This window comes from Cucurbita pepo, chromosome LG18 (genome assembly GCF_002806865.2).
Source record: "Cucurbita pepo subsp. pepo cultivar mu-cu-16 chromosome LG18, ASM280686v2, whole genome shotgun sequence".
Lineage (NCBI taxonomy): Eukaryota > Viridiplantae > Streptophyta > Magnoliopsida > Cucurbitales > Cucurbitaceae > Cucurbita > Cucurbita pepo.
In genome coordinates this window covers 2,069,428-2,124,805 of record NC_036655.1, presented here as the reverse complement: position 1 = coordinate 2,124,805, position 55,378 = coordinate 2,069,428, and the positions used below count along the sequence as shown (strand labels likewise).

Here is a 55,378-nt window from a genome sequence, read left to right as displayed (position 1 = left end):
CTTGCTTTAGGTTTGATGTTTAAACCGATTCATTGAATTAGTTTTGATCAAGCTAATTCTGGAGTGAATTGTCTTGGTATCTAAGAGTGACCATCATAGATTCCAAGTTCGATCTAAGAGTCATTCATCTTCTAACCAGCTCTTGGTTGGAATCAATCCGTTAAGTTAGCTTTCTCTGTGAGCGTTTTGCAAGGATTCTAGAAGGACCTCTAGCTTTGCAAATTCCAGCATTGTAGAAGCTTATCATACACTAGCTGGCTTTTGAAGATGCAATGTATAGGCCTCTTGAATCTTCTTAACCTTGCTTCTTGTAATCGGTCCTTCGGGTACAGGCACGTGATCAGTTGTTGGATTCATATCATATACGATGTAGGCACACGTTTTCCATGCTAAAACGGCTAAGAGCAGTCGGATTCTGATCAGGAACTCCCTGGTCCCCCACGAAGCTATGACACCAATCACACACTTGTAGCTTAAGGGTACTCTAGTGAGGGTTCGTACGCCGTGGCGGTCTGTTGCTCTACTAGGGGAAGGGTTAGGTCTATACCTTAGTGTCGTGTTACTCTAACCACAAATCCCTAGACTTAATCATAAATGTGGGTCATGAAAATTAACTGAGTACGTACATAACTATCATCCTACATCATCAAACATTTTTCATGCAAAGTAAACATACAAGCGCAACGGGGCGATAACATCCATCAACTCCCAGAGCGCAGAGTTCACAATTTCCCATCCTCCTTTCAGCATGAAATATACATATACATAATAAGCGGAAACTTAAAAACACAACAGCAATACTCAGGTAATTCTCATAATAATTCACACAATACATCTTACTTTTAATAAGCAATTACCTACATTCAATCACGGGAAGCTACGACCTAAGATAATTAAACTAGCATGGATGAATTCCAAGCGACTCCTACAAGTATTTCTTCCTAAAATTCTGTGTGGTGACTTATCTGGATGATGCGTGCCCTTATGCAGCGTTTTCACACAATTGACATATCGAAAGGTAGTGATTTTTCCTCAATTAGGCCCTCTTTCATATAAAATGGAGTTAGGATTGGAATCGGGAGGAAAATAGGGAAAACAGAAGTCAAACGGGTCGAAAACGGGCTTACACGCGCCAGCCACCCGCCGGGATGCAATCACTTGCAGGTTCCATGCGTGAGTGTCACGCGCCCAAGACTTTCTGCAGTCGCGGTTCGTTGTCGGGGGTGTGTTGCAGGAAGGCTGGAGTCGCATCTTCCCAGGCGGCATTCGACGCTGTAATACCCGAATTTTTAGATGAATAAATAAATAAAATAAAAATAACAACATAGGGGTAAAATGGTCATTTTGCCCCTACTCTTATCCAAGGGGTCTAGTTGTTTGGGCTCAAAGAAGAAAGAGAGAGAAAAGAAAAGAAAAAAAGAGAGAATGGAGAAAGGAGAAGAAGTTAGGGTTTGGGAGAGAGGAAGAACAGAGATGACAAATCGCCATAGGAGATCAGATCAGAACCGACGCCAGAGAACTGAGTCCCCAATCTAAACTGTCAAATAGCTCGAGGCAAGGTGCTCTCACGAATCGCACCTTCCTATTTCGACAAAACGTTCAAGAACTTCAGGTTAGTCCACGAGTATCTACATTGAGAAGTCATCAAGATTTTCGTGTGCTAGCAACGTTTTGTGTTGATCCTTGGACTCTTACCCTCAACAGCGCTATCTGGTTAAGTTCTGGAGTGAAGGCGGCCAAGATCGGCGTTCGAATCGGAGTTTAAAGATAACGTAATTTTCGGTAAGAACTCGTATTTTTCTCCGAATTTGAACTCAAATAATAAGATCTGTGATCATCAGAAAAATTTAAGGAAATTCTTTCGAAGGAGTAGAATATGAGATCTACAACTTTCGTGAAGAAACTTTGTTGATATGGATTACGGATTGAAAGATAAGAAAATCGGAAGAAAATGGATCGAAAACGCAAAACTCACGGTTTCTGGAAAATTTGGAAAAAATGCAGGAGAGAGAAGGTATCGCCGCCACACGTCAGCCTCCGTACGGAGGAGCGGTAGGACCGACGACCGACACGTGGCAACCGCGGGCTGGAGAAACGCATCAGGCGTGTGCAACCGGGTCGGCCCGAGTCCGAACCGGCGCTCCGCACGCGAACCGAACTGCCCGAGACCGCTCCGACCTATCCGAACCGACCCGTCTCGACCCGCAGCTGCACAGAAAGAAGCACGTGGGTACGCACGCGTAGAATCCGCGCATAGAACACCCTCTAGAGCGCGTGCAGGCGCGTATAGGCGCGTGGGTGATCTTTTTCCCTCCGTTCGACCTCCGTTTGCTTGTTTTTCGCACCGATTTCAACTCTGATCCTATTTTTATGTGAATTAGGACATGTCAAGGAAATTCCAGAATTTTTGGAACCTTTTCCGGCAAATAATTCGAGCTTGGGAAGGCACGCGTCAACCAAGTAAGTAGCCATTTGGATTTCCACAAGCAGTACTTGTAGGAACCGCTAGGAACAAGCATGCATGCTACCACCTATGAAATTAGCTAGCCCGACTTAGCGTGTTATTATAGAAACTGCGAATATAAGATGATTATGGAAAGCTAGATACAAAATGTGTATTAAATCTGTTTTGGTTGAGACTCTGATAATGTATGTATGCATGAGGAGGTTGGGGAAACTTGTGAAATCTGCGCTCCGGGTAAAGATGGACGTTATCTTCCCATTGAACATGTTTGATAATTTTGCATGAACTGCTGCGTGTAAACTCTATTGTATGATGATTGCTTATATTATCTTTCTTGATGAATAGGAAGAAATTATGAGCTTAGATTAGGACGCTTATGGCTAAGTAGGCTAGACGAGACCCTAGATTGGGGGACCTCTAGAATACCGTGCAATTAGACCCGCGAAATGATTACCGGCGGAACCAGAACCCAGAATTCCAAACCCGATAGGTTTGTGACACCAGGCACGAGAATCCTAGAGAAACACGAATCTAAGTCTAAGGCACCAAGTTCCACCCTAGAAAGAATAATAGGTCACCACGGTAACTGTAGGTAGCCCGTTAGAGTTGAGCAGTGAAGATAGTGTCATCAGAACCTCCACTTCCCTCTCTCCTCCGATACCATACCGTCGAGACAGAGCTCCGGTACGGTGATCGTTGAGCTTTGCAGATCCGGATAGGGAAGTGTGACAGGTGCCCAGGCCTAGTGGTGATAGCTAAGGGGTCTTCTGAACAGGACTCCTGGGTCGTAGAAACCCGTCCCTGAGCGGGGGACGTGGAGCCACTTAGGATGACTCAGTAGCTGACCGGCACATAGGGGGTCGCACCCCGTTTTGTGGATGTATGGTCCCGTGTGAGGGTCGTCAGTTAACCTCCACGGATGATGTTCAGAGAGAGAGTCACGTATTCAGATCCAGCCATACGATCCCCTCAGATTTGCTTATGAGGTCGCGCCTCACCTCAGGACACTGATCATTTCACTGCATAAGATGGGCAAGCCTTTTATGATACAGAAAGGAGAGTTGTAGCTTAGATCACTCTCCTTAGAAACCCGAGAAAGATCGTGGTTACCTACCAAGATAAGGATGCGAAAAGAGCCTACAAGTAGGCTGCTTACTGAGTATATTTTTATACTCACCCCTTTCTCCCCTTTTTTTTTCAGGTACCAGTCGATACGGGGAGGTGTTCGAGAGCTGTGCGGTCACAGAGGGGTGTCGTTCCGGAGCGTCAGTCCTTGGTCGGTCTTTTAGAGTCCTTTGTTCGTTTTCATATTTAGAGTCTTTTGTATTTTTCTTCATAATTGTATTTTCCATTTGAAATATTTGATTTTAATTTTGTATTTCATTTTTACATTTGCAATTTCCTTTGTAATATTTTCGAAACAAATCTTCTTCCTCTTTTGTTTTAATTGAATGGTATTTTTATCCTTTTACTTTGCTTTTCTTTTCTTTTATTTTCTTTTTGTTTGTTTTCGATTTCGTCCTTTTAGTCACGAGTTCGATTCTTCGAAGCCTCGAAAATCGGGTCGTGACAGACGCGTGTCTGGAGGTGGTTGGCACACGTGGTCCTCTAGCCGGTTGACACGTGGCACGCCGTCGGCTTCTCTCTCCTCCTAGCAGAAAACGAGGTTTTCGATTAGTTTTCCAATGTTTTTTCCATTTTTCTATCTCTCGATTCTTAATCCAGACTGTAATGACTTCTTCAACCAAGTTTTAGATCCTAATTCAACCTACGTGCCAATATTTTTTACTTGATTTTTACTTATAATACGACGAGTTATGAGCGTCGGAAAGAGGTCCGATAACATCCTTACCATTCTTGGAAAGAATCTCAGATCTCGACGTTTCGTCCGATTTCCACACAAGATCAGTGGCAGATCTTCCCTAGATGAAGATGGTAAACTTTAACACTCCATTTTCAAACGAAGATCTCAGATCTGAAGAGTAACATTCGAGATCTTACCTTGCGGATTTCTCCCGGATCTTGACGAAAGAAGGGACCTCGGCAACACGAGTCTTTCTTCTCTCCAAGAAGGAACTCTAGAGTGTAAGTCTCAGCAGGGGATGAACTTCGTTGGCGTTTCTCCGACGATGATATGAACCAAGAGACATCATTCATACAATATACTTCAATGAAGATGTGAAGAAAATGTTGTCAAAATTATCAAAAGAGGTTGCAATTCATGTCACATTGAAGAGGAATGAAGTTTGATGGTTATAAATTTTGGGTGGGTTACAATTTAGAGTAATTTAGAGTTATTGTATTTTAAGACATTTTATTTACTTTAGGTTACATTTACATAATGGCTAATTATGGCCATTAAGTATGAATGTTACAACTTTTGGAATGCCTTTAATAGTTTCATTTTGAGGCTATATAAAGCCATGTATGTTGTATTTGTAAGGTAGACTTGGAAAATATATTAAAAGAAGCATTTGTGCTTTTCTTTAGCCAATGGCTAAGTTTCTTTGCAATTCTATGTAGTTTAGATTGCATGTAGAATCATTCAAGCTCGACATGATCAATCTTGCTTGTGGAGTGATTCGAATCTCAATCAAGTGTTCTAGCCTTGAGATATTCGATCAACAAGGTAATCCGAATCTTATTCCCCTTGTAATTGATTCCTTATCTTATCAGACGAGGATTCTGGCGATTCACTTTTCTCTCTCAAGACTTCTCTCAACCTTCTTTCTCACACTTCTCTCTTTTGCACGTATTCGGTGGAGAACCCTCAAGACCCCTATAATGGGCTGAGAGGTAAAATGCCCATTTTACCCCTTTGACATTGATCGACTATTTTTTTTTTTTTTTTTTTTTTTTTAGCATTACAAGCAGCTTTTCGGAACCGCTCTAGAACGCAAGCAAAAAATGCGCTGGTGTCGCGAAATCAGTTACTAACTATTGAATTGGGGCATTCTTCATGATATGAACCAAGAGACATCAATCATACAATAAATTTCAATGAAGATGCGAAGAAAAAGCATGTGAAATTATCAAAAGATATTTCAATTCATGCCACATCGAAGAAGAATGAAGTTTCATTTTTATAAATTTTGGGTGGATTATAATATAGATAATTTAGAGTTATGTATTTCATTAATGTATTTTAAGACATTTTATTTACTTTAGGTTACATTTCCATCATGGTTATAATTATGACCATATGAATGCTACAACTCTTGGAATGTTTTTAATAGTATCACTTTGAGACTATATAAAACCATGTATGTTGTATTTATAAGAGACTTGGAAAATGTAGTAAAAAAAAAGCATTTGTGCTTTCTTTAGCCAATGGCTAAGTTTCTTTGAAATTCTATGTAGTTTATGTTGCATGTTCATTCAAGCTCGACATGATCAATCTTGCTTGTGGAGTGATTCGAATCTCAAACAAGTGTTTTTGTGTTGAGATATTTGATCAACAAGAATCATTCAAGCTAGACATAATCGATCTTGCTTGTGGAGTGATTCGAATTTCAAACAATGTTCTTGCCTTGAGATATTCGATCAACAAGGTAATCCGAATCTTACTCCCCTTGTAGTGATTCCTTATCTTATCACCTCACCATAATGTCGAGAAATATTTTTTCACATGCGTGCGCAAAAACCACTTCCGTGGAACAGCTTTTCAGAACCACTCTAGAACGCAAGCGAAAATGAGCCGGTGTCGCAAAATAGGTATCCAACCATCAAATTGGGACATTCCCTACCACAATGTTGAGAAATATTTTTTTTCGCATGTGTGCGCAAAACCGCTCCCGTGGAGCAGCTTTTCGGAACCACGGAAGAATGTAAGCGAAAACGCGACAGTGTTGTGAAATCGGTTCCCAACCATCAAATTGGGGCATTCTCCACCGCAACGCCAAGAAATATATTTTCGCATGCGTTCGCAAAAATCGCTCCCGTGGAGTAGCGTTTTGGAACCGCCCAAGAACAAGCGAAAACGCGTCGGTGTCGTGAAATCTGTTCCCAACCATCTAATTGTGGCATTTCCCACCACAATGCTGAGAAATATTTTTTTTCGCATGTGTTCGAAAAATCGCTCTCATGGAGCAGCTTTTTGGAAGCACTCTAGAACACAAGCAAAAATGCGCCGGTGTCACAAAATGGTTATCCAAGCATCAATGATAAGCACCAACAATGCTAGATTTTTGCAAAGTTAGAGGTCCTTCTAGAATCCTTGCAAAACGTTCACAGAGAAAGATAACTTAACGGGTTGATTCCAACCAAGAGCTGGCTAGAAGATGAATAACTCCTAGATCGAACTTGGAATCTACGATGGTCACTCTTAGATACCAAGACAATTCACTCCAAAATTAGCTTGATCAAAACTAATTCAATGAATCGGTTTAAACATCAAACTTAAAGCAAGGTTTGAAAAAGAACAACACCAAAAAGATATCAAGAAAACACAAAGGTTTTGTTTGTATTCAACAACTTCATCACCAAACATGAATATTACAGGCCTTTAAATAGGCCCAAAAGATAACCCTAACATAATAAATTTCAACTACCAACTACAAATCACTGATAAATGCTATTAAATACAAATGGAAGAAAATAAGTCATTCATAAATTGTCTTAATTAATAATTCAACTACCAATGGCAAGTCTTCTAATCACTTTTCAATGTTAGTCACTCCATTATTTTCTTGATTTGATACTTGAATCTTCTTTGTATTGCTTCTTGTAATTGCTCGTTCGGGTACATGGAAGTGATCAGTTGTTGGATTCATATCAATCAAATTGGGACATTCCCGACCACCATGCTGAGAAATATTTTTTTTTTCACATGCGTGCGCAAAAACCGCTCTCGTGGAGCAGCTTTTCAGAATCGCCCAAGAACGTAAGCGTAAATGCGTCAGTGTCGCGAAATCGACTCCCAACCATCGAATTGGCGCATTCCCTACTACAATGTCGAGAAATATTTTTTTCACATGCGTTCGAAAAATTGCTCTCGTGGAGCAGCTTTTCGAAATCGCTCTAGAACGCAAGTGAAAACGCGTCGGTGTCGCAAAATATGTATCCAACCATTGAATTGGGGCATTCCCCACCACAATGCCGAGAAATATTCTTTTCGCATGCGTACGCAAAAACCGCTCAAGTGGAGAAGCTTTTCATAACCATCCTAGAACGCAAGATAAAATGCACCGGTGTAGCGAAATCGGTTCCCAACCATCAAATTGGGCATTCCCCACCACAATGTCGAGAAATATTTTTTTCGCATACGTGCGAAAAAACCGCTCCCTTGGAGCAGCTTTACGGAACCACTCAAACGAAAACGCGCGGGTGTCGCAAAATCGATTCCCAACGATCGAATTGGGGCATTCTCTACCACAATACCGAAAAATATTTTTTTCACTGCGTGCGAAAAAACCGCTCCCAAGAAGAAGGTTTTCGAAACCGCCCTAAAATGCAAGCAAAAACAAGTTAGTGTCGCGAAATCGGTGCCCAACTGATTATTTTTGTTCTTCTCTATTTACGATTCCTTTCCAAGTGTTTGGGTCTTACATTATTATAACCAAACATCTTAAACAAAACTTTAAACCAATTTAATATATTCCTTATTCAAGTCATAAATTTAAAATTTATGTTTAGAATTTTAAGTTTTCATTTTTTTTTTTATCAAGTAAAATTTTAAAAATTTAGAATGAAGATTAAATTTGGAAAAAAAAAATTGATCGACTAAATTTAAAATATAAACAAAGAAAAAATGGAATTATCTCGAGAGTGAGATGAGGAAAAAATTTGAAGCCTCAGGATTTGGCTTTTGTATGGAAGATGGCCCCAAATGGAATCTCTTTCCAGCTTTTTGTTCATTCGCTCTCAAGATTTGTATACCTCCATTTCTTAAACCTCTTTCGCCCTCCTTCTCTCGATCCCAACTTTTACTCTCCCTGTTTTCTCGATCTGGACCATGGCAGATTCTTCTACTGGTAATAATCCCTACACCTTCTTCATTCTCTTCATTTTCAATCTGTTTCTCCTTCTTTCGAATCAGTCGCTGTTTTACTGTGATCTTGCAGCCGTTTTGTGCGAATGTGAATCCAACGATTTAGTTGCTATTGTTGTTGTTCTTTACGACCTCTTCTGTAAATCGCGTGTTTTCCGGATTTTCTTCTCCGATCTTTCTGGCTTGTTTGTTCTCACTTTGCATTGTTCTCTGATGCCGCATCGGGAGGGTATTTCGGGTTTCTTAAGAACCATTGTTTGATCTGAGAGGATACAAATCGAACAGCGTGTTGGTGTTGAATTAGTGAAATTAGGAGTAATTTTAGTAGTGATATGGAATTTTTCGCTCGATTTTTCTTCCTTTGAGGAGACACATGTAACGATGCTTCCTAATTCTTCGGTCAATGACGAACTGATTTCTAATTTTTCATATTTCCTATCTCTTCTTTTTATTATTGTTGTAAATGGATCTGATTCTAAATCTGTATGTTGTTTTTATCTTGTTCTCTCTATACTGTTTTGGGGTTTACATGCACCTTAGACTCAACCTTGACGATTGATGGAATAAGATTCATATAAATTTGGTTTTCTTTCCTTTTATTGGAATATCTCATTAGGTTTGTAATTTTGTTTTTCTTCCTTATTTTCAGTGGTGGAAGCTAAAGATGGAACTCTCTCTGTAGCATCTGCATTTGGGTGTCATCAAGAAGGTATAGATGAACAGGACTGTCCACTTTGAGCGTAAGCTCTCATGGCTTTGTTTTGGGCTTCTCCAAAAGGTCTCATACCAATGGAGATAGTATTCTTTGATTATAATAAACGCATGACCATTCTCTAAATTAGCCGATGTAGGACTTTCATCCAACACACAACCCCTTCGTTTTTTGCAAATTTCTTTTTTAATCATGTTGACAATAGTTCCTTTTTCGTTCCCTTGAGATATATTTGTATAATTATCAAGATTGTTCTTGTTCTTGCTGTCTTGGATTGGTCTAAATCCATACAATTTACTTTGGCCTACGAATCAGCAAACTTATAGAATTTGATTCCCTTTCTTCATGGGTTAAGACTTCATATGAAATTGATTTCCAACTTATAGATCTCCAGTTCAAACCAATGCAGTGTCCGGAAGCAAGGCTTTGTTTTAGAGGGACTTTTGGTTTGAGATTTATTTTGTGTATTGGCCCTTTTTTCTTTCTCAACATTGTTCTTGAATTCTATTACAGTACAATCTAGTTAGTAGACACAATCTAGATTGCAGCTGGCCACTGCCTTGCTACAATCATTTATTTTGTTCGTTGTTTAGTTTGGACTTGGAATGAGCGAAAATGGTCAAAACTTTTATGATGAAATGTTAACAATATTTGATTATTTGTCTGTGTGTTTAAACCAGATGTACAAGACAGAGACCTCAAGTTCTTGACACAAGCAGTTGAAGAGGCTTACAAAGGAGTTGAGTGTGGAGATGGAGGTCCTTTCGGTGCGGTTGTTGTTCGCAACGACGAAGTAGTTGTGAGCTGTCATAACATGGTCTTGAGAAACACTGACCCTACAGCACATGCTGAAGTCACTGCAGTTAGGGAGGTTGGTATAAAATTGTAGCCCAATGCTATAAATTTCATTTCGACATTGGGAGTGAAAAAGTTGCTTGATCATCAAATTTTGTCTTCCTCAGTCATGAGTATGCAACAATATATGTTTTCATTCATGTTCACATAGTCATTTATGCATATGATTCCGAAAGCTTCGGTTTTATTTTCTCATTCATGCATACTGTTTGAGTCCATATTGATTTCTCTTTATCGTGTTGAGCTCCACTGTTTCTAAGTTATTTATTCCGTTTGCAATCGATGCTAAGCTTTTTTGACTTGAAGACTTATAAGCTAGAACATTTGGATTCACTCGTTTACATTTTGAACGTAATAATCTACTGTAGGCTTGCAAAAAGCTCGGTCAAATCGAACTTTCGGATTGCGAAATCTATGCATCTTGTGAGCCCTGTCCAATGTGCTTCGGCGCCATCCATCTTTCAAGAATTAAGGTTTGCTTTCGGAGCTATTTGTATCTAACTAACTCGATAACCGTCGTAGGAATCAGCTCACCCGCTTTTCATCTCGGTTGGCTTTCGTTTATTTAGTATCTTTAATGTTGTTGAAATAACAGAGATTGGTTTATGGAGCGAAAGCAGAAGCTGCCATTGCAATAGGGTTTGATGATTTCATTGCTGATGCCATAAGGGGCACTGGGTTTTATCAGAAGGCTCATTTGGAAATCAAGAAAGCAGATGGGAGTGGTGTTGCCATTGCGGAGCAAGTGTTTGAGAATACAAAGGCAAAATTTCAATTATATTGAATATTTTCCTTTTCCTTCTTCTTTTTTTTTCTTTTCTTTTTCTGTTCAAATAAATAAATATAAACTGTTCATATATCCTTAATTCATGAAACAATCATGCAGTTGTACTTTCAATCAAACACATTTTCTGCCTCTCGAAATGGTAATTGCTATGTCAGTCTGTATTTTATTACATTTTCGTTCATATTGCATCCATGTATTACTGATCGATGTCTCTTAGGTCAATTTGTTCGGGATTGATTTCAAAGAGATTTTGGGACGATATTAGAGCATGTTTGAAAATGATTTTGGAACGAAGAAATTTAAAAATGATGATATTTAACAACAGCAATGGATAAGTGATTTTAGGTAAACTACTTTCTAGTCAATGATTTGATGTTTATTTTTGGGAAATTTTTATTTTTAAAATAGACTTTAACATTTTAACCTCACAGCTCTCTTTTTTTTCTTTTTTTTTTCCTTAAATTTTCATTTTCTTCCTTTTTCCTCTCTCCATATTTGTAATGTCTTTATTAGTATTTTGATGATTTAAAATTGCTTTTGAAAATAAATATTTTAATTAAACTATTTTTTCAACCACTCTAAAAAAAATGTATTTAATTATTTTTAATTAGTTTTGATTATACAATCATTTTAAAATGTGGAAAGTCAATTTTAATAAATCAGTTATCAACAAATCATTTTCTCTATAATCACTCTCAAACATTTCAAACGTGCCCCTTAAATGTTGTTTTAATACTTTGTTTTCTAGCGATTTGACAGATTTTATACATCAATGTATTTCTCATCCAACCAAATTTTATATTTTAATTATTCAGATTTTCATCCAAACCAAACTAAAAGAAAGGTTAATTTTGAGAAAAATTGGAAGGGATCATTTTTGGGCTGACCTGATTGGTTCAACATCTTCTTGGGCCCTATGTCACCCCGTATAAATCTCTCTTCCTAGCTCATTCTAGAGTGTTTTTCCTCTCGATTTCGTCATGAAACTTAAAGTTAGATGAAGTTAGATCATTAAGGGAGAGTTAGGGATAAGTTTCTTATCTTGAGGTGTAGGGAAGCATATTATATAATCTCGCAAAGTTGACGGAAAACACGATTCTTCACTAGAGTAAACCCGGAACCACTCTTTATTGGTTAGGGTGATTCAGACACTTTCGGACCACGATTTCTTCAAGAAACTTCTCCCTTATACTTCCCTCAAGCTCAAGAAATAGTTTTGGGGGTAATTTTGGGGTCAATGCCTCGACCTATAAGTCAACCAAAGCGTAGAACTCCAACTCTCTTGGGGCCGCTCAACCTAGGTCTTATTAGGCTTCATGTCTTTCAAAATCATTTTCGTTTCTTAGTACTTAAGGAGTGATCAATTTTGAATGATAAAGTCTGAAAGTACAAATTTGCACTTTACCCCCAAAACTTATTTGAATATGTGATCTCAACTCCCCTCAAGGTCTATTGCGGAAATGATCCTTGAAAGTGCAGAAATCAAATGGGATATTTTACTAGATGAATTTGCGTGTAGCCTCAAATTGAATTTTCAAGAATTTCTCAGGTTGTATCAATGGCGGTCGTATTGGGCGTTTAGATTAGAGGCACTTTCGATGCTCGTTTTCTTCACCAAAGTTGTGAGTAATATCGTTTAGAATGTGTAGAATCAAGTTTGAAGAGAATGGGTGAACCACAACTCTCAAATTTAGAAAATATATGAGAAGGAAAACCCAAAAGCAAGAAGACTAGAACTATTAATTGATGGCTCAACCATGTTTGATTCTTGCTCCAAATGGTAGCCCACACTTCATAATTTTTAGAGGGAGCCTCCAACGACCTTGATACATCTAAAACCGCTATAATTTGAGATAATTTTTTTTAATTTTCTACCGAAATTTTTTCTCTAACCAAAGGCTTACCTGACATCCAATTTGAATCCTAGTCGTTGGAGGATTTGATGAAGTTTGGGTCTTCTAGAGGCTGTTCGATTTTGGAGAAGATCCAATAGTTGGATTTCAAGATTTCGTAAATTTTCTTCACCTCGTCACCATAGTGTATATGATTTTTCTCAATGGTATTTTCATCATTATCTCAAAGTCTAGGGACATTTTAGTAATTTATCTATCCTTTAAAACATCATAGTATGGTCTTGAGCTCTTTTTAGTTCCGCGGTCCATGCACGAGCACATGGACCCACTAGGTGGGTTCGTATACATGGTTTTTCATTTCATTAATATCATGACATAACAAGACATCACATAAATACGTAACATGGCATCATATGTCATCACATAGCATAACATTATGACGCATGTAGGGGCCACGGAGCATGCATCATCATACATCATACAATTCTTCCAACACCAACCATAAGGTCACTTACTTGGTTGACCTAAGCTAGAGTTACTAATTATTCTTAGTACTAGCTTGAATCGGCTTCTCAATGTCCAATTCAACATCAAATCCATCGCCTTGATAATATCAATTAAAACAAAATGGCGGCAAGGATCGACCATCTTGTAGTCCAATTACTAAGGATAAAGAAATATCTTGACGTATTTACTCTATCTTTTTTTTTTTTTCTTCCCAAATCAAGTCTATTAGTTCATATTTAAAATTTTTTAAATAAAAAATATGGTTTAGTATAATTTGGATTATTCTATAAATTAATGTTCATATTTTTTGAGTATTTATTATTCATTTTAAATATTTTATATTTTAATATTTTTAATATTTTTATTTTATGATTTCTTTTAACTGTTATTACACCAGGCTTGAAAAAGGGACAACTAATTTTCATTCAACTTTTCATATAGCGTAGGAGTCTAACCAAGCTTACTTTAAAATTATTAAACAATTAAATCCTAATTTAAAATGAATTAATTCTACAGCTTTCAATTGGTTCAACCGGAAGGAAATGGGCCATGAACGTGTGGCATAAAGGCCTTGGGCGGAGAGCATCTTGATCAATGCGTGTGCACGACCCGGTGATGGGCAGGCCTGGAAGTGTCACGGCCGTACACTTTCAATCATATGACATTGTGACCTTAACATGTTCATGACAAGCAATCAGAGGAACCCAAAACCCCATAATCATTTTTTGCTCGTCTTTTGGCTTCGTTAAACCTTAGGCAAGGTTTATCTTTACCAACCAAACATGACTTGGTGCAAAATTCAAACATGTTGGTTACACATGCCGCTCGTGCATGCATGTTCAATCATCTGTGACTTATCTAGCTTACCTCTACATTGGGCCAAGCCATTTAGCTCGACTTTGCCTCGACTCGAGGTCAAGCTCTCTCATGTGCAACGTCGCATCTAATCTTAGTTCCTAATTGACATAGCCTTCATGTCATGATGTCCCAAGTCCCACGATGTCATCAGCCATCATATCTCGCTCGATCTTGCCCATCGAGAACAGACTCATGTGTCATTCATAACATCAGGGCATCCCGGACATCCATTCATCTAGGTTTTATTAAGGCATTGGACCCTCTCGAGTATTCTAGTTCATTTACGGAATCAATTCTGGGTAATGGGTGCATAATTCAACCTCCGACACATGGACAGGTGCAATGTTGACACATCCGTGCCATCCGACACTATCCTTAAAAGACCCATTTTAAAGGAAGTTGCTCAAAACACTCGTCTGGCAACGCTCATCCTCACTGTGACACACGCATGTGTCACAGGCTAGCTCGCTTAGGCCACAAGACCCAGGGGTGGTGAAGAACTAACATCATGTCAACCCCTAACGTAATTTTGAGGTATTTTTGGTTTTCCAGGTGTATAATGATTTTGGCGAACGGTCATATGGTGCGTGGAGCATCTGTTCGTTATCCTTTTACACCAAATTTGGTGAGTTTTTCATATTTCATATGGACAGTCTTAACTTCGGAGCTGCATGTCCAAATTCCTTTTAGAACCTCGACTTTCGAAGTTAAGGCCCGGGACCCTACCTGGCCCTTTAACAAGCCTATCTTTGACACTCTTGTCTACTCGTTGCCCTTATCTCGCTTATGCCTCATCTTCTCTTCAATACCCACTTTACATGCATGGTGTGTTGGATGATGCACCGTCCTCCTCAATTGCATCATAATACTCGTCAAAGGCCTCACATAGCTTGATGGGTGCCACTTGAGAGTTGTTATTTTGCTTGTCTCGATGTGAAGGTCACAACTACTCCTATAATAGTATGGTTGTGACAATAAACGTGCTCTGAGTTGTTGTTTACCGATAACCCCTTGATTGGTTGGCCTGTGGGGGCGACACTGGGTTGTGGACGCAGCCTCTGTATGGTCATTTGCTGGGCTGCGTCGTGGGCCCTGTGTGCGCATGGGGTTTGGTGGCCGCGTGGGACTTAGGCAGATAGGCGCACACATGAGCGTGGATCTTTGGGACATGGATCAAGCCAACATGGTCTGCCTCTCGCCTAATTGAACTTCCTTCGGCCTGATCGAATCCATGAACCCATCATTGTTCTGTTGTCAAAATTCCTCTGTAATAGAATCTTGTAGCTTAAGAGGACTAATGAATCAAATCTTTGAGTGGTTCTCATTATGGTATTCTTAGCTGGTTGGTGACCTTGCTCCTCAATCGAACGTTTGGTTGCTAATGTCGTTTCACTCTCTTTACTAGAGGTGCATATACGGTTCAGTTGAATTGGATTGGATTGGATTGGAAAAATATTTTGAACTAACCCCTAATTTCAAGTTTGTTGGGTTGGTGACCGGAACAACCTGGACAGAGTTCACAATCCAATCCAACCAAACTTTCTAGTTTCGAAATCGGTTAAGTTGGGTTGCCAAGCCTTTTTTTTTTTTTTTTAATTATTTAAAAAAAATCTACTTATCCACGATAAATGTTACATTAATAACTAAAATTTGTAAAACTCAAATATCAAACATTTATTAATCACAAACGTCAATAATAAAGGTCAAGCATTTTAAATTTTCATAATAATCTTAAAAGTATGGTAAGTTAAGGTTGAATTGTAACACTATTTTTTGGTTGACTGAGTTGATCGGGTTGACTTGGATAAAAATATGTCAACCTTGAATCAACCCAAAATTTGGATTTTCAAAGAATACAACCTCATTCATACGGAAAAAAATCTAACCAAAACTAATTTTTATGGTGACAGGTAGTCTTGGTTAGTCGAGTTATTGGGTCATATGAACATCTTTATCCTCTTACATAGAAATGAAGATGATTTTAGGAAGGTAAGACACATATAAGGTGCGTGACGGTGGAGAAACAAGGCGAGAATTCTCGAACGTGTGATCGAGTATTGTGAGTCCTACCATGGCTAAGATGGACTCTAATTCAACTAATATTGTTCAATTATGTTCAAATAAAACAAAGAGTATAAATTGAGAGAGAGGAGATGTTTGGGATTATTTGGGGAAAGAAGGTAAATTGAGTAACACTCACAAGATAAGCGCGTGGGGGTTAGAAAGTTAGGCGGCTTTGAAGTCCACCGAACCCATTCTCACACGCCAAACCCAATACACACCAAAATTCAATCAAACCTCGTGAACCCCAAACCCAAACCACCCACCCTTTTCCACCATTGTTAACTGTTCCGTCTCTCTCTCTCTCTCTCTCTCTCTCTCTCTCTCCTCAATGGATCCTCGCAACGACGCCGTTTTCCCCGACGAAGACCTCGAGGACGACGAGGAATCCCTCGAGGACGACGACGACGACGAAGAGGAGGAATTGAACGACGATCCTTCTCCTTCAACTTCCTCCGCCGGCGCTGTTGCAGTTCCTTCCGTCTCCGCCGTCGTTACCGTCGCCACTCCCGGAACCATCGACCGTCCGGTCCCCGTTATTCCTCCTCCTTCGATTGTCTCCATCTCCTCCTCCGATCTGATCCGCCAGCGCCTTGAGACCGCTTCTGCTGAGCCTTTGACCTTGCAGTGCGAGAAGAAGCCCTTGGATGAGTCCAGGAAGTTGTTTCAACGCCTTTGGACAGATGAGGATGAGATCGAGCTTCTGCAGGGGTTTTTGGATTACACGATGCAGCGTGGTACGACTCATCATCATCAGAACGATACGGCGTTGTTCTACGACCAGATCAAGTCGAAATTACAGTTGGATTTTAACAAGAATCAACTCGTGGAAAAGCTACGGAGGTTGAAGAAGAAATACCGCAACGTTATTGGTAAGATTAGCTCTGGTAAGGAATTCAATTTCAAAAGCCCTCACGATCAAGCTACCTTTGAGATCTCTCGCAAGATCTGGAGCAATACCGGCCGAATTGGAGTCGATGACAACGCTTTGGACGACGAGGAGCCTGCTCCGACTCCGTATGCTAGCTACATGGACGCTAGAAACGAAGAGATGATGGCGAATTTCTCCGAAAAGAAACCGACGCCGATTCCGAAATCGCGGAAGCGTTCACGGCCTGGATCGGGATTAAGAATGGACGGGCCGCCGCGTTCGTCCAATGAGAATTTGAATAAAGAGAAAAACAGCACCTACAACAACAACAACGAAAATGTCAATCACGTAGGTGTAGGAGGATTGATCGAGGAAACGGTGAGGAGCTGCCTGTCGCCATTGTTCAAGGAATTGTTGAGCAATTCCATGGGAGGAGGAGGGCTCTGTGGAAGCAGAGGGTTCAGTGGGCTGGCTTTGCATCCAATTCCATTGAGCTTCGGTGGAGGAGACATGGCGGATGAGAGGTGGAGGAAACAGCAGATTATGGAATTGGAGGTTTATTCCAAGAGATTGGAGTTGGTTCAGGAACAAATTAAAACGGCATTAGAAGACTTGAGATCCATGGGAGGCTGATTTGAGGAAGCTAGCTCTGAGTCTTGAAGAACTGGCAATTTGTATGAGGTTTGGCTTTCTCTTCTCTCCTTTTAGTTCTTGAAACATGTTTGATCTGTGGTTCATAGTGTACTTAGTGCCACCCCCTTTGGTCAATTTGGTAGAATAATTGTAAAAAATAACTTATAATAAAACCCCTCATTTACAATGTGTTTATACCATAGTTTTAACTGAACCCATTAATCATCATCATCATTCTCCTGTATTATTTTGTTCATCACTTTGTTTCCATTCATGAATGTAGCTGAAAGTTCTGAGATTATATATCATATTCTGTGTTCATCTGAACTTGGCTATGGTGGATGAAGATTTTGAATCTTCATATTTGTAAGAGGTTTGTTCTGTTTTTGGTGAATTTGTGAATACTTTTATGTTAGTTTTAGTTCTGAAAAATACCTGATTACATTTCTTGAGACTGTTTAGAGAAACTATTATGCAGAAGAGAAGGCCAGAAAGTCAGAAGTTTAAAGGGCAAATATTCCCCCCCTTTTTTTTTTTTTTTTTTTTTTTTTTTTTTTTTTTTTTTTTTTTTTTNTAAGATGCTCAAACTATATAATAAGATGCTGCCCATATTTTCAAGGAATGAAATACTAAGTTTTAGGATTTTTATCGTTTCTAGATGGGTTTTATAGATGGAATTTAGATTTCTAGATTTGGGTAGTGCTAATTTGATAATTGATATCATGACTCTCCACAATGATATGATATTATCCACCTTGAGCATAAGGCTAATTTAGGGGATAATCATAGATTTACAAGTGAGGAATACTATCTCCATCAGTATAAGACTTTTTTGGAAAACTCAAAGTAAAGCCACGAGAGTTTATGCTTAAAGTAGACAATATCATACCATTATGGAAATTCGTGATTCTAAACATGATATGATATGCACTCAGTAGAATTCATAATGCTAGACCAAGCCCAATTTTCTATGAAATCGATATGAAGATTTAAAAGTGTTGTTTGTAAGTATATAGTAAGTCAATCTACATCGGCCTTTAGATAATGGTTCTATGACTGCTTCTTTCTTCCTTCATTTATTTTTAGTTCAATCATTGTTGAGCAGGTTATTGACTTCTGCAATAGTAATAAATGTTTTATCTGCTATTGAGTTAGACTCGGTTTAGGTTGGACATATGTTAATGGCATGAGCATGATTTGAAGGATGGTCTTAGTTATGAGTAGGGTGATTATGGTGAAAGCAGTTGAAAGTTGTGCTTTAATATTAATATTAATATTGCATATGGTGAATTAAAATTAGCTTCTCTAAAGTTAGAAGAGATGGGTTGTTAAGGGCTACCAAACCCACAATAATTAATTTAGGAAGGAATATAAAGAAAATTAATTAAAATCTATTTGGTTTATCTTCTTTATCTTTTGCATTAAATTTAATTAAAATTTCAAAACCCCCAATTTTTTATTTTATGTAAATCAGACCATTCTTTGTGGTTCCTACTACAGTCTATAATAATATCAAATACATGGATACAGCTTGGGTCCCTCTTTGTTTTGTAATTATTGTTGGTTGGGTTCAAAATGGATCGACGGGATTCAATATGTATTTCAGCACATGGCTCAATTGTTTCACTTATTCTTCTAGCTTAAAACAAAAGGAACTTGGTCTCCTTTGCCAAAAGATGCTTAATCGACGGGACGTAGGGCATGCTGTATTGTTATGATTTGACTAAATGACTTGATTCTCCTCTAACTAATTAGAGTAAAAAAAACTCATTTTTTATTTAATTAAATTAAAGCTTGTTGATTGATTCACCACATGACCCTCCTTGGAGATGAAAAAATATTTGTAGAGTCGAGTCCCTGTGAGTCAGGAAATACTCAATAACGCTCCAATCATCGACTGTTACTCTACCATCCATTTGAGAAAAGCGAGGTTGAGTATGAAAATGACCAATAAACAACCTACTAGTGAGCTCTCATAAAAAATAGCATGGTTTAGTGCTATATGTTCTATGAAGGTCTTAGAGTTAGTTAGTCAATTTCATTCCACTTTGTCATCAAGTTTATGGCTTTGTCATCAAGTTTGTTAGTTCATTGGAATGGTTAGTTCATTGGAATGATTATTGGCTTTGTCATCAAGTTTGTTAGTTCATTGGAATATCATTGAGGTTACTCGTTCTAGGTACATTTAGCCAATTACTTACTAATCTCATTGGAATATCATTGAGGTTACTCGTTCTAGGTACATTGGTTTAACCTCATCTCATTGGAATATTCATTGAGCTAGGTACATTTAGCTAATTACTTACTAACTCATTGGTTTAGCTAATTACTTACTAATTACTTACTAATCTCATTGGTTTAGCTAATTACTTACTAATCTGGTTGGGTTCGTATCTGGTTGGGTTCGTATCTGGTTGGGTTCGTATTGATCTAATAAGATCCAAAGTCTTCCCATCAACAACCTTCGCTCTCTCATTAGTGCCGACCGCACCTACCATTCCTACCAACCGGAGACTGCTAAATGTGTCTTGAGCTGTATCATAGTAAAAAAGAAATACGTAAGGGACTGACATGCACAATGCTTAGGGATTGAGGGCATTGGAAGGGGCCGCGCGAACGCAGGCCCCCACTACCACAAATTATGACGTAGGCTCTGCCACTACGGGCAGACCTTGGACGGGCACCCCTCCTTCGAGTGCAATGGAGGTCACCAATCCAGGCAATGGACCTTCATGACCGTCCATTTACCCCGTCCAGGTAAGTAATTTACAATTCGCCGCCGGTATAGTTTTTATATCCATCTTCGCAGCTGCCTTCTAAAAATTCTGCGATGTGGGACAAATATAAATGCACTCAACTTCACCCTTCTTTTAATACAAATTAATATTATCTTGTTTAATTTTAGATAACTAAACATAATTAATTATACTTAGTTATTTTATTTTTATTAAGTATTAAATTAATTTTAAATCATTCAAACTTAATTTAATTTTCATATACTAATGTGTTGTATCGAGCTATTAAAGGCGATGTTCAGAGGTGTATGGACCTCGCTGTATGACTTCTTCCCCTATTTTGGGGAAGAAAATGATGTGGCCGATTCGATTGAACTGAATATGCTAGCCTAAACCATAACGTCGATCCATTTTTCTCAAATTTAATCTCCGTTTACACTACTCATGAAATTCTTGATAGTTCTAGAACTAAACTCAAAGATTGACCTACCAAAGAAAATTTGGAGTAACATAGATATCGGGAGCTTGAGAATAAAGGTCACATATGTCAACAATGAGGTAAGTAACCAATCTAAAGTTTTTTTCTTATGAAATACTTATAGGATACTTGGATTTCATTATGAACCTTGAGTAAAGTCAGATTTAAAAGATTATGGAAGAATCAAGTCAAGAATCATGAGTTAAGAATCTAAATCAAGCATTTTGCTCGACAATCAAGTAACATTAACATAACCTACTAAATGAACTCCCATGCCCATGAAATTTTAATACTAAGTATAATATTACAGGTTAAGAATATATATGAAATTTGGTGGTCATTGAACAAGAAGCTAAACTAAGTAATGATATAAAATAATCATAATGCCCGTAAAGGCAACTTACCTTCCATTCATAATCCAAATGACCTTCAAATGTTATGAAACTTTATAAGATGACTCATTTCTGATTTCTATATATTAGGTAAAGTTTTAGAATAATTGGATCATAAATGACTAAAATGCCCCTAAAGTTTCTTTAAGAAATTTCAATGTTCAAACACCCTCCAATCGGTTGATGATCTTAAGTAAGACCCATATACAAGGATAAAATTTCAAGATGCTTGGATCAAGTTTAGAACCTAAATCAAGTTAAGGGTATAAGTTAAGGATTAAGAGAAATGAGTAAAATGCCCCAATGATTAATCCTAAGATTTATACATGTAAATGATTCCAACGAGTCTAAAAATTTAATGATTTGTGCTCACTTTAAAAACGTGAATGTTATTAAAAATCGTGATCAAGGTGTGTTATCAAGATGAAGTCTAAGTGGTCTCTTCATTTGTAAGTAATGCTTTTAGAAAATTTGTGGTATTCTCTCTTCAACTAAAGAGGTGAGAGATAACTCACCGACCACAACATTGAGTATCTTAGGAGAATTTTAGAGTCAAAGTTTTGACTTTTTAGGTTTTCAAAACTGAAGGTCAAACTCAAATTTGGAGTTTACTCTCTCTAAAGCTTTTGGTCCAAAATATTACCCAAATTCAAAAGATTTAAGGGTTACTTTAGCAAAAATTTTAGCAAAAATAATCGACCATAAATTTATACTTATCTAGAGTAACTACCATAATCATTGTGTAATCATTTCTATGCAAAAATAAACGTTTAAATTTTTTCATAAGACATAAATTTCATCTTAAAACAATGTCATGGCTTTACGTGTTTGAAAACATCTTCAAAACAACCTAAATAGAAATTAAATGAAAGAAATAGACATCTAAATTAAAAATATCTTATTCTAGCCTAAGTAAAATAAATGCGACTACCCTATTGCTTGTGTCATGGTCTCGAGTTGCGATATCGTCATCAGCTGTAGAAGGATGTCTTGCCTTTACCTGAAATAGAAGTAGCACGTAGCTTGAATATTTTAAGAAATACTTAGTAAGTGACTCCAATATTGGGGTTAGATGCAAACACACACAATCNCTGTAGAAGGATGTCTTGCCTTTACCTGAAATAGAAGTAGCACGTAGCTTGAATATTTTAAGAAATACTTAGTAAGTGACTCCAATATTGGGGTTAGATGCAAACACACACAATCATGAGTGGGACCTATCATAACAACTTATTTTCCTACCACGGCTATCCTAATGAGCAATTGGATGTGTACTTAATTTCCCTACACACGGTCCACACGTGCGAGTATGAACCTACCAGTCGGTTCGCACACCTCCTAGGCCCTTTTCTGGTGGACGAGCATTCTCTAGTAGCTGTCGATGCTGGACACCAGTTAAGAATAATGATCGTCATGGCAGCATTATGATAAACATAATGATCGCTTCCCTGCCTCGTAGCATACGCGTCCATACTATCGTGAAGGAGAAGGGATATCCCCGATGCATGAACACACAATAATGCATGAGGTCCCAACATTTTTTCATTTTCATGATCATATACTACAACCCAGCTAGCATCTTCCTTCATATCTTATCATTTATCATATTGTTTATCATATCATTTATTATAACTTTCACGCGTGTGTCGGGTTTTATTTCATGCTAGTTCATCGTTTTGCATGTCAATCATATCATATCATTCATATTACACTTATATGCCACATCATAACATTTTCATGCTTCCAAACATAACAATTCTCATCATGCACATATCATGAAATAAAACGATGAACTAGCATGAATGATATGATATCTCGAGCATGCCTTTAACATATCATATCGTTATGTTTGGAAGCATGAAACATTTTCACGTTACATAGCATATCTCGAACATGCCTTTAACATATCATATCTTAAATATATCAATTCATCAAACATATTGTACCATAACATATATCATATCATTCTCGTATGATATGATATATATATATATATACACACACACACATCATTCCCATACAATACCATATCATAGTCATATCGTTCCATATGTGTATCTTAGTCATATCGTTTCTAAAAATTGTCATAGTCTTATCGTTCTTATATATATCATAGTTGTATCATTTCATGAACATATCTTAGTCATAACGTTTCCCAAGCGTATCATAGTCATAGCGTTTCATGAACGTATCCTACTCATATCGTTTCGTGAATGTATCCTAGCCATAACGTTGCATGAACGTATCCTAACCATATTGTTTTATCAACGTATCATAATCATATCGTTTTCTATACATAACCTAACCATATCCTTTCATGAACATATCTTAGTCATATCGTTACATTACGTTTACCGCACTCTTCTCGTATCCTACCTCAAACATATTATTGAATGCATCATACCATAAGAGTTATCATACCATTCACATATCATAACATATACATACCATTCATATCAGTCATGTCGTTTCATAAACAAATTATACATATCAAATATGTGACACGTGCAGAATCACGGGGTGCATGTCATCATACAAACATCAATTTTTAACCAAACCAACACTTAACTGACTAGTTTAAGTTATTGTCACTAATTTATCCTTAATTAAAGTTGGATTCTGTCATTTGAAATTCAAGTCAATCTATGTGAATCTATGATATCAGTTTCAAATTCGAACTTGTGCAAAATTATTGCTCTAATTTACAATGGTCCATGTGTTAAATTTGTTATAAATATTGCCGGAGTAAAGTCTGTGTAATGTTTATATATGTTTGTTATAATAATATTATTTCCATACAAACCATTTAAATTGGGAGGTTCATCTATAGAAGTTGAATTGAAAATCTAAAAATAACGAATCCTTACATCAATTCATCTTTTATGGCTTCTTGACTTCCGGTGGTTTTCAAGTTTCGTTTACACATTCTTTTGTTGAGGCTGAAGTTCATGAATGAGTTCTTTACATGCACAATAGATAGATACCACTTGCAATTTGGAGCTCGAGGTTTCGATACTCGCCCTGCAACTTCAACCTTTCCATTAATTAACCACAAAAGAAGCAATGTAGTTTGAAAGATGACGTGGGAAACAAAAAAAATGTATAAAAATTGTGAACAAATGTCGTCTAGATTACACATCTTCCGAGTTTGAGACGTCCAAACTTGTCAAGCCAAGCGGGCCCTACAATATGTATTTGAGATGTTTTATTTCTTATGTCTAACTTTTTTTAAAGATTTCTCGTATTTGATAGTTTGAACTACCATCTTAGCCATTTATAAAGACCTGAAAATGGTACGATACTTGTGCTTAATAGAACTCCTTTGATGTAATCTTACTTTTATGAATTCATTAGTTTAGTATAAAACTAATTTTGAGTAACTTAAACCAGTTTTGTTGAAATTATTATTTATTAAGCTAGGCTAAGACCCACCCCTCCCTAACCATAAGACTCCATTCTCTCTTAAATAAAGCTCAGGTCTTTTCTTCAACCGGGAGACTGCTACAAATTATGACGTGTAATCTGTGCCACTTTGGGCAGACCTTGGACGGGAACCCCTCCTTCGAGTGCAATGGACGCCGAAGCATAATACAACGTGGGAGGTGAAGAGGAAGAGTCAACCACGAAGAACCTATGCAAAATCGGCCAGAAACGGACGGACGCCAAAGCATCGTTTCTCGAAGGAGAGAGAAATTTTGTCTGAACTTCGGGTCGGATCCAAATCGGCCTAACCTGGTGCTGTTGCAGCAAGCAGCCCGTGACCCGTACACCCGCAAACCGGCACTTCAACCAGAAGCCTTGATCGATATGAAAAAGATGCGCTCAAAAACACACACGCGCTGGCCTCCGATTGCACCACGTGCTACACCTACAACGCCACCCTCCCTCAGCTCGGCTTGGCTCGACTTGGCTCGACTCCTTGACTTAAAACTCGCGCCTTCTGCTCGGTAAAGGAAAAAATAGCCATTTTCCATTGTTCCAAGCTAAATCTTATTTAAGGCAAATAAGGTTAGTGTAAGGGTAAATTTCTCAATTTAAGTTCAATTGAGTTCAAAATTATTAGATTACTAACGAAACGGGATGGATATTCCAGTAGGAAATGACAACCGACGTTAATTTCGAGGAAGGAGAGCGAACATACTCAAATTAGAAGGCCAACCAAATAGGTGGCTCTACCATCATTTGGTTATATTGTGTGTTGTATGTGCCCATGACTTCACACGTGTGGATTGTTATGTTTGAAAGCATGAAAACATTATGATATGATATATGTACGACATGAATGATATGATTGACATGCGAACACAATGAACTAACACAAAATACAACCCCGACATACGTATGAAAGTTTTGATAAATGATATAATGAACATTATGAGAAATGATATGATACGAATAAGACACTACCAGGGTTGTATTAAATGATAATGAAAAGGGAAAAATGTGATAATGAAAAGGGGAAAATGTTGGGAGCTCATGCATTATTATGTGCTCATGCATTGGAGGATACCCCTATTCCTTCACGATAGTCCAGACGCGTACGCTGCATCATTATTATGTGCTCATGCATTAGAGGATACCCCTATTCCTTGCATCATTATTATGTGCTCATGCATTAGAGGATACCCCTATTCCTTGCATCATTATTATGTGCTCATGCATTAGAGGATACCCCTATTCCTTCACGATAGTCCAAACGCGTACGCTACGATGCAAAAAAACGATCATTATGTTTATCATAATGCTGTCGTGACGGTCGCTACTCCTAATGGGTATCTCCGACATCAACAACTACTAGAGAATGTTCGTCCGACCAGAAAAGGGCCAAAGGGCCAAGGAGGTGTGCAAACCGGCTGGTAGGTCCATACACGTAGGAAAATTAAGTACACATCCAAGTTGCCCCTTTAATCCCCATTCCCACGCCATTCCCACAAGGATAGGGATAAGACCCTAGAACTGTCTAGCAAAATTTAGTTCCACCTAAGCATAATAGTTAACAACATACAGCATTCAAAATAATAACCTGGTGGAAGCATCAAAACGCTTAAAACTAAGGACATTGGAAGGGGCCGCGCGAACGCAGGCCCCCACTACCACAAATTATGACGTAGGTTCTGCCACTTAGGGCAGACCTTGGACGGGCACCCCTCCTTTATGTGCAATGGAGGTCACCAGTCCAGGCAATGGGCCGTTCTGATCGCTCATTTACCCCGTCCAGGTAAGTAAGTCATAACCGGTGGCTGGCATAGTATTTATAGCCACCTTCGCAGTTGCCTCTTGAAATTCTCCGATGTGGGACATTTAATATTAATAAATTTTAGATAATTAAAGATAATTAATTACTTAGTTATATTTTTTTTTATTAAGTTAAATTATCAAAATAATTTTAACTAATTAAAATTTAATTTAATTTTAATCTACCTTAGACTTTAGGATTTTTTTTTTTGCTTTATTTATCATTTATTTTACTTTATTTTATTGAGCATTCAATCTTAATAATTATCCTCAAAAAATAATTTTAATAAAATTACATAAATTTTAATGATAAATAATTAATACATTAATCAAATGGAATGATTAATTAAACACGTTATCTCTCAAAAATCAAGTACCATGTATCATAATTAATAAAATAATAAAAACACATTAAAAGTTATATAACTCGTAAAATAATTATTATAATAGAATATTTAATTCATTTTAATTTTTTTTATAGTTGATTATTATTAACTATAAATTTAAATTAAATTATTAATTATGCTTTAAAATTATTATATATTAATAATGAATGAGTTAATCACCATTAGTCTTTAGTTTTCTACTAACCCAAAGTCATTACCTTAGGTATGATGTTACTTCTTACGCGAAACATATTTATAAAACAATGTCATGACTTACATGTTTAAAAAAAAAAAAAATCTTAAAACAATACAAAAGAGATAATAAAATAAAGCAAAGTAAATATTAGAAATAACACTGTTCTATACTAACATGAGCCTACGAAATTAAATGCATATGGTCTTTAATTGCAATGTCACGGTATAGGGGTTTCTTGCCTTTACCTGAAATATAGAAGTAACAAATGATTTGAGTATTTTAAGAAATACTCAATGAGTGACCGTACTGTTGGGGTTAGGGAACGCAAAAACATGTCATTATGATTAGGGACCTATCATGTAAAACCATCATAGAGGGGGCCTCAAGTCTAAACAAATTAAATGTGTAGTACTTTCTTACACATGCCCCACACATTCGAGCGTGAGTCCACCAGACGGCTCGCACACCCCCGAGCCCATTATATTCGCCCTAGTTGGTTTTAGCTGAACACCTGGAGGCACAACAAACCTTCAAATATCATGCGAGACATGATGATCATCATCATCATCATCATAGTGTATGTGTCCGTACTCATCTCATAAAATGGGGAGTAACTTGATGTAAATGAATATACAATATGCATGAGATCCCTATAGTTCATCTTAAATCATTCATGTGACACAACCCACATATCCTTCACATATTACTCTAGGTAACATGCATGCATAAACCTTCATACATTCATCATTCATAACATTATCTAGGGATTGTGTATCAGAAAACTCTTCATCATAATGCAACGTGGCATTTCGCACATGCACGTCATCATAACATGAGATGTCATCATATTATGTCATATCATCATTATACATCGTATGTCATCGTGTCATAGTACATCATTATCCAGCATATCATCATATCATCATAGCATCAAGACATCATCGCAACACATCATCATAGCATATCAAACCACATCATCATAGTATCATCATAACACATCATAATATTACATAAACAAATATGACACATGAGAGGGTCACTAAGCACGTGTCATCGTACATAAGACATGTCTTCCAACCGAGCCGATAATAAGGCCATTTACTTGGTTGGCCTAGGCCGGAGTTACTAATTTTCTTGATACTATCCTGTATTTGCTCTTCGGGTCCAATCCGACCTCAAATCCATCATCTTTGTCCCTTTTTGAGTTGGTGGAGATGCATTCAAACATCATCCAATGATCAAACTTTACTTCACCAAACAAAGTTCCACCATCATCAGCCACCCAACCCAATGAACAGACCATCAACTTTACCATCAACTTTACTAGACATTGGAAACTTCATCCATCAATCAAAGCCTTGTAATATCGGCAAAACCCAACTTCCTCCCCTTTCTAGAAAACTTTTCTCCAATTTCCGTCCTCTAATACCTCCAATGGTTAAAAAATATTAAAATATTATCGTTCTATTATAGCTACAGTTATAGTGTCGAGATATTGTTTGTAGCATCGCAACACTACAAATGGAACTACTAACTATGCTTATAACGTCTTAATGCTAAACCTATTGTTCATATGGTTGCCTATAAGGGAGCATTGCGACACCGCTCCCTCGGGTCCTTGAGCTTTATTTTCTCCCTTGTTTGATTTATTTCAATTATTTTATCTAATTGAACTTATATTTTTCGAATTCTTTTAGTTATTCTATTTTGCTCCGAACGCTCGTGTGGAAAAATAAATAAAAAGGGGCACGAAAATGAACCATCTTAGTTACTCTATTTGTCGCCACTAATATAAACTATCCCCATTAGTTTATCTTGAATTTATACTTTTCTAGTATACATATTTTTCATTTAAGGCAACTATTTCTCACCTAAGGTAGACATGGTTTTCAAAAGCATATTATTTTAATTATTTTATCCATAATATGTAATACTCGAGTCCCAAATACGAGCAAACTTTCCTAACTTTTCTTTTAAAATTCTAAATTGAGGAATTTTCCGACGGTCGTCACAACACACACCTGCAAGAGAGGAACCACGAGTAATAGAGAGAGATCGAACAGTCGTCGTAGTTTTCCGACGAACGCAAACCGGCAAAGAGAAACCAAACCCCACCTCTTGTTTTAAGACACCCAACAAACCACGAATAGTTCCCAAACATTCCCCACGTACCACTACTCGTCATAAGCTCACATGCAAGAAAAAGGAAAGGTGGAATATAGAAAGAAAATGATGGAATACGAACGGTTTACCCGTCGGACATAAACGCCGGTGAGACGAAAACATTCTTCCTTCAAGTGTATAAAGGTAGTGCAATACCACGAAAGAGAGGACTAACGAGCCATGGAACACCTTGATGCACATGGGCATGAACACCTAAATGGTGTCATAGCTTTGTCAGTCAAAATGATGAATTGATTTTTGGTATAACTTTCTATGCTCAGGTTCGAACCTTATTTGATACCGAGGGAGAAAGAAGGGCAATTTTTTTAAATAGTTTTATGCATATAATAGTCATGACATGCACGACATGCACGTGGAAGCGATCTTATTATAAACAGAAAAAAGTAGATCATTAGAGTTGGTATTAGTGCTCTTGGCTTATAGATTTTCTAGGTTAACTTACAATGTAAGCTTAGTGTAACGACCCTATACTAACCTATGCACGTGTCATGGTCTCTGATTATGTACTAGGCTAATGTCACGACCCTATACTAACCTATGCACGTGTCATGGTCTCTGATTGTGTACTAGCCTATAACGTGAGAGAGTGTTGTGAGGTCCTTTGTATTTCCCTAACTTATTTTGTAGCAAAGTTTCACAAATAGATTCGAGGTCGAATCCTCTTAAATAAGTGGAGAATGATATGAACCAAGAGACATCAATCTTACAATATACCTCAATGAAGATGTGAAGAAAATGCTATTGAAATTATCAAAAGATTTTTCAATTCATGCCACATTGAATAAGAGTGAACCTTCAATTGTTATAAATTTTGGGTGGATTGAGTTATTGTATTTCATTAATATATTTTAAGACTTTTTATTTATTTCAAAGTTAAAGTACGTGGCTAATTATAGTCTGGCTAATTATGGTCATAAAATATAAATGTTACAAAATGTTCCAGAGTTTCATTTTGAGACCATATAAAGTCATTATGTTGTATTTGTAAGGAGATTTGAAAAATAGAGTAAAAGAAGCATTTGATGACCAAGTTTCTTTACAATTCTATATAGCTTAGGTTGCATGTAGAATCATTCAAGCTCACATGATCAATCTTACTTGTGGAGTGATTCGAATCTCAAATAAGTGTTCTTGCGTTAAGATATTTGATTAAGAAGAATCATTCAAGCTAGACATGATCGATCTTGCTTGTGGAGTGATTCGAATCTCAAACAAGTGTTTTTGATATTCGATCAACAAGGTAATCCAAATCTTACTTCTCTTGTAGTGATTGTTGTGCGCCAAAATGCTACAACCACAAAACTATGATACCAATTGTTATATCAATAACGGAAGCAAGATCGAATGTACTTAAAATACCAACGAACGAAATTTAAACAAAGAGACAAAAAGATTTACGTGGTTCGGAAAGAAGAAATTCCCTTATATCCACGGGCAGCAACCAATCACTAATAATCAAAGTGTTTACAAGTGAATACCTCACTCTCACACTACAAAGTATCTCACCAAAATGTCACTCAAGAAATACAATGTGACACACAAACTCAACCAAATTCCGGTAACCTCAACCTCCTAAACAAACCCTTGAGGTAGGGATAATTAAGGTAGAATCTTAATAAAAAACAGTTATATACTAAATGAGGACTAATAACCAAAATAAATAAGAATATTAATTAAAATTGTTACAAAATTAATAACAAAATTAATATTCTTATTTAATCAAAATGATTATATATTGAAAGTGAGTTAATAACTAAATTAAATAAAAAACTTATGACAATTTACAACCATCTCAACTTGCAAGTCATTTGGTTGCCACCATGTCTAGCCATATTTCGTATACCAAAAAGAATCTTCTTTTTCTGCATAAACCCATTTATAACCAATTTTCATTTTACCTTTGGGAAGTTGTACCAAATTCCAAGTTTGATTTATCTGCAATGACTCTATGTCCTAATTCATAACTGTAACGACTCTAAATTTCCACATATTCAGAGTCGTTACTAACGTCTCATGCTCATCTATAATGCGGAAATATAACTCTTATATAAATATCATTTATAACGTGAACTTCGAAAAATGCTTAAAACAACTTTCTCTGGAAAATACAGTCATGGTCTTACGTGTTTAAATACGAACTACTATAATTTAGAGAAAATAAAAACAAATAAAAGATAGTTTAAAACAATGAAATGCAAAACAACTTATTCTAACTGGAATTTAAATATGAGTCTACCCTGTGCACGTGCCACAGTCTCTGCTCGCGATGCCGCTGTCTTCAGTACAAGTGCGCTTTGCCTTTACCTGAAAAATGATGTGGCACACGACCTGAGTATTTCAAACAATACTCAATAAGTGGCCCCACTATAGGAGACCATGCAAATGCAAACACATGTAATCATGATTTAGGGACCTATCTCTAAATATCATAAGGATGATCTTCAGTCTCGGACAAATTGGATGTGTAGTACTTCCCTACACACGACTCACACATGTGAGTGTGAATCTCCAGGGGGCTCGCACACCCCCTGGACCCTCTGGTCAAACTAATCTGTAGCGACGTACGGAGGTCAACGGAACCTCATAGTGTCATGCACCTCATGAACACCCTCATCTATGCGCATTCGCACTCATCATCATACTGTGCACGTCCGCACTCATCATTTCTAGGGGAAGTAGCCCCATGCTTATGAACATACAATATGCATGAGGTCCCTCTAAATCCATCATAATGTCTCTTCTGACACAACCCTCTAGTCTTATCTCTTTGTTACTCTAGGTAACACTACTCGTGGATATTTATATTAATATCATTTTCATGCTCTTAGGGTTGGATATTATTATCATTTTTAATTGATTCTGACGTGATTTCTTGTAACACGATTGGATCAATGAAAAGGAGATCTGAAAAATGACTTACAGTAATAACAAAACAAGATCTCTCTCCAATTAAATCTCCGACAGTAAATCTTGTTGTTGGTATTTTTTTTTTTTTTTTTATAATTGTTGCAAGTATGAGTCCTGTATTCTGAATTTGGGATTTTGACGTAAGAGTTGGTTGAGGAGAGATAGTTGGGAGAGGAAGGAGGGGTTAGTGGAGAGTAGTTTAGGAAAAATTATTATTTGTATTATTTAATTATTATTATTGTTTTTTTACGGTTGTTACAATAGCATCTTGCGAGTATAAGCTACTGGGGCTCTGGAAACTCCATCAATCATGGAGAAAGCATATGCTATTGTATCATCAAACCTTGTAGGTTTTCAAATTTCCATTCGTGGCCTGTTCCTGGCGATGGACTCAGGTTTCTCCACTCTTTCATTTACGAGGCTTTGCTCCACCTGCTCTAACACATCAAAGTTATTATCTACCTGATCAATAGGTTCTTCAGTAGAAGCAACCATATCGGGAGAGAACACCACCTTCTCCAGTTGCTTCGATGCTTCGTCATTATTTTCAATCTTCTGCAAAGACGTTCCAGACTCATCCAATGTCACATCTTGACTATTGACAATCTTACTTGTTTCTGGACACCATAACCATTAGCCCTTCATGCCTTTGCTAAAGCCTATAAACTTGGCTTTTTTTGCTTTAGGGTCTAGCTTAGAGTCGGTAATATGATAACAAGCAGGACAACCAAACACATGCAAATTATCATAATCTCTAACAGGAGCACTCGACCATACCTCAAGCGGAGTTTTTCCAACATTTCTAGAAACAGGTAAACGAATCACCAAGTGAACGGCATAACAAAGAGTCTCAGCCCAAAATGCCTTACTCAATCCTGCTTGAGACAATATGCATCGAACCTTCTCTATCAATGTCTGGTTCATTCTCTTGGCAACTCCATTTTGTTGTGGCTTACCAAGAACAGTGAAGTATCGAACGATCCCTTCATCTCGACATACTTTAAGGAATGGATCATAAGTATATTCTCCACCGTTGTCTGATCTCAACTTTTTGATTTTCTTGTCTGTCTGATTCTCTACCATTTTCTTCCACTCCATGAAGATTCTGAGAACCTCATTTTTGTGCCTCATGGGATACATCCGAACTCTCCTCGAGTAGTCATTAATAAAGGTGACAAACCACATTTTTCCTCCCAATGAGATATTCTTCCTTGGACCCCATACATCAATGTGAACATAATAAGAAGCCCTTTGTTTGATGTATAGCAGTACCAAACTTCACATTTTTTTGTTTACCAGATATACAATGTTCACAAAAATCAATTTTACCAGTTGTGGCACCCTTAAGGACTCCTTGATTGTGGCACCCTTAAGGACTCCTTGGTTCACCAATGTCTGGAGCGCCTTCTCATCAGCCTGCTCAAGTCGTATGTGCCATAATTTCGATATGTCTTGTTCTTTCGAACTTGCCACAGCAGCATGCCCAATGATCGCGATTCCATTAAGGTAGTATATGCTACCTTTTCTAGTCCCTTTAATTGCCACCAAAGCTCCACAAGCTACTTTCAAATTCCCTCATTCCAAAATGATACGATAACCATTCGCATCCAGAACACCAAGGGAAATCAAAATTTTCTTCAAGTCAGAGACATACCTAACATCATTGAGTTTTCGTACAACCCCATCAAACATCTTGATTTGTACTGAGTCGATTCCATCATCATGTAAGTACTATCATTGATATGCTCCACGTGCTCAAGCAAAGTCTTCAAATAAATTAAAATATCATTAATATATACAACATGTTTTCCCATATATTTTCTGAAAACATTATATATTAAGCGCATAAATGTACTAGGAGCATTAGTTAACCCAAAAGGCATAATAAACCATTCATGTAATTCAAACTTAGTTTTGAGAGTTGTTTTTCATTCATCTCCTACATGCATTCTAATTTGATGATATTCAGATTTAAAAAAAAAAAAGTATAAATAGACATGAACCATGCAATTCATCAAGCATATCCTCTAGCCTAAATAGGAGGTCGAGATTTTACAGTGATTTTGTTGATGACTCTACAATCCACGCACATGCACCAAGTTTCAGCTTTCTTTGGCACCAATAAGTCTCGTATAGAACATGAAGTCAAACTTTCTTGTGTATAGCCCTTCTACATGAGCTCCTCCACTTGCCTTTAAATTTTTTTAGTCTCAATTGGATTGACTCTATAAGTTGGCTTATTAGGAATGACAGCACCCGAAATGAAGTCTATTTGATGTTCAGTATCTCTAATGGGAGGTAGTTCTTTAGGTACTTCATCAAGAAACATGTCATCAAATTCTTGTAGAAGAGATTGAAAAACACTAGACAAAGCCGAGTTGTTATAGTTAGAAACCAAAAATCCTTCCTTGTACACAAGTACAAAGATGATATTTAGTAAAAACATTGCCCTTCTCACCTCTCCCACTCTAGTCAAACAACTCTTTGTGATGTGTTACAAATAATAATCTCCCCTCATTCTTCTCGAATTCTTCAACTAACTAATATATCTCTCCTCCATTCCCTTTGTCTTGGTTCATAATTGTACAAACAATAGTTGTATATACTTAGAACCTAAAGCAGCTCTTCAAGAACACTCGTGTTTATCACACACAAAGGTAGGCTATTTGAGAAGTGACTAAATTATGATGTAGGCTAATATATGCATAAAGCAACTCGAAGAGCTGCTTTAGGTGTATATTTTCATACTCAACCTTTTAAAACTCTTTTTTTAAAATATAAAAGCAAGGGGCAATATGGGTATTATGAAGAAGATTGTTATCTTGGGCCTAGAAAGTTGGATTGTTGTGATAACAAAAATATTAAATTTATATTATTATTCACAAAAAAAAAAAATAATAAATATATATATATATAGACAAAATGTTTGAGAGGAAAAGAAAATTAGAAAGAAACAAAAAGAAATTAAAAAAGGATAAAATAAATATAATTATTAATTTGTGGTTGTAAATTTTATATTATTTTGATTTTTGGGCAAGTAATCGGACTAACACTCTCCTGCTCTGATTTCAACCTCCATTGATGAGCTTCTACCCATCATCTCCATTTGTTGAGTAAGCTCCCCTGTTTTCCCCTGTTTTCTTGCATTGCCTTTCTTCATTCATATCTATTCAGCTGACTTCTCTGTTNAGTAAAGTCTCCCTCACTCATTTTGGTCCCACAAAACTTTTTTTTTTTTTTTTTTTTTCTTTCATTCGTTGCTTTTGATTTCAAATCACTCAAAATTGTTCGCTCCTCCTTTGTTGCTGCTTGTTTTTCTCGTCCATACAACACTTTGTGCTTTATCTCAACATTGTTCTTCTGTCTTCTTGGATTCTATTTCATGGTATGCTCCTCATTGTGAACCAAACACCCTTTGGTGTGGAAACCTCTCCCTAGCATACACGTTCTAAAAATCTTGAGGGGAGGTCCGAAAGAGAAAGTCCATAGAGGACAATATCTGCTATCCACCTTTCCCTTGCTCAACTCCAAATCTTCCAAGACCTTACCATCTTGGAGGTTCTTCAAAGTTTGTTATCCTCGCAACGAGTTATGAATGTTCTAGCCAGCGTGCATACATGTAGACTAATTCAATGGGGCAACCATATGAGTCTACTACATTTGATTGTCGAGATAACTTGTAGCCATGCTTGAACTCATTCGTTTTCTAAGTTTTTTACTATTTGTATGGGATTTTGTTGATCTCTTGACCTCTAGGCAAACCTATGGTGATTTTGTGGTAAGTTTTTTAGTATCTTTTTTGGTCTGGTTTCCCGCAGACCTCTTCTCTTATTAATCTAAAATTTATGCAGAACTGAACTTGAGTGAACACATGGAGGACAAGTGTGCAATCAAGACTGATGCCACTGAAGTAATATTTATTTCCATTGCTTCTTTTGCTTTAAACTTCATCTTCAACTCCCATTTCTACTTGATTTACTCCCGCTAGATTATCGTTCTTGTTTTCGTCTTGATGGATGGTTTTTGGGCTTCAGCTAATAGGCAATACCCCCATGGTGTATCTCAACAAAATTGTTGATGGCTGCTTTGCCAAGGTTGCTGCCAAACTAGAGTCAATGGAGCCTTGCTCGAGTGTCAAAGACCGGTAATAGATACTCCATTTATAACACGAATTCGTATTCTGTTTTCTTCTTATGTTAGCAACCCTTCTTTTGTTTTTTAATCTCTGTATTGCAGAATCGCGCTCAGTATGATACAAGACGCGGAGGATAAGGGCCTCATATCACCAGGGAAGGTAAAGAATGGTGTACCATGTGCAAATGTGGTTGCTCATTCAATTTTGAATCTTTGAGTTTGCAAATAATAGAGACCTGTGGAAATTGACTTTTTATATGTGAGCTAACAAACTCGAGATAGTTGAACAAGTTACTAACTTATATAGTAACTTTAGGAGAATTGTTAGTAGACTTAGTAGAACAAGTTACTAACTTAGGGAGTAATCAAGAGAATTATTAGCCGACTTAGTAGAATAAGTTACTAACTCATGGAGCAACTATAGGAGAATTGGTAGTAGTTGCCGAATTGTGGACCAAGTTTTGTGTTTTAACTTAGAAGATTGTTAGTAGTTCTTAACTTGAGAAGAAAGTTTAGAAAGTAAGTTACTGCTTTCTCGACTATAAACACTCATGAGAAGAATGTTTTTTTCACAACAACACAACAACAAAAGAGAATTGAAAAGCTAAGTGCTTAAGATTACTTTGTTCCAAAAGTTTTTTCTCCTCAAGTTTTTCCTTTGCCTCTTTTACTTGTTTCGACATATCTCAATCGTGGGTCAAATCCAATATTATATGTGGGTGGGTGAAAAGAGTGTACTTATCGAGACTACAGCGGGAAACACCGGCATTGGACTGGCATGGATTGCAGCAATCAAGGGCTACAGACTCATTCTCATAATGCCAGCTTTCTTCAGCATGGAGAGAAGAATTCTGCTACTCAGTTTTGGAGCCGAGTTGCATATCACCAACCCCGAAATGAGTGTTGATGCAGTTATAAAGATGGCTGAGGATCTTGAAAAATCCACACCCAATGGATATTTTCTGAGGCAGTTTGACAATCCTGCCAATGCAAAGGTACTTTTGTGATGGGATATAATCCATGTTTGCTCCTATATCACTCTTTGATCAGGATATTTTGTTTAAAATTTCATTAGATTCACTACGACACGACTGGGGTGGAGATATGGAAAGATTCAAATGGAAAAGTCGACGCGCTCGTGGCTGGGATTGGGACGGGGGGGACACTAACTGGTGCAGGGAAGTTCCTTAAGGAGCAGAACCCAAAAATCAAGGTTGGTTTAAATAATTGTGACATCCCACATTGGTTGGGAGGAGAAGGAAACACCCTTTATAATAAGAGTGTGGAAACCTTTCCCTAGCAAACGCGTTTTAAAGCGTCGAGGGGAAGCCCGAAAGGGAAAGCCCAAAGAGGACAATATCTGCTAACGGTGAGCCTGAGCCGTTATAGTTTAGGATGTCATTTGAGATAGAAAAGTTTTTAAGCAAAACGCGTTTTTCATAAATATTTTTGCTTTTGTAGTTATTTGTATGGAAAAAACTCAAAAAGTGTTTGAAATGTAGGTATATGGAATAGAACCAGTTGAAAGTGCAGTGTTGAGTGGAGGACAACCCGGTGAGTTTATTGCTACATGCCTTCCATATCCTTTTTCTTCACTCCTTTAAACTTGCAAAGAAAGTTTCATGGTACATAAAATGCTTCCAAATAGATATCATCACTAGCTCGATAGGGTCAAGCCCAATAATTGTATAAGCTCATGTATATTTATTTTTAGCAAAATGATCTAGATATTTTAGGAATAGATTGCCTAGCCTCCAATATAAATACCCCTTCACCGTACCTAGGTTTTCATCTCAAGAAAAGAAAGCATAGGGTGCTGCAGTAGTTTTTAAGTGTCTTGTAATCTCTTCTCGAGTGGTGTTAATAAAAAGTGGGAGTGTTTCCCGCACAGAATTGTGTTGAACACAAGAAACTTCTCCGATTGTATTAATCGATCGTTTTTACACCAATAAAAGCCTACAAAATTGTGAAGACATTCCTTTGTCTTGAAATATCCTTGCATTTTCTTCATTCCATAGAACCCATGAAGGCTCTGTTGAAGTGGAGCCACATAGTGTTCTTTTCCTTCTTGAAAGGATGGTCATTTTGGATTAAAGACTGCCACTCAGTAACATTGTTTAGGATAACCAATGCCTCCAGACGGCAAAGACAATCGAGGTTTTGAACTATGGTGTTTCTGTTGAGGATTGTTGGGAGAGAAGTCCCACACTGGCTAATTTAGGGAATGATCCTAAGTTTTATAAGGAATACATCTCCGTTGGTATGAGGCCGTTTGGGAAGCCCAAAGCAAAGCCACGAGAGCTTGTACTCAAAGTGGACAATATCATACCATTATGGAGATCCGTGATTCCTAACAGTCTCATGCAGTGACTTAACCTAGAACTTTGGATGGTTAGGGATATAACATGTTATAATAGTAGATCTCGAGTTCAAATTCGTGTTGTGTTATTATCACAATCATGTAGTGACTTGATTGGCCTCGTCAAGTGCTGACCGTTGACATGTTTTGGCACTGAAGGTCAGCATATCATACAAGGAATTGGTGCTGGTTTCATCCCATCGATTCTCGACATCAAATTGATCGACGAGGTTATTCAGGTAAGTCTCAGAACAAACTTAGGAGCCTGTTGCTACTCATTTTCATCCATTGGAGTTTCTATACATTTTGTAATCCGAATCTTCATGTCTACTATTTATGTTTGTATGTTTGTGTAAGATATCAAGTGAGGAAGCCATTGAAACTGCAAAGCTACTTGCTTCAAAAGAAGGCCTTTTGGTATTCTAATCTTTCTTGAAACTATTTTTACTTCACAAATGCTCATTTCTGCCAAAGGTGACTACATTATTCCCTTTATAGGTCGGCTTTTCGTCCGGTGCTGCTGCAGCTGCTGCAATCAAGATCGCAAAGCGACCCGAAAATGAAGGAAAACTGATTGTTGTAAGTCTATGTTACCATCTTCCTATTAACATTCATTCTCAGTTTGAAAGTTGAATCTTGGTAGGTCTCCCTTCACTTTGAGATCACACACACTTTAAATATTTGTAACTCTATCTTTACTTGAATCAATCTTGAAATAGTCCTTTAATGTTTTCACTGGTAGGTGATCTTTCCGAGCTTCGGCGAGCGGTATCTATCGACTTCACTCTTTGACTCAGCTAGGCAGGAGGCAGTAAACATGACATACAGTTAAGCAAACAAAGAGATCAGGAAACTATTTATTAATTTGCTTAGAAAGTAGAATAAGTTAAGAAAAGTGGACAATGTTGTGTACATTTTCATGGTTTGTTCATACATGACACAGGAAAGAACAAAATGCTATTCGAGGTTATTGAGAGGCGTATGTCCAAAAGCCTACTATTTGATCGAGTGATCGTTAGTTCGTTACTTATTTACTCGGGAGAAGCCATAAAGAGTTGTATTTTGAGACGAAATTCATTCCGAAACAGTTGATTCGTTTTTTTTTTCTTGGCCAATTTTTAGTAGTATTGATTCATCTTGTCTGTTGTTGTTGCTGCTTTTGAAGGTTTCTCTAGAGTTGAACTTTGGATTTATTGGCCTCCCCAAGTGCTGATTGGTACGGGATGAATTGCTGGATGAGGTTATTTAGAAACCCTTGCCATTTCCACTAGGTTGGGGCACCTGTCACACTATCCTAACTGGGTTGTGCCTAGCTCGTGGTATAAGTACGGAAGTGAAATTTCGACCGCATGGGTATTAGAGTGGAAAGGGTAGTAGAGAGTCTAGTGCCATTATTTATATGGTTTATAGTGTGGAGAGCTACTTTAGTCATTCTTGAATGTCATGGAAGTCTATTAGGTTTTTAGCGGCGTTTAGGTGATTTAAATCTTGTCTCTCATTTTCAGGACATTGAGGACTAACTCCTTGACTTAATCCATTCTTTGAATGCACACAAGTTTAGGTTTTTGACCACCGCTCACGATTCTAAGGTATAGGGTCTATTGAAAATGTACTAACTTAGGTCAACGTGTAAACTACTCCAACTATAATGCCCTAAACTTAACTTGGTTCACTCGTGCATGCTTTGTTTAGAAAATTTTCCTATTGATCACCTAAAGCATGAAACACATATTCTAGCATCACCTTGGTCATTTCTAGGGTTGAGGAGGTCATTGGAATTTCTAGAGAGGGTAGGTGACTTAGTGTAGACCTTTGACAATAAGGTACTTTGATACGACTTCTTGAGTCTTTTTTAGTTTGGGAGCATTAGCGTCTACACCCTCCGATCGCCACTCACGATCCTAAAGTGTCAGCCTACTAGAGGTGTCTTGATCTAGGTCATCGTCTAACCAACCTAACTCTAGTCCCTTCGCTTTAGCTCTGTGCAGATAAACTCACTCTACAGGGAGAACTCACAATCGATCACTTAGAACTACGTAAACTATATCATGTAAACATACAAGCCCAATAAAGAGATAACGTCCATCAATCACCCAGAGCACATATAGTAATCACATTTAGCTATCATTTGATATTAATGGTATTTAAAAAAATAGTGTATCTTTAACTTAAAATTTAAAAGTTTTGGCACATTATTAGTAATATATTTATTAATGAATGTAAAATAAATTAAAATTAAATTAGTTAAAATTATTTTAATGGTTGAAACTACGAGAATTAAATATAAATATTATTTATTTATATGAAATTTCGGATAACATTTCTCCAATATTAAACGCAATTATATGATTCTCTGACATTTTATTCTTAATTATTCTATTTTAAGAACTTTCGATAATCTCAGAGTGTAGTCCTTCTCTATATACTTCTAAAATTTTAGTCAGGATCGTAATGCTTCATCCAAACTGTGACTCCATACTTTTAAATCACCTCATAACTTTCATACTTATAGTTGTATTTTTAAAAAATTTCAATTCGTATCAAGGCAGGAAAGTTTTTTACATCTCACTACTTCCAAAACTCAGCTACCATTAAAAGCACTTATATTATTCTCCAATCAATTCAAGTATACAACGTTTTCAACTTTTATGGTCTTAACTCAATTTTTTTTCTAAGTGGTAAGATAAAATCTCTTTTTTTTTTTTTTTGTTTTGTTTTGTTCATACCAATACTTTACGTTGGTATATTTATTTCCATCTCTATGGTCATAACACGTAATTTATCTATGTTCAAGACGTTTAACGGAAACATATGACTTTCCTTAGCAAAATCATTTTCACGCATACACTAACATTTAGTAGCTTACTAAAACTATAGCTCCCCATTCACAATATCAACCTCACTAAATCTAAACATCATAAATATATCAATTTACATTCACATTCCATCCAAGATAAAACATAACATATCCTACATTATACTTGTAACGACCTGAAATTTTCTACTTAATTTAAGATCGCTACTGTATACATATGATATCCTAAACATTGAATGCGGAAGACTTCATTTAAATTCCATAAAACATAACCTTTATCTTAAAACACAACCATAGACTTACGTGTTTCAAAAATATCTTTAGAACGACACAACAAAAGGCTAAATAAAATAAATAAGCGTTTAAGTTAAAAAAAACATCCTATTCTAACCTAAGTCTAAGAAAATAAATACCACTACCCTATGCATGTGTCGTGGTCTCGAGTTGCGATGCCGTCGTCAGCCGTACGGGAACACCTTGCCTTAACTTGAAAAATGTAGTAGCACGTGGCTTGAGTAGTTTAAGAAATACTCAGTAAGTGACCCACTATTGGGGGTTAAATGCAAGAACATGTGAATGCAATGACGGGACCTATCATATCAGTCTCTTTTCCTAAGACATTATCCTATTGGACAGCTTGGATGTGTACCATACACTCTACACACAGCCCATACGTGTGAGTATGAGCTCACTAGACAGTTCGTACACTGCTGGGACCCTTTTCTTGTCGGGCGAGCCTGCTCTAGAAGCTCCTTATGCGGGAAACCCATTAGAATTAGTAATCGTCATGGCAGCATTATGTAAAACATAATGATACTTCACTCGCCTAGTGGTGTATGTGTCCGTACCCTCGTGATGAAATAGGGATATCTCCCAATGCATGAGCACACATGCATGAGGTCTCAATATTTTTCTGTTTTCATCATTATTAAATATAACCCCTCAGCGTTCTGTACATATCATATCATTTCACATATCGCTTATCATTCATATCATATCATTTCTCATTTTTCCTGTTCTCATATCATACATAAATCTAACGGAGTTATATTTCATGCTGTATACATACAATTTAATGGACATAACATAACGTTCCATGCTTTTAACATAACATCTCCTCATATACATCTCATACCACAACATATCGCATCACAATATATCATATCATGAACATGTCAATTTATCACATATCTCCATAACATATTTCATATCACTTTCATATCATATCACAATATATATATATATATATATATCTCTGACATTCACATGTCGTATTATATCGTAAACACTTCGTGGTCATGTCGTTCCTAATTTAACATAGCCTTAATGTTCTTATACATATCACAATCATATCGTTATATGAACATACTTTAGTCATATTGTTACAGGGACGTATCTTAATGCTTTCATTCTATCAATCTATCATAATCATATCCTTTCTACCCATAACTTAATCATATTCTTTTATTAATTTATCGTGACCATATTGTTTTTATCAATCTCTCATATTTATAGCATTATGATACGTAACCTAACCTTAACATTCCATGAACATATCTTACTCCTATTGTTACATTACGTTTAGTGCATCCTTCTCGAATCCTATCTCAAAAATTTCATTGAACACATCATGCCGTAAGTATTATCATACAATTCACATATTTTAACATATACACAACATATCATAAACATATTGATCCACAACCAATTCACACATATCAATACATATGACACGTGTAGAACCACATGGCACATGTAACATCAAATTTAACCATGCCGATAGTATGACCACTTACTTGATTAACTTAGGTTGGTGTCACAAATTTGTCTTTAATAAAAATTCGATTTTTGTCCTCGGTATCTAAGTCAATCTATGTGAACCCATGACATCAATTTCAAGTTCAATTCTCTATATTTTATAATGCTCCAGTATTAGACGTCATGCCAGCATCAAAGACTTTGTCTTGGAATATATATATATATATATAATTTAAATCTCTAAATCTTCTTAATTGCAACAAGAATTGAAGGTGTAAGAATAATAGAGAAAGAAGATCTGGACCAGTAAAATTGAAGGTGTAATAATTATGGTTAAATCTACATGAACGGAAGGTCATGTTTTTTTTTCTCTCTAAGAGAAGGTGTTGAGGAGAGATTTTGGGAAGAGACGTGAGAGATTGGTGGAGGGAGGAATCAGTTACCATTTTTTTTTAATTATTATTATTTATTTATTATTATCTTATTTTTATTTTTAATTTTATTTTTAGGTTTGCTACATAATTATTACAATATGATATTTAATTAATTTTAGTTTATTATTATCAATTTGAATTTGAATTAATTAATTATTCCTTAAATAATCAAAATAATTGATTATTAATAGTAAATAAGTAATTAGCTAAAGTAAACTAACTGAACATAATTAACTAAATACACTTGTATTTGTGGAAATGAATTAAATATATATCTAAATAGATTATTATTGATTTATCTTAATGAAATAATTAATTATATTTAAAATAAAATTAAAAAAAATAAAATTAAAAAATCAAGAAAGGCTAAACAAACCATGTTTTTTAGTAAATTAAATTGAAGAAATTAAATTTTAATAATTATGTTGAAATAAATAAATTTAATAAATATAGGTGTAAAATTGGTACCCTCGATTCCGTCGTCAAAGTGTTCTTATTATTTATTTGATTTTCGCATTCAAAAAAAAAAAAAAAATATATATATATATATTGTATTTGTTAAATAGTTCCTGACCGTTTCGACAGCTAAATATACAAAACATTTGGATCCTTCTCGATTTCGTTCCGATCTCATCCCGTTTCGATTTTCGATAAGCAAACTGCCAACTGAATTTGCGAATGGATTGAATGTGGTAAGATTTGTGAAGGAGATCGCGACATTGATCGTTTGTTTCTCTTGCGGAGCACAATGACGCGTAAGAATGGCGGCCTAGCCACTGAAATCCACCAAATACTCTCCTCCTCGGATTTCAACTTCCATTGGTGAGCTACCTTACCTCATTCGTTGACTAACCAAGCCGCGCTACCCCATTTTCCGTAGATTATTAATATTTTATGCACTAACGTAACCTTTTCCTTCTTTTCTTGCAGTGGGTTTGTTGATTGAGATCAAATTCATTGACTGATCTTCCCTTGTTCCGTTTTGAGGGTGCTGCTTTGTTCTTGTTTAGCTTTCATTTTCATTTTCATTTTCATTTCTCTGTTTCTTCGTATGATTTATTCTTGATCTTCAATTATGATGTGCTTTGAGATTGTGGTTTCAGTTTCTTTTCTCGTTAATTGCTTGATTTCGAATCACTGGTGGGTCGAGATTGTATTATCTTGTCTCCTTTGTTGCTGCTTGTATTTTCTATGCACCATTTGGGAAGTCTTAGCCTTAGCCCAAAGCCTATCTTCATTAATTGTTGGAAAGCTCTGACCTGCTCCAATGTTAACTTCAGATACTCCAAGTCCTTACTGTCTTAATTTTATGTATTGAGTTTTGAGTGTCCAAGCTAGCTTGCAGGCTTATCGACTATTCTAACGGGACAATCATCTGATCCTATTACATTTGATTGAACTTAAGACTCTTATTGACCACTAAGCCAACTCAGTTTTTTTAGTTATATTAACCATACGAGAAATTTGTAGCTAGCAAGTCTTACTTCTATGTGATTTTGTGTCCTTTCTTTTGTTCTGTTTTTCTCCCTTTTCTTTTCCCTCGTTCACTTATTGTTTATGCAGAAACGAACTTAACTGAACTCATGGAGGACAAGTGTGCAATCAAGACTGATGCCACTGAGGTAATATTTATTTACTTGGCTGCTTATCTTTTCTCTTTTCCTTTTCTTGATGGATGGTTTCTTGGCCTGCAGCTAATAGGCAATACCCCTATGGTCTATCTCAACAAAATTGTCGATGGCTGCTTTGCCAAGATTGCTGCTAAACTAGAGTCAATGGAGCCTTGTTCGAGTGTCAAAGACCGGTAAATAGATACTCCATTAATAAAGTGAATTCATTAATATAAAATCTCTGTTTTGATAGTTCAAAATGGTGAATTTTTATGTTTTCTTGTTAAATCTCTGAATTGCAGGATANCGTAGATTATTAATATTTTATGCACTAACGTAACCTTTTCCTTCTTTTCTTGCAGTGGGTTTGTTGATTGAGATCAAATTCATTGACTGATCTTCCCTTGTTCCGTTTTGAGGGTGCTGCTTTGTTCTTGTTTAGCTTTCATTTTCATTTTCATTTTCATTTCTCTGTTTCTTCGTATGATTTATTCTTGATCTTCAATTATGATGTGCTTTGAGATTGTGGTTTCAGTTTCTTTTCTCGTTAATTGCTTGATTTCGAATCACTGGTGGGTCGAGATTGTATTATCTTGTCTCCTTTGTTGCTGCTTGTATTTTCTATGCACCATTTGGGAAGTCTTAGCCTTAGCCCAAAGCCTATCTTCATTAATTGTTGGAAAGCTCTGACCTGCTCCAATGTTAACTTCAGATACTCCAAGTCCTTACTGTCTTAATTTTATGTATTGAGTTTTGAGTGTCCAAGCTAGCTTGCAGGCTTATCGACTATTCTAACGGGACAATCATCTGATCCTATTACATTTGATTGAACTTAAGACTCTTATTGACCACTAAGCCAACTCAGTTTTTTTAGTTATATTAACCATACGAGAAATTTGTAGCTAGCAAGTCTTACTTCTATGTGATTTTGTGTCCTTTCTTTTGTTCTGTTTTTCTCCCTTTTCTTTTCCCTCGTTCACTTATTGTTTATGCAGAAACGAACTTAACTGAACTCATGGAGGACAAGTGTGCAATCAAGACTGATGCCACTGAGGTAATATTTATTTACTTGGCTGCTTATCTTTTCTCTTTTCCTTTTCTTGATGGATGGTTTCTTGGCCTGCAGCTAATAGGCAATACCCCTATGGTCTATCTCAACAAAATTGTCGATGGCTGCTTTGCCAAGATTGCTGCTAAACTAGAGTCAATGGAGCCTTGTTCGAGTGTCAAAGACCGGTAAATAGATACTCCATTAATAAAGTGAATTCATTAATATAAAATCTCTGTTTTGATAGTTCAAAATGGTGATTTTTTTATGTTTTCTTGTTAAATCTCTGAATTGCAGGATCGCGCTCAGTATGATACAAGATGCAGAGGATAAGGGCCTTATAACACCAGGGAAGGTAAATAATAATGTGCCATGAGTAAATGTTATACTCATTCAATTCTTAATCTTTCTGTGAGATCCCATATCGGTTGGGAGGAGAACAAAACAATCTTTATAAGGGTGTGGAAACCTCTCCCTAGCAGACGCGTTTTAAAGCCTTAAGGAGAAGTCCGAAAGGGAAAGTCCAAAGAAGACAATATCTGCTAGCGGTGGGCTTGGGCCGTTACAAATGGTACTAGAGCCAGAAAACGGGCAATGTGCCAGTGAGGAGGCTGAGCTCCGAAGGGGGTGGACACGAGTCCATGTGCCAGCAAGGACGCTAGCCCAGAAGGGGGGTGGATTTGGTGGGAGTCCCACATCGGTTGGAGAAAGGAATGAGTGTTAGCAAGGACGTTGGGCCTCGAAGGGGGGTGGATTGTGAGATCCTACATCGGTTGGGGAGGAGAACGAAACATTCTTTATAAGGGTGTGGAAACCTCTCCTAGAACGGAATACCCTTTATAAGGGTGTGGAAACCTCTCCCGAGTAGACGCGTTTTAAAGCCTTGAGGGGAAGCCCAAAAGGGAAAGCTTAAAGATGACAATATCTGTTAGCGGTGGGCTTGAGCCATTACACTTTCAATCTGCAAGTAACAGTAGGCACCAAAATGCCATACATATTTTGTATCTATATAGAAAGAAAGTCATACATATTTACGTGAGATCTTGTACGTTTTTTGAAGTTTAAATTTTTTATATCAATTTCATTCTTTATTGTTTTATCATTTGCCAATACATGAATATTTGTGTTTAACAATTATTTTCTTAGTATATTATCAAACTTCCATGTAACTTTATTATATTTGCTTTTGGTAACAAATATATGTAAGGCTTTTTAAATTTTGAATTAACTTATCAAATTTATTTTTCAACCTTTTCATATCTCTAAGTTTACCTACTTTCAAAAGCTTGAGATTATGGGTACTGACTTTTTGTTTGTTTGTGGGGTCAAAGAGTGTTCTCATTGAGGCCACAGCAGGAAACACCGGCATTGGACTGGCATGGATTGCAGCAATCAAGGGGTACAGACTTATTCTCGTAATGCCAGCTTTTTTCAGCATGGAGAGAAGAATTCTGCTACTTGCTTTTGGAGCCGAGTTGCATGTCACCAACCCAGAAATGAGTGGTGATGCAATTCTAAAGATTGCTGAAGATCTTGAAAAATCCACTCCCAATGGATATTTTCTGAGGCAATTTGACAATCCTGCCAATACAATGGTAATTTTCTGATGGGATATATCCTTTGATTATAGCCCATGTTTGCACCTGTATCAGTCTTTGATCTGTCGAAAAGATAATTCATTAATTTTTTTAAAAATTTCATTAGATTCACTACGAAGCAACCGGGGTCGAGATATGGAAAGATTCAAATGGAAAAGTCGACGCGCTCGTGGCTGGGATTGGGACGGGGGGGACACTAACTGGTGCAGGGAAGTTCCTTAAGGAGCAGAACCCAAAAATCAAGGTTGGTTTAAATAGTTTGGGATGTCCTTTGAAATAGGAGAGTTTTTAAGCAAAACGCAGTTTTCATGAAAGAAGCAGTCCTTTAAATTGCTTTTATAAATGGTTTTAAGGATGAGTTTGAGATGACCTCAGACGTACAAAAAGTTCCTTTAATACAGCTTTTATTCCATGAAAAGCACTTTTCTAAATTTTATAGTTATTCCTATGGNTTCTGTAGACTAGCCTACGAGGTAGGCTTGACATGTTCATGGTCCCACCGTCGATACCTCGTCATCGTTGGTAGGTTATAAATTATGTAGACTAGCCTACAAGGTAGACTTGACATGTTCATGGTCCCAATGTCGATGCTNATTGCTATATGCCTTTCCTATACTTTATTGGCCTCCTCAAGTGATGAACATTGTCATGTTCTTGCTTTGAAGGCCGCCATCTCATACAAGGGATTGGTGCTGGTATCATCCCTTCGATTCTGGACGTTGAATTGCTGGACGAGGTTATTCAAGTAAGTCAAAAAACCAACTTAATGGNAGGTAGGTTATAGATTCTGTAGACTAGCCTACGAGGTAGGCTTAACATGTTCATGGTCCCACCGTCGATGCCCCGTCATTGTCAGGTATGTCCAGCATAAGATAAGAAAAAAGAAATGTTAATGATTGCTTATGCTATGATCACTTACTATGATTAAATGTAACTTAACATGAAATTTTATTGTCCTGATTATATTATCGAGTGTAATATAATGATTGACCTAGTTGTATGTTTATTAATATGTTGTGTTGCCAAATTGTGGTGATATGTAATATGATGTGAACTGTGCAGCAAGTAGTAGACTTTCCTAGGCTGAAACGGATTGACAAATATCTGCAACTTTCTCTCTACTCGAACCAATGTTGAAGTGTTTTTACTGGCAGGTGATCTTTCCAAGCTTCGGCGAGCGGTATCTATCGACTTCACTCTTTGATGCAGCCAGGAAAGAGGCAGAAAACATAAAGTACCTCTGAAGAGACAAATAAATTAGGAAACTGCTTATTAATTTGCTGTCTAGACTTAATAGTAGATAAGTTGAGAACACAAACTTCCTGTTTGGAGACAAATCACTGGTAGAAAATGTAAATTAGATATGATATAATGAAGCATGATGTAGATTTGGTTAGAAATCACGAACCACTCCACATTGATATGGTATTGTCCTTTTTGAGTGTGTTCTTTATTTATAACAAAGTATACCGTAGAACTTTCCCTGAAGCTTATAGAGCTCTCAAACAGCATCCCCTTAATCGAGACTCGACTCCTTTCTTTGGAGTCCTCGAACAAAGTACGCTCTTTGTTCGATTCTTGAGTCACTTTTGACTACACTTTAGAGGCTCGTAACTTTTTTGTTCGACATTTGAGGATTTTATTGATATGACTAAAATAAGGGTATGACTTTGGTACCATATTAGAAATTACGAACCTCCTCAATGGTATGATATTGTCCACTTTAAGCATAATCTTGTCACATAACAAAGGAGATAGTGTTCCTTATAAACTCNTTTTTTTTTTTTTTTTTTTTTTTTTTTTTTTTTTTTTTTTTTTTTTTTTTTTTTTTTTTTTTTTTTTTTTTTTTTTTTTTTTTTTTTTTTGTTGTTGTTGTTGGAGGCATTTTAGCTTAAACTCTTCAGCCCTCCTCATTGATGATTTTTTCTTTTGTCTTGCTGTTTGGCCTTAAGCCTAAAAAGAGTTTGATTTGGTATCAGTAGACTAGCCTACTAGATAGGCTTGACATGCTCATAGTCCCACCTGTCGATGTCCCGTCACTTTTAGGTAGGTTATAGATTCTGTAGACTAGCCTACGAGGTAGGCTTGACATGTTCATGGTCCCACCGTCGATACCTCGTCATCGTTGGTAGGTTATAAATTATGTAGACTAGCCTACAAGGTAGACTTGACATGTTCATGGTCCCAATGTCGATGCTCCGTCACCGTCAGGTAGGTTATAGATTCTGTAGACTAGCCTACGAGGTAGGCTTAACATGTTCATGGTCCCACCGTCGATGCCCCGTCATTGTCAGGTATGTCCAGCATAAGATAAGAAAAAAGAAATGTTAATGATTGCTTATGCTATGATCACTTACTATGATTAAATGTAACTTAACATGAAATTTTATTGTCCTGATTATATTATCGAGTGTAATATAATGATTGACCTAGTTGTATGTTTATTAATATGTTGTGTTGCCAAATTGTGGTGATATGTAATATGATGTGAACTGTGCAGCAAGTAGTAGACTTTCCTAGGCTGAAACGGATTGACAAATATCTGCAACTTTCTCTCTACTCGAACCAATGTTGAAGTGTTTTTACTGGCAGGTGATCTTTCCAAGCTTCGGCGAGCGGTATCTATCGACTTCACTCTTTGATGCAGCCAGGAAAGAGGCAGAAAACATAAAGTACCTCTGAAGAGACAAATAAATTAGGAAACTGCTTATTAATTTGCTGTCTAGACTTAATAGTAGATAAGTTGAGAACACAAACTTCCTGTTTGGAGACAAATCACTGGTAGAAAATGTAAATTAGATATGATATAATGAAGCATGATGTAGATTTGGTTAGAAATCACGAACCACTCCACATTGATATGGTATTGTCCTTTTTGAGTGTGTTCTTTATTTATAACAAAGTATACCGTAGAACTTTCCCTGAAGCTTATAGAGCTCTCAAACAGCATCCCCTTAATCGAGACTCGACTCCTTTCTTTGGAGTCCTCGAACAAAGTACGCTCTTTGTTCGATTCTTGAGTCACTTTTGACTACACTTTAGAGGCTCGTAACTTTTTTGTTCGACATTTGAGGATTTTATTGATATGACTAAAATAAGGGTATGACTTTGGTACCATATTAGAAATTACGAACCTCCTCAATGGTATGATATTGTCCACTTTAAGCATAATCTTGTCACATAACAAAGGAGATAGTGTTCCTTATAAACTCATGATTCTTCTCTTAATTAACCAAGCTACTCCTTTCAATATATTTTACATGGGAAAGTGAGTTCCCATGAAAGAACAAGATGCTATTTGAGGTTATTGAGAAATCTATGTCCAAAAGCCTACGATTTGAACTTGTGCTAAGGCCATAGAGTGATCGTTTAATTGGAAGTTTTATTGAAAAAAAAGTGGTTGAGATACGTGCACAAGTCTTCCACCTATGTATTCTCTCGCATCCCACAAAGACTGTTGTAGTATTGAGCAAATGGTATCCGAGCCATCTTTTCAATAAAAATATCGAAAGTGTTTATCTATCCGTTCTTAATTTTTGAAGTCTATTCTTCATTCTCGGTAATTTTCTCGTTCGATTAAAAATTAAGAAATTTTTCTGTTTGATTCTTTCGTCTGCTCGTCAACAGATGGTTGGCAAACGTAGTGTTCCCAGTAATGGTAAGTCCGTTGGTAAGCTCATGTTCCACAACAACGAGTACTTGAAGTAGGCACAAATCGAAGGACTCAAATCAACAGACTGTTACTCATTGTCGTGGAAATAAGTAAAAATACGTAAAGTTTAAAACATTTAAACACGTGCATGTGCATCTAAAATTTAATTAAAATTGTAATACAATATTACAAGTTTAAACTAATTTAAAATACACGAAATAAAAAAATTTAAAGATAAGTATCAAAGAAAATCTAGACTCCAGTGCGATGGGACTCCCTATGATCGATAGCCCACGTAATGTCTCCACCTCGACCGCTACATCAAGCTCCACATGAAATAAAAATTTAAATTTAAGTAACGGGGTTGTGTATATAAAATATACTCAGTAAACAGCTTGATAGTAGTTCATAGTTTGTTCTTTTAAGTCTTATATAAATGAATTTCGTATATTCATTATCTTATTCTGCCTTAGGAGTTCGTTCTTAATAGTAAGTTCTTCATAGGTTACACCTTAGGTTAGGTTAGTTTAAGTTCTTAGTTCTTAGTCTAATCTGAACCTCCAACCCTCGAAATCTTTTGGGATCTCTAGGTCTTATGAATTGTCGTTTTGGAATCTCTTTTATCATCACCATAATTCCAGACTTGCATCCTAGATCCTCGAGGCAAGACATTGGTATCAGTCTCATAGGGTTCATGCATTCTAAGATTTTACCAACTCTCAAGAGTACTACTATGGACCCCTATCGCTTGTGACAAGTTCACTAAAAGAAAACTAATGGACAAACTTTCTAGTAGTCTCCAGAGTANAGAGCTCTCAAACAGCATCCCCTTAATCGAGGCTTGACTTTTTTCTTTGGAGTCCTCGAACAAAGTACGCTCTTTGTACGACTCTTGAGTCACTTTTGACTACACTTTCNGTACGATCATACAACATAAAACATAAAACATCATAGGCCAGTTCTATAGTTATCCGGACCCTTGACAGTCGAGTTAAGTTTATGATTGAAGGCTAGTTGGCTAATCCTTAATCGTTCTCGTTATAACCACTAACTCACATACATGAATAATAATCAAAAGTCTCATGATCAACCAACTCTAAGGTACAATTATGGACCCATATCGCTTGTGACAGATTCATTAAAGGACAACTAATTGGCAAGCGTTCTAATAATCTCCATAGAGTATAAATCATACATCATAAGATATCATAAGATATCATAAGCTAGTTTTTTAGTTATCCAAATCCCTAATAATCGAGTCTGGGTTATGATTAAGGGTTAGTTGGTGAATCTCTAATCGTTCCCGATTAATGGCGAATCTCTAATCGTTCCCGTATAGTCGCTAAATCACATTAATGAACATTAATCAAAAGTCTCAAGATTGACAAATTCTAAGGTACAACTGTGGACCTCTGTCACTCGTGATAGGTTCTCTAAGCATCATACAACTGAGTAAGTTACGAGCATTCAAAACCTAGTGTTCTATCTTGTAGATCTCTTCAAGTAGAATCTAAAGAAAAACTCGTAACTCTAACCTCAGCCTTCAACAAAACCTCCCTCGTGCGCGCGGTGTTGGTCACTGTTTTCTTCCTCCACAGAGCGAGCAATGGAAATTGGATTAATGTTTTCATGAAAAAGTTTTCACCAAGAACCTGAGTGCTTTCATCTGGAAATTGGACACCCACATACAAATTTGTCCCTTAAGGACCTTTCCTTTAGTTTTAAAGGAGGGAATGGAACAAATTTAATGAAGAAATCGTGGGCACGTTTATGTCACGACCTAATTTTTTAGCGGTTCAAAAGATAGATTGCAATGTAGGCCTGACTCTTCTATTTTTACTTACTTCTTAGTCATCAAGGTTTATCTTCCGTTCCAAGCAATTTCTACCAATAAATTTTAAAAGGATTCCAAAAAAGCTACTTACTTGGTCGATAGCCCACGTAACGTTTCCGCCTCGACCGCTACATCAAGCTCCACATGAAATGAAAATTGAAGTAGCATGGTTGTGTGTTTCATGGGTTCTAGTGAAATGTAGATGGAGTTAGGCTTTCAAACGGCTTAAATTGACTTAAAGTTCCATAGATTGTAACCTGACGAAAAATACGACATAAATGGCTATGGCCCGACCGTGAAACTATTTTTTTGTGTATTTATTTATTATATATTTCAAAATCAACAAATTCTAACTTTGGTCACTTTAAATTTTAAAAATGTTAGGTGGTTTTGTCAATTTTTTAAAATGAAATTTAACGCTAAGATTTCACAGTGCTACAAGTTTTTTTTTCTTCTTTAACACTACATCTTGTATATATAGGAGTCTACCACAAAAAAAATTCAAACTTAGCCAATAGTAACCTCACAAAAAAACCCCAAGAAAATTCCCAGAGAACTTATTTTTATGTTTTTACCTCTCATATGTTATAAAATCTCAAATTTTGACTTTGACCGCTATTTTTTTAGAAATGACGCGATTAGAGTATCGTGCTAGGGTTTAGCATTGTAAACAAGAATGGACTCATAAGATGGGCGGTCAGGGAAGCGATTTCATTTGTGTTATCCGCCAAGGAAATGATCAAGGAATTCTCTATACACAACCGAGAGATGACCGTATTGTTGCACATTCTGAATAAAGTATTGTAGGCAAGCGAAGCTTTTGAAAATGAAAGCGTATAGAACTAAAATCCACTTTCTCTTTGATTAGTAAACTTCGAATATGATCTTCCTTTCGTCTCCAGGTGACTGAGAGAGAATTTGGGCCCGACGTGCATATATATATCTATATCTATCTATATATATATATAGAGAGAGAGAGAGAGAGAGAGTAGCACGATAAATTAAGGTTTTGGAACGGCTTAAAATCAAGTCAAAGTTTCGTAGGATGTAACTTTAATTTGGTTAACTCAAACTTGCATGTTTGCCACATAATCCCACGCATTTGAGTGGAATTTTGAGTATCAAAATTTGGTGATCTCAAATTTGCATGAACATGCAAATATGACTCTATAAACAGAGTGATCAACGTACACTAAACTTCTCCCTTGGAAAAACCTTGAAAAAAACTCTCACAAACTGATATGAATCCAACAACTGATCACTTCCATGTACCCGAACGAGCAATTACAAGAAGCAATACAAAGAAGATTCAAGTAACAAATCAAGAAATAATGGAGTGGCTGACATTGGAAAGTGATTAGAAGACTTGTCATTGGTAGTTGAATTACCAATTAAGACAATTTATGAATGTTTTATTTTCTTCAATTTGTATTTAATAGCATTTATTAGTGATTTGTAGTTGGTGGTTGAACTTTATTATGTCACGGTTATCCTGTCGACCTATTTAAAAGTATGTAATATTCAATTTTGGATCAATTGTTGAATACAAACAAAAACTTTGTGTTTTCTTGATACCTTTTTGGTGTTATTCTTTTTAAAATCTTGCTTTAGGTTTGATGTTTAAACCGATTCATTGAATTAGTTTTGATCAAGCTAATTCTGGAGTAAATTGTCTTGGTATCTAAGGTGACCATCATAGATTCCAAGTTTGATATAAGAGTCATTCATCTTCTGACCAGCTTTTGGTTGGAATCAATTTGTTAAGTTAGCTTTATCTGTGAACGTTTTGCAAGGATTCTAGAAGGACTTCTAGCTTTGTAAAAATCTAGCATTGTTGGAGCTTATCATTTGGTATAAGAGCATTTGATCAACGTTCTATGGCCGCTCTAGAGGTGAAATATTTTTATTGTTATTTTTTTTTTCTATCAATTTAGAAAAAGAAAGAAGAATCAGTAGAAAAAAAAAAACAAAATCTCTAGTAAAGAAAAAAAAGAAGAAAGAAAGAAAGAAGATGTATACATAGGTAAAGCCGT

The 55,378-nt window shown here is 36.6% G+C and overlaps 3 protein-coding genes, 2 long non-coding RNA genes and 2 other non-coding genes across 13 annotated transcripts; 5 read left to right on the top strand and 2 right to left on the bottom strand.

The window, feature by feature from the left end:
- Positions 1-1,493: 1,493 nt before the first annotated feature.
- On the top strand, positions 1,494-2,030 carry LOC111779911. The gene is made up of 3 exons (XR_002812764.1): positions 1,494-1,612; positions 1,705-1,782; positions 2,005-2,030. It is a non-coding gene; the product is annotated as an uncharacterized LOC111779911 (long non-coding RNA).
- A 353-nt stretch (positions 2,031-2,383) lies between these two features.
- On the top strand, positions 2,384-3,885 carry LOC111779910. Its single transcript, XR_002812763.1, has 2 exons — positions 2,384-2,460; positions 3,666-3,885. It is a non-coding gene; the product is annotated as an uncharacterized LOC111779910 (long non-coding RNA).
- Positions 3,886-8,264: 4,379 nt separating this feature from the next.
- On the top strand, positions 8,265-10,976 carry LOC111779907 (guanine deaminase-like). The gene is made up of 5 exons (XM_023660103.1): positions 8,265-8,436; positions 9,103-9,162; positions 9,846-10,036; positions 10,389-10,493; positions 10,616-10,976. The coding sequence occupies exons 1-5, from the start codon at positions 8,418-8,420 to the stop codon at positions 10,802-10,804; spliced, it is 564 nt and encodes a 187-aa protein (XP_023515871.1). The 5' UTR covers positions 8,265-8,417; the 3' UTR covers positions 10,805-10,976.
- A 5,215-nt stretch (positions 10,977-16,191) lies between these two features.
- Positions 16,192-17,917, top strand: LOC111779899 (probable transcription factor At3g04930). The gene has a single exon (XM_023660090.1). It carries the CDS (start codon positions 16,418-16,420, stop codon positions 17,588-17,590), a length of 1,173 nt encoding a protein of 390 aa, XP_023515858.1. The 5' UTR covers positions 16,192-16,417; the 3' UTR covers positions 17,591-17,917.
- A 2,274-nt stretch (positions 17,918-20,191) lies between these two features.
- Positions 20,192-20,355, bottom strand: LOC111780746. Its single transcript, XR_002812888.1, has one exon. It is a non-coding gene; the product is annotated as a U1 spliceosomal RNA (small nuclear RNA).
- A 5,902-nt stretch (positions 20,356-26,257) lies between these two features.
- LOC111780766 lies at positions 26,258-26,421 on the bottom strand. The gene has a single exon (XR_002812911.1). It is a non-coding gene; the product is annotated as a U1 spliceosomal RNA (small nuclear RNA).
- Positions 26,422-35,129: 8,708 nt separating this feature from the next.
- On the top strand, positions 35,130-49,304 carry LOC111779900 (cysteine synthase-like). Of its 7 annotated transcripts, none has more exons than XM_023660092.1 (11): positions 35,130-35,216; positions 35,955-36,013; positions 36,138-36,247; positions 36,340-36,397; positions 36,969-37,232; positions 37,313-37,450; positions 37,740-37,791; positions 38,756-38,835; positions 38,954-39,013; positions 39,095-39,175; positions 49,014-49,304. In XM_023660092.1, exons 2-11 carry the CDS (start codon positions 35,975-35,977, stop codon positions 49,101-49,103), a joined length of 972 nt encoding a protein of 323 aa, XP_023515860.1. In that variant the 5' UTR covers positions 35,130-35,216; positions 35,955-35,974; the 3' UTR covers positions 49,104-49,304. The 7 variants fall into 7 exon arrangements, with proteins under 7 accessions (XP_023515860.1, XP_023515859.1, XP_023515865.1 ...); XM_023660091.1 differs by lacking the exon at positions 49,014-49,304 and adding an exon at positions 39,339-39,711; XM_023660093.1 differs by lacking the exons at positions 35,130-35,216; positions 49,014-49,304 and adding exons at positions 35,350-35,881; positions 39,339-39,711.
- The last annotated feature ends 6,074 nt before the right edge of the window (positions 49,305-55,378 follow it).

What these genes read in the sequence shown, in the direction of transcription:
- LOC111779907 (XM_023660103.1), top strand. An exon ending in ATTTGGGTGTCATCAAGAAG is followed by an intron (nt 9,163 to 9,845) that starts GTATAGATGAAC and finishes TGTTTAAACCAG; the next exon opens with ATGTACAAGACAGAGACCTC. An exon ending in AAGTCACTGCAGTTAGGGAG is followed by an intron (nt 10,037 to 10,388) that starts GTTGGTATAAAA and finishes AATCTACTGTAG; the next exon opens with GCTTGCAAAAAGCTCGGTCA.
- LOC111779899 (XM_023660090.1), top strand. Translation starts at nt 16,418, where the DNA reads ATGGATCCTCGCAACGACGCCGTTTTCCCCGACGAAGACCTCGAGGAC.
- LOC111779900 (XM_023660092.1), top strand. Translation starts at nt 35,975, where the DNA reads ATGGAGGACAAGTGTGCAATCAAGACTGATGCCACTGAA. An exon ending in ACAATCCTGCCAATGCAAAG is followed by an intron (nt 37,233 to 37,312) that starts GTACTTTTGTGA and finishes AAATTTCATTAG; the next exon opens with ATTCACTACGACACGACTGG. An exon ending in TGATCGACGAGGTTATTCAG is followed by an intron (nt 38,836 to 38,953) that starts GTAAGTCTCAGA and finishes TGTTTGTGTAAG; the next exon opens with ATATCAAGTGAGGAAGCCAT.